Raw genomic sequence first — 72,089 nt, forward strand, 5'->3', positions numbered from 1 at the left:
CCTTGCATCTGCTCTGGGGACAGGAGGTGGAGTGGGGTAGGTGGGCGTGTTTCAGACCACAGATTCGTGATGACACCCACTGTACTGCTGCTGCTGAAGCTAAACATGTTTGACCCTCTGGATAACACAGCCTGGCAGCCATGTGCAGGCTGCTCTGTGCTCCTCCAAGGAAGAACACAGCATAACAGCTTTCAAAGGAGAGGCGTCACGTGGCTTGCTGTGGGATGATGAGATGTACCAAATAAGAGCGCTTGGCTCCTTTGAATGGTCTGGGAGCAGCTAACGCTGTGACATGGTTAAAGCTAAAACCTGATTACAGCTTGAATGGGAGAGCGTTGCACCTCTTACATAAGGAGCTTTGAGAACAGACTATAAGAAACCCACAATAATACAAAATAATAATGTTCTATAAGCCTGTGGTTCTGTTTGTCTCTCTTTGCTGAACTGAGAGGAAAAGCTACCATGGGGACGCTGAGAGAGAGTAGATCGAAAGTCCCCAACCTTGTTGAACCTGTGGGAATTTTGGAGCGTGGTAGTGAGCCTAGCACAAAATGGTTGCCACGGAGGCCATAAACAGCAGGATTTGGGTCCACTGGCACCTGAGAGATGAACATTTTCAGGGGCTAAGCTGTTAAGCGTCCGAGCTCCCTTATTTAGATCTGAAGAAGGGAGTTCGAACGCTTGAAAGCTTACACCCTCAAAATCTTGTTGGTTTCTAACCTGCCACTGGAACCAAATTCTGCTGTTTTACCGCAGACCAACATGGCTACCTACCTGAAACTACCTTCACAGAGGGCATGGTCAACCACAAAATGGCTGCTGTGGGAACCGAGGTGAATCACAAAATGTTGGAAGGTTCCAAGTCAAGCATCCTCCCACGATAAGAGGCAGCTTTAGCTGACTGGATGTTCCCTTCAGACACAAAAGTGGTATCTTCTGGGTGTTTCTGAATCACTTCTTGCTCCTGCAAGGTGCAGGAAAGTGGAGCTCACATATTCTTTCTTCATAGGAACTATATAATACCATCACTCTCCCCAGCTTTAGGAATCTATCAGTGTTTTTGTCATGGTGGCTGCCGTTGCACCAATCCCCACCCTCACCTCAGATCTATTTGCATGTCTGGCAACCAACGGACCTTCAATCAAGGAAAGGAGGGCTGCCAATCTTCATAGGACTGAGAACAAAGAAAGATATAGAGCTGAACCACCACCCTGGCTGCTCCGTGCACAAACAGGTGTCCACTCTGCTAATAACATCCTTTACACCTCTCTCCCAGGCTGCAGATGTGATCTAAGAATTGGATTCCACGTTCCAGTTTACACTGAAGCTCTCTCTGTGCCAAGTTCTTCTAGCACATCTCCCAGAGTGTCAAATTCAGCGCGAGGTACCTTGAGGACAGGCAGGTGGCATTAGCTCAGCATTTCCGCACCCTTTGCAGGTCAGGAGGAGCCTCTGCTGCCAGCTTTTAATTCAACAGACTTTCTGTTTGCATATGCATGCACTCTCTCCTCCCTCCCCGCGCACAGCTATAGCTCCCTTCTAGCTAGCTCCCTTATTTGTTAAGCAGTGGCTTTCATCTGACTTTCCTTTAAAGGGTACTTTTGAGCAGTTGGAAAGGACTTCCATCTCCTTCCCGGGAGAAGGAAAAGCTGCTGCCCACCAAATGCCTTACGCAACATCGTCAGCTCAGCCAATTTGCTTCTCTGCTTATTAATCTGCTCTGCTGGGTCTATCTTTACCATCTTTTCTTTCTTTCTGTTTGTTAAACTTTGACAGATTAGCGCTCGCACTGCAACCCTTTAAAAGCTTAGCTGTGTTTATTTCTGTCAAGGAAGGGGTAAGATTGGGTGCACGTTTCCATGCAGATGTATGAAACCGCCTGTGTATGGAGTGGATATAAGGGATATCTCCTGGGCTGCGTTTTATCCAAGCCGAGGACAGATAAGATAGCTAAGCGCCCTGCTGAGAAACACTGGAGTGAATTTCTTTTTCAGAAATATTTACAGCAATTGACATCTGAAAGTGCAAGTTCAGTGTCACGTACAGGAAAGAATAAACGAGGAGGAAGATTTTTTAAATAAATTATTGGAAGGGATTTGCACTGCCAAACTGGCCAAAAGGTGGGGGTGGGGGACCAGCCTGGCTGCTTTTGTTGCTTTAACAGGAGTTTGATATGCAAGTAAAACGTTTCTGGGCACAGAGTTAAATGTTATTGCCAGGCAGGGTCAGTTCAAAGGGATGAAACGGGAGACAATTTGAACCCTTTACAGCCAGATAGAGATGTGACTGTCTTACCTGTTTACACAAACAGCAGATGAGGAATTGTGGCACTGTACAAGAGGGTAATGATCCTTCGTATAACTGAGAAAAAACCCAAACTTCTTCTACTCAAGAGATAGATCAAGATGGGTTGTTAGTCTGTCGCAGTAGAAAAGAGCAAGAGTCTAGTAGCACCTATAAGACTAACAAAATTTGTTGTAGGTTATGAGCTTTCATGACTCACCGCTGCTGTGACTCACGAAAGCTCATACCCTACCACAAATTTTGTTAGTCTTATAGGTGCTACTAGACTCTTGCTCTTTTCTCCTACCTAAGATGCTAGGTATAATATGTAGAGTATATTAGAAGTATAGTTTGTCAATAGACCAGAATGGGTACTCCTTCTCGGTAAAGGGTTATGATCAAAATGGCTGAATAAAGTTGTTGTTGTTACATTATTGAGGGCTTGAGGTGTACACTTCTTTGTGAAGAACAAGATAGGGCTCTATTCAGTCATCATGATAAATTGTGGTTGTGAAATCTGAATATGGACAATCTAACAGATGAACAGTGTGATCCTAAATACAGTCACACACGCAGTCCATTGACTTCAAGAAGGGTGTAATTTTGCTTAGGAATGCACTGTAGGGCCTGCGGAGTTACACCAGACTAAGATTTCAAACCATGGTTTGTCAAGTGCTGCTGAGATAGCCACGGTTACTGAAGACAGCTGTCTCTTTCAGCCCCCTGGCCATATAATGAATTGTGCTCTCTGCTGGAAGGCAAGAGAGGGGAAATTAGAAATCTAGCATTTGTTTCTTACTGTTGTAGACTAAACAGAATTTGTCATGCAAAACCATGGTTTAACAAAAACATGGTTCGTTGTAACATCTAGACGTCTAAAGAGGAGTTTTAGTTTCGCTTTCTCCTCCCCTTGCTACTTTTCCAGACACAGGAAAATTATTATAAAGGTTCATTCAGTCAAGCAGTCCTCAAATGAAACTCTCCATCAACTGTTCAGGTCGGTCTGCTGAATTCCACTGAAAAAAAGAGAAAATTCCAACTGCTGTCCCACTATCATTGAGTGGCATTGTGTCTGAAGCTGCGGTCCTCAAAAGCTTTACTCAAAACACAGCTCTACTGACTTTGATTTGGCTATTCAAGGATGTGAAGAGACAGTGTAATAAATTTTAATTTTCAAATCAATTTATTTTGGAATAATTGTAAGGTTGCCAAATACAGGGGGGTGGGGGGGTGGAGCCTGGTGAGGGCAGGGTTTGGGGAGGAACCTCTACAGATCATAAAGTCATAGAGTCCACCCTCCAAAGCAGCTGTTTTCTCTTGGGGAGCTGATCCCTGTAGTCTAGAGATCAGTTGTAATTCTGGGAGATCTCCAGGACCCACCTGGATATTGGCAACCCTAAATAATTCCAAGGAATGCAATGAGTTTACTCAGAACTGCATGGCTGGAGAATTGCAAATAGTCCTCAAAACCACTTACTGCGAAGGATAAATGGAAATGAACAGGATTCCTCTGAGAGCTGCAGATAGGTCACCTAATATAATGTGTGCTTCCACATGCAGGAACCAAATCCGTGCATGATATTCCTTCCCCTATAAGCACTCATATGCAAGGATTATAAATGCAGATCTGGTGGGGAAACCTGCATGTATAAGCCTTCTGCACCTATCAAAATGCAAAAACGAACTCTAAAGGCCATTTGCAGGTGCCACTTAAAAATTTCTGATTGTTTAAATAACATATAACATTGTTTGCTATCTGGCACATTACACCATGAAGCCATGCATTTCTTTGAAAGAAATATTTTATTGATTAATCACAGTTGGTTAAACTTCTGCTCTTTCTGCACAAGCGGAGGCATGTGATTGACGGTGTGAGCAAAGGCAATTTTGGCCTGCCACTTATAATATTATAGGAAACCAGCAAACTCCCCTCCCTCCCCAAAAAAAACAACCTGTGCGGGAGTCCCGTGCAACCAAGTGAAATAAAACAGGGTTGGCTTGAATGCTCAAGAGCCTCCCTGCTGAGTCATTGCTCAGCCAAGCAGCCCTCCTTAGAATTAGAACAATTCCTTCACCGAATAGGTTTGAGCCTGGTCATTACAATGCCTCCTTCCAGTACTTAAAAGGCCAATATTAAATAAATGCCTGATTAAAATGCACATGCACCGTTCTCTCCCCATGGCGCGCACACACACGCACACACACAGGAGGGAAAGAATCAATACAGGACTTCGGAAAACCAAGGAAACCCACAGCATTACATTAAAAAAAAAGGCGGCCACCTAGTCCAGTGGCTATTACTTCTTAAATCCCAGCCTACTGCTATTAGCTGGTAATCCATCTTCCTCGCTCACAGCTAGCCAAGCACTGTTTCAAAATGACAGTGTCTTGCCAAGGCTGATCTGGTTAGCACTCCTGTGTGCTATTTAAACAAAGCATAATCTTTACTCAATCTGACTATATATGGAAGTGCCTGCCGACTGAAAAGCTTGGATGCTGGATGGAAGGGGTGGGGGAGAAGGGAGAGGGATGCGGAGGGCCTCTTTACGTATGTAGCTAAAATAGGCATTTGGTAGCAAAGGTCAAATATCCAGTGTGAGCCACCATTTCACGGAGCGGGACACCGCTTTTAAATTGCACAGCGCCCTGGTGGAGATTAGTACAGGAGGCATCTTGATTTGATTGGCTGCCTGCGTCCAAGTCTGCGCTTGAATTATCCCCGGCTGCTTTACCAAGGTCAGGGATTTGCAAGCTAATTGTTCTAACGTTGTATACTCGGAGCAGAATCTCCAAAGTATTAATTTCAGTAAAGTCATGTTCTTCCAAAGCCAGGCAGGTCCTTTGAACTTGTTCAATGCAGGGAGAAAAGGAACAGATGCGTCCTCCTTAAAAAAAAAAGAGAGAGAATGAATGAGAATCTGACAGCCTTAATAATCCCATGCAAGCTCGGCTTCCCTATCAATGAAAAGATTTTTATTCTCCCAAGCTGTCAATTTTTGGGGTTCCTTTGCCCAAGTTTGATTTTTTAGCTTCTGTTTTATGGCTGTCGGCTTTATGATAAAATGTGCAGAATTTATTGATGCATTCATGGCTGGTTTTATTGATGGACATCTCCGGAACATGTGGGCTAGGATTGTGGGATAGGAAGTTTATTTTAAATAAATAACTATGCGGCAATTCACTTCCATGAATCAACTTCACTTCAGTCAATGGGGCGGCTACTTTAAAAGTAAATTATTTCAGGATTGCAGTTTTAATGCTTGGTTTATACAAAGTCGGGGGGGAGGGAGCTCCTGACCCCAACATATTGTGCAAGATTTCTTAAACCATCTTTCAGCTGCTGTTTCCAAAACAGGGTACTATAAAATCATTTAAAGCTTCATTTTTTTTAAAAAAATCACACACTAAAAATACCAAAAGTAAAAGCAAGTCTATAAACACACTGGAGGGGTAATTTCCCAAAGTAGGACCAAACAGAACTATCTTTATCTGCTTCAAACATACCACTAAGAGAGAGATTACAGATGGGGCCATTTGTACTCCACTATTTTAAGAATGCAAAATTCCGTACAGAACCTAGAAATGTGCAGAACGGAAATAGGAAATTTAGCATTTCTTCACTGGCTTTTCCATTTTTCATGTACTTTGCTACTGTGCACACTGTAAATATTTATTTATTTAAAACATTTCTATGCCACCTTCCCACTCAAATAGGGTACCCCAAGGTGGTGAACATCAAAACAATATAACATTTGGACATTAAAACAACATTCAATATATAAAATAATTCAATAAAAACATATAAACACATATACAACCACTAGGCTGCTGGCCTAGTCTGAGAGATGGTGGGGGCACCGGAAGCATCTCTAAAAATGACTGGAGAGGTTGGGTAGGTTTATATGGGCGTAGACGGTCCTTAAGACATGCTGGCCCCAAGCTGTATAGGACTTTAAAGGTCAATACCAGAACCCTGAATTAATCCCAGGAACAAATTGGGAGCCAGTTTAGATGAAGACGGGATGAAGATGAAACAAGAAATAGATGGAACAGTTTGCGTCTGGGCTGGGTTGCCAACAGCTCCCAGTTAATGCCCTACTTTTTAATTCCTCCGTGTAGAAGTTAGTGTCTCCTGAACAAGGTACTAACTTTCCCACATTGCTGCTCATTGTTGTTATGGGCAAACATAGCTAAGAACACTCTTTCTTAGTTCAGTTTCCCGCAGCTCCTCCTCCTCTATTAACTCTTAAGCATTTTTACAACAAAATGTGAAATGAACATTGCTGAGCAGGGAAAAGATTAAATGCGCAAACCCGCCAACTTTGCACGGCTCTAGCTATTTTATCAGATGGATGCCTCCAAACTGTCTTTTCTTAGTGTCTGTGAACATATCCGGGACTTTCTGTCTTAATTAACGAACCCAAACAACAGCCCACAATCCCAAGAGAAGGAAACACATTTTTACAAGAAATCTAAAAATATTATTTCTTGGGCAACAAGGACCTAACGGAAACATGGGAAGAGGGTGAGACGCCTCATGGGATGCAGAGATATTACAGCTTCCGTTAACTTGTAATTTTTATACAGCACACCATGTCAGGGCTGTGGATCCTTCATTCTCACATGGTGTCCCTGTGTGCAAATTGACTCAAGGCATTCACACGCTCCCGCTAGCCGGCATTAAGCCAGATTTGTGCATGATCCTGGCTCGGTGCGGTGTTCTTGTTTCCCTTCTCACACACAAAATCTTGTTTAGAAACTTCTAGCTACTCACAATGCATGAATGTAGGCATGTGGGCAAATCAGAGATTATTCCCTCTACCCACAAAGCAGGAGTCTACAGCTCCATTTAACCCAGGTGTATTTATTTAGTATCATTTTATCCCAGCTTTCCTCCCAAGGAGCTCAGTGTAGCATATGTGGCTCTTTGCTCCTCCATTTTTATTATTTATTACTTTGATTTATAAACCGTCCTCAGGGGCTCTGGGCGGTGAACATCAATTAAAATCAATAAAAACAAAAAAACAATAATTCTAAAATCAACGTACAATAAACAATAATAAAATAAATTAACCAAATATATTAAGGTGCAATGGTGGGGAGAACCCCCCACCCCAAAGGTGGGAGGCCGACATGGCACCGCCCCCTTCAACCACCGAACGCCTGGCGGAACAACTCTGTCTTACGGGCCCGGCAGAATGATAATATGTCCCGATGGGCCCGGGTCAGCAGGACATATTTTATCTTCACAACAACCCTGTGAGGTAGACTAGGCTAAGTGTGACTGGCCCGAGGCCAGCCAGTAAATTTCATGACTTGTGGGGATTCGAACCTGGGTTGTTCCACTCCTTGTCCAACCACACCACCATACTTGAGTATGAGCGTGAATGTATGAGCGTGAATGTGAGACAGACTAATTCCAGTTAGCCAGCATGCCCATATTCACGTTACAGATAATTTTGTTAGTTTCTGCTCAGCGGGTCTGACAGATAGTTGGCAGAGTGGAATCCTTCTTTCCTCTTCTCTTCTGCCCTTCTTGCATGTCTCCAGATTGGTATTCACAGAGCCAAGCTACAAGTGATGCCTGACACAGGTTGGACACTTGTCAGCTTCCCTCAAGTTTTTAAGGGAATTGGGAAATGTAGGCATCCTGGTCTTGCAGCTTGGCTCTCCATTTAATTGAAGTTTACAGAGCGGCAGTTTATGGGAGGGAGAACATGCGGTCGGGAGGGGAGTGCAGGCGTTGGGCTCTTGCTGGGTGCCCCCTTCCCCTCCGCTGGGTGTGTGTGGGAGGGTTTCTGTAAACTTCAATTCAATAGAGAGCCAAGCTGTAAGACCAGGACGCCTACATTTCCCATCAAAACTTGAGGGAAGCAGACAAGTGTCCAACTTGTGTCAGGCGTCAGTTGTAGCTTGGCTCTTAGGCTACTTCCTGTTTCTTCCCGGAGGTTCCCTCCTCCCTTTTTACTGAGTTGTATCTATTCTGTTTCTCTCCTTTCTGTCAGAGTTGTAGATCCTGAATAAACTCTCTTCATTCACTCCTTAATCAGACTCAAGATCATTCTTAAGATATACCAGAGCCTACAGGAAGGAGTTGATACTCGAATCTGACAAGAAGCGGTACTCACGCGCCTCTTATCTTAATGCTAAGTGACACCTTAATATAGTCTCTACCATTTATCTGTAGTCCCTATTTTTAATTGTTCATAAGGCTGCTGTTTTTATTCTGTTGTTTTGGCCGTTGCTTATGTTGTTTTTGATAACTGTTCTTTTGCTGTTAGCGACCTTTTAATCAGAAATGCAGCCATTTGACTTTTCGAACAAATAAACCATACTACAAACCTTGAAGAACTGGAATATTCTCTCTTGTCAACCTTCCTGGATTGGTTGTGTCTCTACCAGAACGGGCCTTGATCTCCTGGTGACTATAGGATAAATTTTGATAGGATCAGGGCTTTTTTTCAGGGGGAACGCGGGGGAACGGAGTTCCGGAACCTCTTGAAAATGGTCACATGGCTGGTGGCCCCGCCCCCTGATCTCCAGAGGGGAGTTGAGATTGCCCTCCGCGCCGCTGAGCGGCGCAGAGGGCAATCTCAACTCCCCTCTGGAGATCAGGGGGCGGGGCCACCAGCCATGTGGCCATTTTCTCTGAGGGCAACCCACTGAGTTCCACCACCTCTTTTCCCAGAAAAAAAGCCCTGGATAGGATAGTTCAGGGAAATCAAACTGTGGTCTCCCTTTGCACCTCTCTCTCCCCTCTCCATCCCTTACAACCCACCCCCCTCCTGCTTCTCACTTCCTTGGCTCTGGAGTACCCAGTGCTTCTATTGTCCTTTATAGAGAGAGCTTTTTCTCACGGTACTAGAACTTGAGAGCATCCAGTGAAGTTGACGGTAATAGGTTTAAGGGCAGGCAAAAGGAAATACTTCTTTACTCAATGAGTAATTAAACTGTGGAATTCACTGCCAGTGGACACCTAATGGCCACAACTGTCGATGGCTTTAAAAGGAGCTTAGACAGATTTAAGGAAGATAGGGCTATCAATGGCTACTAGCCATGGTGAATAAAGGGTACCTCCATATACAGAGGCAGCTAAGAGGCGGCATCAGGGGAAGGCCTTGTTCTCTATGCCTTATTTGTTGATCCTTTGGAGCAACCGGTTGTGTGAAACAAGATGCTGGACTAGATGACCAAATGGTCTAATCCAGCAAGGTCCTTCTTATGTTTTTAGCAGTCTGACTCAGTATAAGGCAGCATGCATAAAGTCCCAGGTTCAATACCAGTTTGGTGTAGCGGTTAAGAGCAGCAGGACTCTAATCTGGAGAGCCAGGTTTGATGCCCCACTCCTCCACTTGAAGACAGCTGGGTGATCTTGGGTCAGTCACAGCTTCTCAGAGCTCTCTTAGCCCCACCCACCTCACAGGGCGATTGTCGTGAGGATAATAATAACACACTTTGTAAACCACTCTGAGTGGGTGTTAAGTTGTCCTGAAGGGCGGTATATAAATCAAATGTTGTTGTTGTTAGTATTATTAATACTTGGCATTTCCAGAAAGGCTTGATAAAGAAAGAGATCTTTCTTGAGATGCTGGGAAGAAGAACCGCTCGGACAACAGTGAACTAGATGGACTATAGGCCTGATTTAATATAAGGCATATTCACATCCACACCATAGATTTCAGTGGGTTTAATGGTCACTCTTTTTTCCCATGGAATCCTGGGAACTGTAGTTTGGAAGAAGGGGCTAGAGATCTCTAGCAGAGAATTATCAGCACCTTGCCAGAACTAAAACTCCCAGGATTCTTTGGGCTGTGTGATTTAAATTGAAAATGTGTACAGTAACCATGTACCAACAAGGCCTTGCTGGGTAGCAATTTGTCTACCAGCTTCTAAGTTTGAATTGCTTGAATGGAAACTACAGAGAAAGAAGCACTTGGCAGTATTTATTTATTTTAAAGGATGGTATGTGTACACAAAATAATCTTCAGCCCGTAGATGGAGAGGTCTGAAGATTTTATCCTTCGAGCCAAGAAGGCTCACATCTACTGAAAGCATCAACTTGACAGGAGACAGGGAAGGAAAATCTCCTGAAGGTGAACTGATTAGTTTAACAAAACAGAAACCAAAAATCTTTGAGCCAATAAAGTTTAAACTCTCTCCTCCACATCACTGAAAAAAAAACAGCTCAAGGCTTTTTAGACGAGCCACCCAGCATTCTATGGGGTGTCCCGTCTCTCCATTTGTCACAATGTCACCTCTCCCGCTGGTAACAGAATGAAGCATTCATGTGTGGCCCAAAAAGACACTCAGCGAAATCGGATCAAGGAATTAAAAAAAAGAAAAGGACGTTGTATGATGACCAGAAATCCAGCAATCATATCGTCTTGCTCGTGATGCAATGTCTTCCGCAAGGCAGTTTGCCGGGCATAAAATGGGTTTGAAGGGATGGAGGATGGGCACGAAGACCACAGTGGCGAGGGACCCAAGACATTATTGCTGATCTGCTCCACATTTCTTTTGCCTCTCCAGTCTGTTGTTGGGGCCAAGAATGCTGCTGGTTCCTACAAAAGTCTCCTACGTAAGCCATGCAACTGATAATAAGGCAAGTTGCCTGATGAAAACAGAGAGCAATGGGGACAAATTCTATTAAGACAAATGATTTTTTTTTAAAGGCTCTGTAACCGAGGAAAGAGAACTGTCAAGCTTGAGAGCTATTCCACAAGTTGGCCAGAATGCAGTAGTAGAATTCTGGGCTGTATGCGGAAGAAAGATCATCACAGTAAAAACCGATCTCTCACATAAAAAAAGAATCTAATCCATATAGTCTAGGATGAGGACTACGTCATACTTTTTTCACCGTGAAAGTGATAAATATCTTAGCAGGTTTGTGGTGTCACTGGGAGGCTAACACAAATGGTATCCCCTGACACCTACAGCCTCAAGTGCTACATTCCTCTCTACCACTGCAGATATGACACAAGTCTTGTCGAAGAGCTATCAGTTCATATCCTCCACCATTTCACAGGTACGGATGCTCTTCTGTAAGCAACACATATAACTCTTGCATCAAGGGTTACTGCCCAGGCGTGCTGTATATTACACTTCTCTGACATTGTATTAATTTATTTCAGAAAAGCCTGTACTGTGTGGGTTTTTCCTGCGTCTTTGTACTTGTGATCCTTTATAATTGGCTTCAGGTTGGTAACTGTGTCGATCTAGAGTAGAACAGCAGGATTTGAGTCAAGAAGTACCTTAGAGAGCAACAAAATTCTTCTATCTGAAGAAGGGAGCTTTGGCTTTTGAAAGCTTATATCCTGAAAATCTTGTTGGTCTTTATGATGCTACCAGACTCAAATCCTCCTTTTATAACTGGTGAAAGTGGGCCTTTCCGCATGCAAGGCACGTGGCTTCTTGCACTTAACTAGGAGCAGTTAAATTTACATTCAAAAATCAGAATTGCCCTATAACACATTAATCCACAATTCAAAATGAATCTCAGCGGTTACATCATGAGAAGCCTAAGCTATTCAACAAATCATAGTTTAATGTTCATATGCACCACCCACATACACACATGTGCACTACAGCCAATGTACATCCATACTCCCAATTACCAGCAATCTTTCTAAGAACTTGCACAAGTATAATTTTCATCCTCCAACAGCAAAACAACAGTGTGAATACTGGTTAAAGTCTATGATTAGGAAGACCTGGATTCAAATCCTTCCATAGCCACAAAACCTGTTGATGGGGCTGTTTCACTCCCTTACTCAGGATAACCTACCACACAGGGTTGATGTGAGGATAAAATGTGGATGGAGACTCAGGTATGCAGTCCTGAGCTCTTTGGAAGAAGGTTGGGATTAAAATATAAACTAGAAATGATTTACAGGGGGCAAGGGCCAGAAAACAAGATAAATAGGGACCGTTAGAGCATATTTTGCTAAAGGATTCCAAGGTTATGAGGCTGGGATATATATACACACTCAAAACAATAGTCACCCAATAATTAATTCTGTAACTTCTAATTTTGTTATACATGGTTTTCCAGGCAGGATTCTTAGCTCAATCTGAGAATAAAAATCACAGTGGCCTTGCTCTGTCCTGACAATCTTTATCGAACATCTTTAGAACCAAAGTAGTAAAGAGTCCAGTAGCACCTTTAAGACTAACTTTACTGTAGCATAAGCTTTTGAGAACCACGGTTCTCTTTGTCAGATGCATGGAGGGTAAGAAGAAACTGGCCATATGTAGAGAGAGAGCTGTATATATATGGCCAGTTTCTTCTTACCTTTCCATGCATCTGAAGAAGAGACCTGTGGTTCTTGAAAGCTTATGCTACAGTAAAGTTGGTTAGTCTTAAAGGTGCTACTGGACCCTTTACTATTTTGCTACTACAGACTAACACAGCTAACTCCTCGGGATCTTCAGAACCAAAGATGTCTTTCTGCACAAGCATTTTTTTTTAAAGGATGGAAATCTCTGTCACCTGTAACCATTGCTCTGATACGCTGCATGAAGCCTCTGTTTAAAATCTGAACATCTGGGGAGAGAAAGAGATGCTGCATCTTGCTTTGCAGTCATCAGAATCACAGAACATCTGGAACTGAGATCCCTCCCCCCATGTTTGCATTTCTGCCATGCCAAACCACATTTTTAGAAACAGCACAGAAGGAAAACCTGGAGGGCAATCTACTTAGTAAATCACAGCTAACACAAAATATATTCCAAAGTGTTGCTACCAATGGAAAAGACTTTTTTTTAAAGCCAGAGGATGTTAAAAAAAATGGAGATCTTTTAATTCTAAGTGTTCAGGGAAACTGGGAGGAAAACACATCTCTTCTCATCTCAGTGAAATGTCACCTCACAATACATGCTTTGTGTTCAGAGGAGTAGTCTGGGAGCCACTGAGAGCAGCCTGCTATTGTTTGCAGTTGGCCTTTAAAGAGGTTTTGTTTGATGAGTTTTTATACTGGATTGTTATAAAGCGATGAAAGTGTGGCACTGACAGTAAATGGGGGCCTGATGGTAAAAGCCAAGTACTAGCTATGTGAAGGTGAAGTCCCAAGACTTAGACTGCCCTCCGCACCGCTCGGTGGCGCGGAGAGCAATCTAAACTCCCCTCTGTCTGGAGATCAGGGGGCGGGGCCACCGGCCATGTGACCATTTTCAAGAGGTTCCGGAACTCCATTCCCCCGCGTTCCAGCTGAAAAAAAGCCCTGCCCAAGATGGCCAAAAACGAACCCTTTTCAGATAGGAGGAAAAACCACCCGTGGCTGTTGATGGATTTGTGCAAGGCTTGTTCTGGAACAAAAAATTCTCAAAAGCACAGGGGTTGGGTGGCTGTTTGGGCATACGGGAAGTCCAGTAAGTCCGGCACCTGCAATCTGAGGTGGTATGGTCCATTCTAGGGAGGTGGTGAGCTCCCCTTCACTGGCAGTTTTCAAGAAGAGGCTGGATGAATACTTGTCAGAGATGCTTTAGGCTGATCCTGCACTGGGCAGGGGGTTGGACTAGATGGTCTGTATGGCCCCTTCCAACTCTATGATTCTATGATTCTACCACCTTATCCCCTTGCATGTGTGAACCAGGCCTGAGTGGCAGAGGGATGAATCACTAAGAGAGGAACTACAAGTGACAAAAGGCACAGGTTGGACACTTGTCAGCTTCCTTCAAGTTTTGATGGGAAATGTAGGCATCCTAGTCTTGCAGCTTGGCTCTCTGACTGCTGTCCAATGGACTTTTCAACTGTCACTTGTCCAACATTCTGCCAAGCTGCCTACATTTCCCATCAAAACTGGAGGGAAGCTGACAAGTGTCCAACCTGTGCCTTTTGTCACTTGTAGTTCCACTTTTAGTCTTGAAGAGTAGTAGGTTCTGAACTCCGGACAAATTAGAAAAATAATAATTATCCTGAAACCCACCCCTTATTTCATCAATGGTTGCAACATAAAGTGTAACTGATATCAGCTCCAGTCTCTTCTTATTGTGCCTAATCCATAAGAGATGCAATTTGTGACAATTACCAACAAGCTTTTACATGTTTTTAAAGTATACCTGTATGCATTTACAAATACATTTCAAAAATAAGGAAACCTCTGGAACTAACCGAAACACTTTTTGCCGTCTGCAGTATTTTATTTATTTAAAAGATTAATATCCCATTCCCCACCATACCTCCTGAGACTCAAAGCAACTAAGAAAGCAACAAGACGTTGCAAACACACAAAATATGATACAATCGTTCATCAACAAGATAAAAGCCACAAACACAGCCAGATCTGCCAAAACTTCACACTACTGAATGCTCTGAAACAAAAATTCCTTCCTGAATGCAGCAAGTGAAGGCGCCCTGCAGACCCAAGCCATGCCGGAGGACTAAGCCTACCATAGAAAATGCCAATGGCCTGGGTTATGCCAGATGGATAAGCCTAAGAGGGTGCATTGTCGAAGGCTTTAACGGCCGGAGAATGATGATTGTTGTGGGTTTTCCGGGCTGTATTGCCGTGGTCTTGGCATTGTAGTTCCTGACGTTTCACCAGCAGCTGTGGCTGGCATCTTCAGAGGTGTAGCACCAAAAGACAGAGATCTCTCAGTGTCACACTGTGTCACACTGTGTCACTGAGAGATCTCTGTCTTTTGGTGCTACACCTCTGAAGATGCCAGCCACAGCTGCTGGCGAAAAGTCAGGAACTACAATGCCAAGACCACGGCAATACAGCCCGGAAAACCCACAACAACCATCCTAAGAGAGTGCATCACAAGGATAAGGTTGCATGAAAAACGCAGTTGGCGCAAGGGAGTATGCGAAGAGCAGGTTGTAAGCTTTTCCTCTGCTCTGCAAATGGTGAAATGTTCCTCCAACTCAAGACACCTTCCTTCAACGCAAGGGATGAGTGGACTGGTAGGTGGGGTACTGGCCTACCTTATAGGAGCACTGTAAGGCTAGCAACAAGATTGGTGTATTTAGCCCTGAATGTTCTCTGTAAAGGTTAAATACTCTTTTAGAGATCGTTAGTTCCCAGAATATACTATTTCTACACCATATTTTCCCCAAGAGAATCCTAGCACAGGAACAACCCCCTGATGTGAGAAGAAGTGTTGTCTGAATGCAGCAACCCCCCCCCCCCCGCACCCCAGGTGGCTCCTTCCAAGTGCTTTTCTTTTTGAAAAGCTACAGCAGTGCAATTTGTTTAATGAGAGCTGTGTGTTGCTCGGAGTCGATACAGTAATTATCCCAGATTAATCTTGCTCACACTGGGGAAGCTGTGCGAGCTTTTTGATCAGGGAAGCTGTCTCAAAAATTAGCGCATGCATGTATAATTCATCTGAAATGGCTGAGGAGGAGGAGGAAGGGCAAAGAACAAAAGATGGGTCTGTAGAAACTCTTCTAACCCCTCATCCACTCCAGGCAGGGGGGCAAAAGGGTTTGTCAGAAAACGCTTTTCCGAAGTTGCCAGCTCACCCTGCTCCGCAGGAGAGGTGGTGGGAGGGTAGTCTGGACGGAAAGCCAAGATCCGCCGTAAGCACCAGAAGGTCAAGAGTTTACTCAGAACGTGGCTCGGGTTGGAAAGATTTTCTAAAAGTGAAACATTACGGGGACGAAAGGGAGTAAGAGAAAGAATAACAACGCAGGACTTCCCATGGCATTTTGTGGAGTTTAACAGCTTTCAGATGATACAGAGGTTTTATTTTGCAGTGAAATCTCTCAGGAGCCAAGAGGATCACAACAGTTCAGCCACACATTCCTGCCATGTACACGAACATCAACATTGTAATGGACATAAATCCAGCGGTCCTTATGCTACTCCTGGAATAGACACCACTTGGTCTGCCCACTCGACCAGATCTCTGACCAAGCAACTGAGGCACTCTCCTAGCTTTCTGCAAATGATGCACAACTTATTCAAAAAAGCTTTAGTATTATAAGAAAGGGGTCTCAGATGCTTTGCTAATGAGTTAGGGTCCACAGACTTCCCCACTATGTTGCTTTATGTCTGTTGTTTTAAATATGTGCTCCTATGATCTACCTGTGCTTCATGCTGTTTAATGTCAGCCTTATGTTCTGTTTCAGCATTTCTTCAACTCTGTATTGGATTCCTGCTAATGCCGTGTCTTTGTAAGCTTGTGTATATTTACCCTATGGCATTGTTTATGGAAATGTCCTTGATACTGACTTTACTAATCTCGTACTGTGTAATCCGCCTTGAGTCTCAGTGAGAAAAGCGGACTATAAATGACACAAATAAAATAAATAATAAAATAAAAATTCCTGGGGCCAGGGTTGCAGAAGGCCATAGGCAAAGCTTATGGCCATAAGGGCCTCCCAGACCAGCACAAGGCAAATTCATGAGATGCTGGAAGAACACTGCTGCTAAGTCTTCAAGCACGCCTTCAAGAACAACCCTTTGTCCTTTTCCCACCCCACTGATTTCCTGGCATGCCAACATCATCACTGGTATATGCTGACCTTAACGGACCAATGGACTGATTCGGTATAAGGCCGCTTCATATCTTCACCCAACAAGTTTCACGGCTAAGTGAAGCTTTTAACCCAGACCCCTCCCCCCCCCCGCAGCCCTAGTCCAACGCCAACTGCCATAAAGTCCACAGATGACCACAGATCTCTTTACTGTTTCTCAGCAAAATCTATACCACAATCCCACTATGAGCTGCCCTGAGCTTCTTAGTGGAGGCACAGGCTGATAATGTGATAGATTCTGAAATGAATACCTGTAAGTATGAACATTTCAGGTGGGAAGATGGCATGGTACAGCCTGATCTCTGAAGCTAAGCAGGGTCAGTACTTGGATGGGAGACCATCAAGGAAGACTCTGCAGAGGAAGGCAATGGTAGAGGACCTCAGCTCCTCACTTGCCTTGAAAACCCCTTGATAGAGTCGCCATGGTTGTGACTTGACGGCACACACACGTAGACAGGTTAGTGCTAAAATCATGCACTGGCCCTTGGAAAAAAATTTCTTCTAGCAATCTTTAGAGCTGAAGGACATAAAGAGTTTGGAGCCCCTTTTCATGTATCTTTATTTCTGATCCTCTAGATTTCCCCCCTCCATTTACCACTGAATCTGGTCCCGTGATCATGAGGACTATGGAAGCAAGCTCGGAGTCTTCCAAAGCTGTAACAAGGTGGTGTGATAAACCTAAATGGAGAGCCAGCCAGCCACCTTTAGAAGAGGTCTATGACCCCCTGCATCAAAAACTGGCACTTCATAAAAAAATGCTTTGCTGCATCAGGTCATGATGTCAACTAGTTCGACATTCCAGTTGTCACAGAGGACAGCCAGCTGCCTTGAGAATCTCCTAGGAATGGTACAGCGCAATAGCTCACAGCGCAATAGCTCACAGTGCAACAGCTCTGTCATATTGTTTGCTTCCAGCATCTAGTGCTACACGGCCAAAAGGAACTCTCACATCCTAAGATTTTGGCTGCTGTTTCTATAATGGGCCCTGAATGGAAAAACTAGACTCACTCTTAGGGAGGTCAGACACATCTTTCCCATCCCAAGCAGGCCTTTAGTGAAACAATTTACTTTAACCTTCATAGCTTTTCTGGGTAACAGCACCTGCTTTCTATGCAGAAGGTTGCAGGTTCAATCCCTAGGATCTCAGAAAGTAGCTGCTGAGAAAGATCTTTCCCCCCCTTCACTTGTGGAGCTGCTGCCAGTCAGAGTAGAGAAATTATTGAGCTAAATGGACCACTGGTCTGACATGGTACAAAGCAGATGCAAATGTGTGATACTAATTTTCTTTTGCAATGACTGCAAGAAATCAACCCTCAGTTGTAGGAACAATGCATTTTATGTGGTTTTGTATTTGGGAGAGAGGAATCCAATCCATTGTGTGCTATGATACCATGACAGCATCTCAACTGCAGCAGCAGTAAATTACCATGATCTTGACTGGGGGGGGGGGGGTCGACGATTTGTGGGGGCGAGGCAACAGCATCCAAGAACAGCATCCTCCCTGGCATTTACTCTTTGCTTACTAGCTTGCTAAAAATATTGCCTGTGGAAAAAGGGAGAGGCAGAATGTCCTTTAAGCAAGAGAGCACGTGAATGAGTTGTCGTTTTGCTGACAAGGAAAATGGGAGTGTTGGGATCTCGAAGGAAGCAAAAAAAAAGCCCTTTGATTCATTACAAAACACACACGCACACAATGTGATTGTGAAAAGTCACAGCAGCAGCCATCAGGTTGTGATGACAGACAATTTCTTGCATTACTTCACCACGGAGAGCAGAAGTTTGTGGTTCCTTTCACAGAGAGGTGATTTGGTTGCAAGGGAAGAATGGAGCATTCTGAACAAGAACCTGACTGGCACAGAACCTGCTTTTCTGCTAACGGCTACTTTAGAAGTAGTAGTTAGAAGGCCAGACTAGGATCTGGGAGATCCAGGTTTGAATCCCCATCCTGCCATGGAAGCTCAATGGGTGACCTTGAGCCAGTCACACACACTTGGCCTAACCTACCTCACAGGATTGTTTTGAGAAGAGGATGGCAATATAAGCTGTTTTGGGTCCCTCTTTGGGACAAAGGATATAAATGCTTTATACAAAGAATGAGACTAGACCGTACCATATAGCGTACTCACTGTGGGTCACAGAGAGCCACGTTCACAATAACGTGAGCCCACAGAGGCACATGTGGCTGCCAAGCCATCGTGTATCACTGGCATATAGTAAATGTTACCTGTTTGTTGTGAAGTACAGGCCTCATGAGGGATGGAAGTAAATGTGGTTCAATTTGTTAATCTGGCTCTCTGCGATCCACCAAATGAATACCACTGCTATATGCAGTGGAAGGAAGCAGAGACTATGAATAAATGGACAGTTCTTGCAGTGGAGGGAAGTGAGCAGTGGAGGCCCATTAAGGATCAGTACTGGGGCCAGTACTATGTAATTTGTTCATAAATTATTTGGAATTGGGGCTGAGCAGCGTAGTGGCCAGGTTTTCAGATACCACCAAATTATGCAGGATGGTGAAAATTAAGGCTCAATGGGGTTGGACTAGATGACCCTGGAGGTACCTTCCAACCCTATGATTCTTAAGGCAGACTATGAAGAGCAAAAATCAAGTAGGACCTAGTCCCAGGAGACTGACAAGCCATTATATAATTATCAAAGTAAACTCTATTGGTAAAGTGCAAGTGAAAACAGTGAACACTAAATAATATAGTTATAAATAAAGCCCCTTCAAATTATCTGGGGAAAACCCCTTGTATTAATTCTGTCATACAATCTTATTATTATACAAATTACTCAGTACAACCAATGCTATTAATAAGTATCCAAGGTAAGTATCATGTCCAAATATAATGCTCTTAGGATAGTCCTTATAACTGTTGTATAACCCTTCCAACCTTAAGATTCTATGATTCTTAAGGCAGACTATGAAGAGCTACAGGTGAGTTTAAACTGGGTGAGTAGGCAACCATGCAGCAGATGAAGTATGCCACGGGTAAGTGTGAGGTGATACACATTGGAACAAGAAATTCAACTTTAAGTACAAGCTAATGGGATCTGAACTTGTTGAGAATGAGTGGGATCGACCTTGGGATCATTGAAAAAGGCAAACTTTATACTGGGGATTATTAGGAAAGGGACTGAAAACAAGACAATCAATATTATGATGCCCCCCTATAGATCTATGCGGCAACCCCATTTGGAATACCGTGTGCAGTCTGAGTTGCTGTATCACATACAGGACATTGCAGACCTGGAGAAGTACAAAGCAGGGTGGCCAAGATGATTAGGAGGTTGAAGCATCTCTCCTATAATAACCTTGTGCTTATATACCGCTGTTCTGGACAGACTAGTGCCACACTCAGAGCAGTTAACAAAATCAGTGTTACTATGACCCCAAGAAACAGACACCCTGTGAGGTGGGTGGGACTGAGAGAGCTCCGAGAGAGCTGTGACTGACCCAAGGCCATCCAGCCGGCTTCAAGCGGAGGAGTGTGGAATCAAACTCGGCTCTCTAGATTAGAATCCTGCCGCTCTTAACCACTACACCAAACGGCTGGCAAGTCTGGGACTTTTGTGGGGGGGAAAGACATGAAAGAGGTTTATAAAATTATTCATGGGGTAGAGAAAGTCGATGGAGGGAGCTTCTTCTTTTCTCTCTCTTTCTCAGAATACTGAGAACTTGGGGCACCCAATGAAATTGTTGCTGAAATAAGTTCAAGACAGACAATAGGGAATACTTCTTTACTCGACAAGTAACTGAACTGTGTAATTCACTGCCAGGGAAAGTAGTGATGGCCGTGAGCGTAGATAGCTTTAAAAGGGAGTTAACCAGGTTCATGGAGGAGAGGTCCGTCTATGGCGACTAACCATGGTGACAGAACCTCCATATCCAGAGGCAGTAGACCTCTGAATACCGGGGCTGGGAGCAGCATCAGGGGAGGACCTTGGCCTCTATTCCATGCTTGCCCTCCATGGCAACTGGTTGGCTGCTGTGTGAAGCAGGACGTTGGACTAGACAGACCGGTCTATTCCAGCAGGCCCTTCTTATGTTCTTAGCCTGCTCCATCACGTTGTCTTCTACTTGCATACTTCTGCATTATTTAACATATCATGACGAATGCTTTTTTGCTGTGTTTCAAATTTCACTGCATATTGGATGTCACATCCTATTGCTTGCATTGACTTACACTGCATAATCCGCCTTGAGTCTCAGCAAGAAAGAGGGAAAAAAAACAACACATGAAGACATGGGAGCAACGTTTAGTAGAATGACAAGAGAAATGGGCAGAGTTTCCAGAAGTATATTTATTTACATTACAAAAGCATATTGGTTTTATTCTTTTTTCAACGACCATGGCTCTCTCTAAAGAATCTTAGACATTCAGTGATGCTGTTGCGATTTCTTGGTTTAAGCCCCACAGCACCCCCTCCCTGCATGCAGAACTGCAGTTGCCACAGAAGAAATCACTGTTAAATCTAGATTTCCCAGCTTCCAGGTTGGGCATGGAGATCTTCTGGAATTGCAACTGATCTGCAAAATACAGAAATCAGTTTCCCTTGAAAACATGGCTGCTTTGGAGCGTGGACTCTGTGGTATTATAGCCCACTGAGATCTCTCCTCTCCCCAAACCCTACCCTCCCTAAACTCGACCCCCAGATCTCCAAATCTCCCCCAACACAGAGTTGGCAACTCTAGTTAAACCAGTTTAAGTCACCAGCACAGATACACTCCTGGTTCAGAAAAACTGGCTAAATTTCCTATTCCTTTCCCCCAAGCTTTGGACAGCCTGTCTCTTTCCCTTCCCCCCACTTTGTTCTATACCTTACCACTGTGTAAAGCTATTCCTAATTATTCATAAGTCTAAATACTGCAGCCAGCCTATTATGCAAATTAATTTTTGCATAATTCATTCTCAGCATAGCAGCTGGGCTTTTCCTGCACTGAATTAAAGAGAGATTGTATTAGATGCCTGATGTTCACTGCTTTGCTTTTTAAAAAGAACTTCTCTGCAAAAATCTGTAGCTTTCCTGGGTTAAGGAGACTCATTATAAAGGGGGGAAAAGAGAAGAGTTCTCTGTTCTTCACTATGGCAGAAAGTGGCTCACCACTGGTGAGAGAGCCAGGTGGGGTGCGGGGAGCACAGCCTGCCTATGACCTACTGTGGAAGACAGAAGGCACCTAGTGTGCACGAGTGTGTGGAATTCTGTAGGAATAAACACACAAAATTGCCTGGTGGGCTCTAGTCCACAAAAGTTTTTGCCGGAATGAAATCTGGTTAGTCTTTAACGCGCCACCTGTTCATTTTCTGCTGCAACAGGCTAACACGGTTATGCCCACGGAGTCAATATTCTTCACAAGCTATCGAACATCTCCCCCAAACGTCAGGGGGCTTTGGCCCTACCAGCTTTCCAGAGAGAGTGTAAAACAGAACTATTTCGGAAGAGTTTGAGAATCAGTTTTGGTATAAAAGCTGTTTAATAAGTTTATTTTTGTTCTATTTTGAAGTCATTTTTAAAAGGTAATCTGATGTTTATTTAATGGATATTGTTTCTGAGTTTTGCCCACCTTTGATGTGTCGGGAGAAGGATGCGTTTGCAAATATTTTAAACAAAACGATTTCCACATGAGATGGCTCAACTCATTTATACACGTATTGGAGCTGGGTCCACATGTTCCGAAAAATGCATCCAGTCCATCTTGGGGCTTATTTATTTAGATATATCCTGCTTTTCTCCTCAACGAGGACCCAACGTGGCTGACGACATAATTCTCCTCTCCTGAATTTAGTCCTCACAACCACCACCCTGTGAGGATGATGAGGCTGAGAGAGAGTGACAAGTCATCCAGCAAGCTTCAGTGGCACAGTGGGAACTCAAAGCGGGTCTGCCAAACTCTGGTCAGACACTCCACAGCATTTTTAAAGCATCCAAACGGCTTCAATACACAGTCTCCTTATTCCTCACAAACAACCCTGCAAGGCAGGTCGGCATTATTATTCCCTTTTCATTGCCAGACAGCTGTGGCCAAGAGTAGCGTGCCTCAGGTGCAGCAGTTAAGTTGAAAGGTAAGACTTCTTCAGAATGCGGCTGAGGTGGAGGGATAGCATAGATTGTTGCACAGTGGTTAAGTGGTCAGGTTGTGAATCAACACTCTGCTGGTTGGACTCCTACTACTGCCATGAGTCCTGCACCTGGCCTTGGGTAAGCCATTCCTCTCAGCCCCAGCTCCCGAGTTGCATTGTGGGGAAAATACCAACACTGACTTTGTTCACTGCTCTGAGTGGGGCACTCTATCTATCTATCTATCTATCTATCTATCTATCTATCTATCTATCTATCTATCTATCTATCTATCTATCTATCTATCTATCTATCTATCTATCTATCTATCTATCTATCTATCTATCTATCTATCTATCTATCTATCTATCTATCTATCTATCTATCTATCTATCTATCTCAACAACAACAACAACAACAACTGCGCTTATATACCGCTCTTCTAGACAGATTAGTGCCTCATCCAGAGTGGTGAACAAGTTAGTGTTGTTATTATCCACACAACACAGCTGGGGAGCTGGGACTGAGAGGAGTGGCTTACCCAAGGCCACCTACTGAGCTCATGGCAGTAGTGGGATTCAAACCAGTAGAGTGCTGATTTGCAGCCAAATCACTTAACCACTGTGCTACAGCAGCAGTTATTATTTTCCTCACATTAAAGAGTTCCTGCCTGTGAATACTGTTGTCATAATTATTACCCACAGTTCCTCAATGGAAAAAGCAGAAACATAAGACAAAGCCAGCTCCTCTGACCCCTTGCCCATCATCTCTCAAAATGTACAGCCACGATAAAGAGTTTTGGGTTTCCTAAAGTGCATTCTCAAGTCCTATGGGACAATGGTGAGGTGCAAGAAGCCCGCCTAGCCCCACACACAGAGAAGCCATGACACACACAAGACAGAAAAGGGCTCAAGTCATATACCATTGAAGAACAGGTCTTACTGGCACATTAAAACTGGATTTCCCAAGTGATGTCCAAAGGGTTTTTACTCCAGAGATGTGAATGAATAAAGTAGGAGTCCCCACCTTTTTAAGCCTGAGAGCACCTTTGGAATTCTAACACAGTGTGATGGGCGCAGCCACAAAATGGCTGCCACAAAACGGCTGCTGCAGCAGGCAGGCACAGTGTTGGCGGTTGCACAGCAATCAGATATAAGTTTGCAGAGTTCCAGAGTTTGATAATAGCGCAATGGAAATAAGTAGACAGACTTCTGTGATTTTAGCTCTATAAAAATACTTTACTACATAACAGGGTAAAAAGGGTACATTTGGTAGGAAAAACAACAAACAGTTTCTGACTACATCTTGACAGTCTCAACTAGGTCCTAGAGAGAGAAAAGCTTAGACTGCATGGTCTAGTGAAGTAGTAGTAGTGGACTGTAGTAGCAGATTGCTGGACAAAGAGCAGTAAAACCTTAGTATATGTTGCAAGCTAATTGCCCCCAATAAACTGGATCATCCAATAGACATTCCTGGATTCCCTCATTAAGACTAAAGACTCCCACTTTCTCTGGTGGGAACTTCTCTCCAAGCCTAAGTGATCCTATGCTAACTAGCTATCTAAACAAACAGAACAACAATTTAACTCTTTCATGACTGAGCGTAGGACACTTGCAAAAAGTCCAACACACAGCCACAAAATGGCTGCCACAGCTTACCTTCAGTCACACAGTGAAGATCCTTGTACGCTGGTGGCAGCTGCTGCCAAAGCAATGTTTTTAAAAATCAGCACAGCCCATCAAATCTCTAATAGCAATCAGAAGCCTTGCTGGGCAAAAGATCCACTTGGCCCCACCCACTTTCTAAAAACACTTGGTGGGCACCAGGAAAGGTGTCAGCAAGTGCTGTGGTGCCCATGGGCACCATGTTGGGGACCCCTGGAATATAGCAATGGCACTTTGCACCCTTACAAAAAACCTGCTCAATGGCAACTTGCAGCTTTTACTAAATGCTACAGTTGGATCCCTCTAATCATCTGTCTCTATGGTGCACCTGAGAATACATATTAATGGACACTAACACAGAGGGCTTCAAAATGGGAGATGCCCAACAATGGCTACTAGCCACAGTGGCCAAAGGGATCCTTTATATCCAGAGGCAGAAAACCTCTGAATACCAGTAATAAGAGTTCACACGGGGGGTGGGGTGGGGGGCTTGGTGTTTCTGCCCTGTTCTTCAGCCTTCCAGGGCAACTGGTTGGCTGGTGTGTGAAAGACGATGCCAGAGCATTGGTTTGATCCTGCAGGAACGTCTTATGTTTAAGCCCCTGCCCCATTCAGCATTCCTGGGGCAGACATGCAGAGCTTCCTCAGTAGGGAAATTCATGCAGGAAGGAATCTTCTGGGAGCAAGACTTCAAACCTCTGCTCAATGACAAAAGGATACCTGGCTCAGTTTTTCTAGTTGCCGTAGCCCTACAAGCGGGCCGAGGTGGGAGTACACTGGTTCTGCCAGCTAGAACGCCCACGTCTTCCTGCTCTGAGCCGTGGCAAGGCTTGATTCATAATGCAAGAAGCCTAAATTAAAAATAAAAAAAATCACCTCTACAGTTCACTTCCTCATCTCCCAACATGAAAATTTAAAACCTTCCACAAATGCAATTATAAACAGCAAGCTTCTGACCAGCATCAAGTGCTTTAGAGGACATTAACTGCAAAGGAAGCATATGGCTGAGCTGAAAATCAGAAATCTGCACCAAACGGGGCACTCAAAAGGTTTATTTAAAACAATCCACAGATTATCTGACAATCAATACACCAATGCAGCCCTCCATCCCGTGCTTAATAACCATCTTGGGTCACTTGGAGGATGTCAAATTAACATACAAGGTCAAAGAGAGCACACTGGAGCCATATGGGAATGTTCCCCACGCATCCTGTAACAGAAGTCTAGCATGTTAGGGTTTAGATTAAGCTAGAAACCCAGACATACTAGATTTCACAGATAAGGGAGGGCCTTTTAAAAAGAAAAATGGGGAAAATTCAACCATGCAATCCCCCTTTTCTGAAGTCATCTCTTCTTCTGACATGTCCTCCGCATTCTAGCCAACTGAATCAACAATAATGCTGATTTAATTTACTGGATTGTTGTAAGGATTATTGTTGAAAGTGTATGTGTAGGACTTTGAACAAAAAAAGCTGTGTAGACGTGTAACAACTAACGCGATAGAACCCTAGGAAGGACTGAATGCATTTTTCACAACACATACATGGACCCACCCGGACCTGGACAGCCCAGGTGAGCCTGATCTCATCTGATTTCAGAAGCCAAACAGGGTCGGCCTTGGTTAGTAATTGGATGGGAGACCACCAGTGAAGACCAAGGTTGCAGAGGCAGGCAATGGCAAACCGCCTCTGTTAGTCTCTTGCTATGAAAACCCCACTAGGGGTCGCTGTAAGTCAGCTATGACTTGAGGGCACTCTGCACCGCCATAGGGACCCAGCATTCTCAGCACCTCACAGCACAAAAATCGCACAATGCAGCCAATGAGAAAAAAGTCACCCCACTCTTTCCCCTCCTCTATTCCATCCTAGGGTGAAAGAGACCATAAGACAGCTTGGTGAGGTGGCTAAAGCACTGAAGTAAGATCTGGGAGACCCAGGTTCAAATCCTTGCTCTCCTGTGAAGCCTGCGGGATGACTTTGGGCCACCACTCTCTCTCAGCCTAACCTACTTGTGAAGATAAAATGGAAGAGGGGAGAATATTGTATGTTGACTTGAGCTCCATGGGGAAAGGGCAGGACAAATACATACTAAATAAATACATTATTTGACTTGGGACATCCACCTGCAGCCACATAGAGATGTCACGACAAACTTAAGCTTGTCTGTGAAGGCTGTGAAACTTTCCCCTCTCCCACCCCAATTTGTGCATGGAATACAACTGAAGGCTTCCTGGTTTCAGACACCTTCCATCACATTCTAAGGTGTGGTAGTGTCAGCATGGAAAGTCCTGAGCAGTGGGAAATTTGCAGTTGGTTCCGAAACCAGTTTTAGAATCTTGATTTGCAGGGAGCAAAACCAATTCCAAATATGCCCACTTATTTATCGATGCATGGTGGTGGAGAGTGCCCTCAAGCCATAGCTGACTCATGGCGAACCCTGGTGGGGTTTTCATGGCAAGAGACCAACAGAGGTGGTTTGCCATTGCCTGCCTCTGCAACCTTGGTCTTCACTGGAGGTCTCCCATCCAATTACTAACCAAGGCCCACCATGCTTAGTTGCCAAGATTTGACAAGATCAGGCTCACCTGGGCTATCTAAGTTTAGGGAATTTACTCCATTAATACCCCCACTTTCCTCATCAATGGGGACCCAAAGTGGCCTACAACAACATTCTCCTCGTCGCCATTTTATGACAGCATTTCAGCCAAAGTGACCGCACGCTGGCACCGTAGCAAACTGGCTCTTGATTCGAGGGGAAATGTTCACTTGCGCCCCGTGCTCAAGAGGGAAGAGAAACAAGAGCTTCACATTAGCACAAACAAGCTGTGTTTTTGCCTGCAGAGGACCAATAGTTTGTTGTGACCTCCGGATGTGTCCTTAGCTTTCATTTTCATTCACTTTTGCGGGGAAAGACAAATTAAAAACAGAAATTAAATTCAGAGGGCTGTCGTCCCAGGCTAACAGAGCCTGCGAACAGACCCTAAAGCAAAAAAAGCAGCGTGTGATTTCTACTTCCATCTTTTTCTAAATATATACAAGCCCAGCCGAGACACACCGCAGGGAGCCTCTCGTTCTCGTCCTCTTTTAAAATCAGCCTAAAGGACTTTCTAAGATATTCAGTCAAAAACAAAGGTCAAGGGTACGGCCAGGTACAGCCACCACTGCAGCAAAATGTATTTATCAGCAAATGCTGCAAAGGGAAGCAGTGGGGGTGGGGAAGAAAAGTCAGTGCTGGTTTAGGAGATGAAGCAGAGATCTGCAGTGCAGCAGATCTTTAACAGGCAAGCAAGAATGAGAAGGCAGAGAAGTGCTGAGGCACAAGGCTGGCTGTACCACTCCTGCATGTCAACAAATAAAGACTCTTCCACTCTAATCCCCAATCCCAAGGCACTGTGGTTTCCTTCCGAATTTTCACAGCTCTCTGTGCAGCATGACAGGGTGTTAAAAAAGGAGGGTGGGGAGAAGAGAAGTCAAAGCAATCTGGGCCAGGGACAGCAGCGGTGGATGTATAGGTATAACAGACCATTAACTCTCGTCTTATTAAAATAATGAAGTGCAGCTATTTGGAGCCTGGGGCTGAGTCACTTGATGGGGTGGGGGTGGGGGAGATGATCTCTTCTCTTGCTGAGGATTTATGGAATGTGTAAATTAAAAATTAACACCCACTTACAAATAACGGTTATGTGATCTCTCGGGTGGGGGTGGTTACAGCCTAACAAGGAGATGATGTGAAGGAGGTATCGGGTTGCTCCTTAATGTCTTCTGGGATGAACACCACTACTAATCTAATCCCATTTGCAGCACTCCTTGCCCAGAATCCAGAAAAGAGGCCTTCGTGAAATCATGAAGCAAAGCATCCTCTTTTCTCTCCTTCCGCTCCCATTTTTAACATCCAATCGGATGAAGAGTTCTGTAGTGCTTGGAAGCTTGCAATCTGTTCGGTCCTCATTAAAGAAAGATAAGAGGTGGTTTTTTAAAAATTCTTCTTTGGACTATCAGAACTACCTGTTACCTCTGTCTAATCTGGGTGAGAGTTTAACACAGTTCAAATGGCAGAGAAGGGATGCTTGGATTCAAGGAAAGAAGAACTTCTGTCTGTTCTTGAAGTGAATTAGCAGTTTGTGTGTGTTGAGAAAGAAAAGGGAATGCACAGACATGTCCAAGTTTAATTAATGTTCCTAATTTATTTCAGCTACTATTATCTATGCACAATTTATTTTGCCTCCTAGCCCAGGATGTATTTTCAGTTCATCCCTCATTGCTAAACAAGCTGCTTATTCTTATGCTATGCATCTCAAGCTCCCCAACAACAAAGAATCTTTATCATGGAAATACTCAGCTTGATCCACTAAATTATTCAGCCTCTAATAAATAAATACGGTGCAGAGAATTCACAAGAGCACTGTGGCTATTAGGCCGGAGCATATGAAGGGTGCTAAACCATGTGAATTAGTGGTTTGCGCAGCCTATAAGAGGAAAGAGACGGCACATATGGCTACCGCTATGCCTTGGCTCCCTACAGCATTAAAGTTGCTTCCATGCGACATGATGCCGTGCAACAAGGGCGCATGTGAGGGCATGGCTCAGTGGTAAAGCAGCTGCTTTGCTGGCACAACAGGCTCAATGTCCGGCATCTCCAGCTGAAAGGATCAGGTAGGAGGTGATATGAAAGGCCTTCAGCCTGAGAACCTGGAGAGTTACTACCACTCAGAGTAGACAAAACTGAGCTGGAGACAGACCAATGGTTGGAAGAGTTGGAAGGGGCCTTACAGACCACCAAGTCCAACCCCCTTCCTGATGCAGGAATAGACTAAAGCATCCCCGACAAGTATTCATCCAGCTTCTCCTTGAAGACTGCCAATGATGGGGAACCCACCACACCCCTAGGCAGCCGATTCCACTGCTGAATTACTCGTAACACGAAGAAGTTTTTCCTAATGTCCAGCAGGTTCCTTCCCTCTTGTATTTTAAATCCATTGTTTCGAGTCCTGTCCTCTGTTGCCAACAGGGACAGCTCCCTTCCCTCCTCTGACAGCCTTTTAAATACCTAAATCATGTCTCCCCTCAGCCTCCTCTTATCCAAACGGAACATTCCCAGGTCCCAGGATCTTTCCTCCTAGGGCTCGGTCTCCAGGCCCCTGATCATCCTGGTTGCTCTCCTCTGCACCCGTTGCAATTTGTCCACATTCTTTTTAGAAGTGAGGCCTCTAGAACTTTGTATAAGGCAATTTCATGATCCATCCCAGGTTCACAGAAGATGAAAAATTCAACGTATCTTGTCACAACCCATTCACTCATAGGAAATCCATCCATCACTTGATAGTACAGTCGTCACGGTGAGCTGGAAGGAACTAGGAAGTGAAAACAACCCTGGAGCAAGCCTAGCTGAGCAGCCCCTGCTGCAGGAACACTCAGATCAGTGGGGCAAGTAAAGGGCATTTGCTCACCCACTGCTTCATACCCCTCCTCAAACGGAAGCAGTGCAGTAGGCGGCAGTTGGTGAGCTGACACAAACTGCCATTGCGGATGAGGGTTCTGGGCTAAGCAATGTCTGAGGCTCAGGCAGAGTTGCCAGGGCTTGGCTCGACTTGCTCCCGGCTGCCAGTGGGTCTCCTACCTGGAAATTCCCCTGTAACTTAAATGGCCAATCCACCCCTCGTGGTACAGTTCAGGCCCCAAACATTTATCCTGCAAAACTGAGCTCCCGAAGGATAAGGAACGGTTTATCCAGCATTCCATTCCATCTCCATGAAGGATTTCTGAAAACTGTACATCTCTACACACGCACGCACAGACTCCCTCACAACAAAATGTCAGAGAACACTTATTCCCATCCCCCTCACCCCGGTTATGTTACTATGCCTTCCCACACACTCGCAGCTTAGCTAGAATACGCTTGACAGAAGTTCAAAAACCTTTTTTTTAAAATATTCCACGCATGCCAACAACTGTGGCCGTCAAAGGAAAAACCTGTGGGAGAAAGTTGTTTTTCTGCTTCCAGAGCTCTCCTGCCTTTCGCTTACTGTGAATCTGAAACTCTTATTTCCCCCCCACACACACCTTTTTAAAAAATCTTAATGGATCTTAGCAACAGCAGTGTTTCAGTACAAGAATGACGTGACTGCAAAAGATAAGAGTCCAGTACAAGTAACAACAGCGTTCCCTATAGATAGAAGCATCAGGCTTTTTCCCTCTATGTAGCTGGACAGTTTCTATCCTATGTGCAACCTTGCCATAACAACAATAACAATAACAATATTTTAAAATGCAGCTTTCGTTTATTTAAAAAAAAGTCCGTCGTACTCTTGATTGTTACAATATAGGTTGAAAAATGCACAGACATTATTTGAGGAACCAGAGAGGTCTTCCATATCACCTTCTTTGGAGGTTTTTAAACAGAGGCTAGACAGCAATGCTTATTCTGTGAACATAGGAAGATCATGAGAGCGAGGGCAGGAAGGGTTACATCAGTGCTTAGTCCTTGTGGACCCTTCTTACACACCCAGGGTAAGGCTGATTATTACCTTGGAGTCCGGTAACAATTTTCCCCAAGCCAGTTTGGCTAGGAATCCTGACGGTGTTTTGCTATCTGGGCATAAAGGGTCACTGGGTGTGTGTGTGTGGGGGGGGGAAGGTATTTGTAAATTTCCTGCATTGTGCAGGGGGTTGGACTAGATGACTCTAGAGATCCCTTCCAACCCTATGATTCTATGATTCTACTACCTCATCCTTTCATCTAAGAATGGCAGGGATTGAATTTCAAACGCTCTCCATGCAAAGCAGATGCTCTACCCCTGTGCCATACCCTCCCTTTTTGTTCACTTTCAGTTTCAAATCCATACACAGCATCACCATGAACAATGAAAGTCTATACAAGACACCAGAATGCAGACAGGGGCGTGTACAAAGAGACTCAAGCAGGCCTGCACACAAAGGCAGGCACTTGTTCTCATGTATCCACAGACAACAGAGCCAAGCATTGGGGAGAGGCTCAGGTCTTTCCCCTCTGGCAGGCAAGAACAGCACACAGAGAGAGGCAGCTTCCTCTTTTGTCTTCTCCACTGGGAAGTTCCAATCAGTGGCTGGAGACATGCTTCCACTGGTTGTTGTAGGCTGCTGTACGTTCCACAAATGTGGAATTTATTATTTGGCACAGAATTCTGAAAATTGGCACGATGAGAATATCCGCTACCAGTCCTCAAGGCTGCAAAAACCACATGGGCAGTGCCAGCTGAAATCTCAGAGGCTGGAGAAAAGACCTTCCAGCAGTAAGGAGACGGAATATCATTGCCCCGCACAGTCACTTTCTCGTCTTCGTAAGCGGAATTATGGAAATAGCCATAATTTGCATAATTTATGCAAGACAAAACATTCCATTTTTCTCATAGCAGTTTTGAGGAAGTTTGCAAAGTGGTAAGTTATGATGTCATTTTAGTGCAAGAGTCCACATATCCCTTTATCAGAAGCAGCCTCTTTCCCACCTGCTTTTAAAAATTGTTTGGATATTGATCACTATGTAGCTGGATAAGGAGGGACATGCTATTTTTTTTTAAGTTTCCTTCTCATCCAGAATGGCTCTATGATGCTATACTGGTAGAGTATGAGGTGGAAACAGGCTCTAGAACAAGACTAAGGCTTTCCAGACTATTTATTTATTTAGGTATTTATATCCTACTTTCCTCCAAGCACTACACAACCTTCTCTCTTCCCTTTTATCCTCACAACCACCCTGTGAGGTAGGTTAGGCACAGAGAGAGAGAGTGACTGATTCACAGTCACTCTATGAGCTTCCATGGTAGAGTGGACATTCAAAAATGGGTGTCCTGGATTCTAGTCTGGCGTTCGAACCGCTGCCTCTGTTCTCTATACCATCCCATTGGACATCAACACATTTCCCCTGCCCACCACAACATTTCCCAAACCTCTTCCTGTCCCCAATCGTTTTTGTTCATGCCAGAATTTGGCATCTGGTGCATTTTTGCATCTCTGATTTTAAAAAACAAAACAAAAAGGCATACAGCAAGATAAATAAATGCACATTTAACATCCCAGTACCCTACACCCCAATTGCATCATCTGAGTTTTTCAGCGGAAGAATCTGGAGGGTTTATTACTTTACTTTAATACTGTTAAAAGCCACATGAATTGCAACAGAACAAAAATACACTTAATATAGGGTTGCAAAAAACTTTGCCTTACTGAAGGTGACGTTAAAATCAGAATCTGAAAGAAGCCAACTAATTCTAGATTCAGTACTAGACTCCAGAATTAGACAAAGTAAAGGCAAAAGAAACTTCTTCCCAGCTTCAGCTCTCAGTAATTGAAGCAAAGGCAAAGTACAGGCAAAAGAAACTTCTTCCTAGCTTCAGCTCTCAGTAATTGAAGCAAAGGCAAAGTACAGGCAAAAGAAACTTCTTCCTAGCTTCAGCTCTCAGTAATTGAAGCAAAGGCAAAGTACAGGCAAAAGAAACTTCTTCCTAGCTTCAGCTCTCAGTAATTGAAGCAAAGGCAAAGTACAGGCAAAAGAAACTTCTTCCTAGCTTCAGCTCTCAGTAATTGAAGCAAAGGCAAAGTACAGGCAAAAGAAACTTCTTCCTAGCTTCGGCACTCAGTGGGCAGTCAAATACAGTATGTGCTGTACTTTTGATTCTTCCTGCAGGGCATGAGCAGTCTTTCAGAATATGGAATCCTGCAGTAGGTTTATTTAGCAAGACTATCTCTCACTCTCAGCAAGAGCCCCATGGCACAGGGTGGTAAGCTGCACTACTGCAGTCCAAGCTCTGCTCACGACCTGAGTTCGATCCCAACGGAAGCTGGGTTCAGGTAGCTGGCTCAAGGTTGACTCAGCCTTCCATCCTTCCGAGGTTGGTAAAATGAGTACCCCGTTTCCTGGGGGTAAAGTGTAGATGACTGGGGAAGGCAATGGCAAACCACCCCGTAAAAAGTCTCCCAAGAAAATGTCGTTATGCAATATCCCCCCATGGGTCAGTAATGACTCGGTGCTTGCACAGGGGACTACCTTTACCTTTACCTATCTCCCACGCTACCTAAAGAGATGCAACAAATAACATACCTTCACGTTTTAGTGCCGATTTGGCATGCCCAATCGCTTCCCATGGCGATGGAATATCTAGAAAAACGGCATCGGCAACACCAGTGACTCCAAATCCAGTTTTGCAGACATCTTGGTTCTTTACAGTCACCAAATGGTCCACCCGGTGCTCTCGAAACTCCTCAATGGCTTTCTCCGCTCTCTGCTGGTGAAACTCCACAGTGTAGAGATGCCCCGTTGGGGAGATGGTCCGGATTATAGCATGAGAGAGGGAACCACTTCCGGTACCTGAAAAGAAAAAGGCACAGCTCTTCAGAATACAAGCTTCTTAAAACAAAAAATGGGTAGGTTTACAGGGCAAAGATTGACACAAGTTGTGTGAGCAACAGTCCCACATCACGTCCTCCTGGGAGTGTCGACAGCTATACTTGCTCTTTGCCTGTCTCAGCTCACATGCCGTAGACCAGTTGAGGACCAGACAAGCCCTGGTTGTGTAATCTACGCTGCAGAACACAGGGAATGGAAATAAAGCACACCTAACTAACCCCTAGAGACAAGAACCTACTCATTCACTCCAGTCACCTTCAGAGGCCTGCTTCGGGTGGCCCAGCACGAGAAAGGGCCCGAACTTTGGAACTCTCTCCCCAGCAAGATTAGTCTGTCTTCTGTCCACAGATGGAGACTTTTTTGTTTTGTTTGGCATACCCTCCAATAAATGTTATTGGGCCTTCTCCCTGTTTTGAGTATTGAGTGTTTGTGTGCATGCTTTTACTGAATTATAACGAGCAAGAAATAGCACGACTGCTTTTTTAAAAACAAGACACGGAGCCAAATGTACTGACACACCAAATTAAGAAACAAAGAATTTACTCTAGGAATTAAATAGGAGTGGGGGGAAGAGCACAAGGGAATTGCCAGTTCAAAAGCAAGCAACAGACAGCTACAAATGAATATACGATGTGACACAATTCAGGTTGAAAGTTTAAACACTGCTGAGCATGCAACAAGGTGACTCAACAAACCCGTAAGGGACCAGAGAAAGAACAGTATATAACCTGAAAAATGCTAGCTGAAAACAAATGTGCCATGCAAGGAGATAAATGTGATGCTAAATAAATAAGCCTGTACTTCTCCTCCTCAGAGACTCCTTTTTTTGCAGAAGAAATGAACAAGAACATTTGGAACTTGTTTAACAGCTACAGCCTGCCCAATACGACATGTACAAAAACAAAATGCGAGATAGTTTCATTTCTCACCACTAATATTTTAAGGCAGCCCTCTGCACTGCAACATATATGGAATTCTGACATACCGGTTCCTGTCTGGATAGCAAAATCTACCCAATGGGGCCAGCCACAACTACCAATGATGCCAGCCACAACTACCAAACTGAGCAAGTGTTGAGGTTTACAGAAGAATCCAAGTTTGTAAAAAAAAAAAAATTGTTGGAATAACCTATGTGACATGCAGATTTTTTTTTTAAGTGCCAGAATTTGGGTGCAATTTTTTGGTTGCCATAGCAACCACTACGGACACCGAAGTGTCTGCCATGAAATTCTACATGTGGCATCAGTGATGTTGGCTAGGAGAAGGTAGGAGGAAGAAGCAAAGGGGGGAAATGGAATTTCCCCTTCCCTGTGATTGCTCGTGGGCTCCCCAAGTATATTCAGGGCATTTGGGGCTGGACAGGTAGTTCACCCTTAGGTTAAGTCAATGCTGGGGCCCTGCGATAGCAGAATTGAGTATACCCCTTCAGATTGCAACAAGGAATGAAAAAAAAACATGTTTTTTCCATTATTCCCTGATAAAAATCAGCAGGGGAAGGTGAACAGTAATACACGCCGAAAAAAGGCCTTATCTTGCAAAGCCACAAGCACCTTCTAGGTACAGAAATGCACCTGGAATGTAAGTGTTATATATGATCACAATATCAAAAGGAATTATCATTCTCTAATGTTACAGCTTCATATAAAAACTTCAATTGCACATTTTGACTGAGTAGAAGTCTTAAAAAGCATTTTCATTCATTCTAAAAGAGAAAATATCCAATGAACGTTTTTTTCCCCATGCTCCATTTTTTCAGCTGAGATAAACAAGAAAAACAATTCCTCACAAAACACACACCTCAGTTTCCCCTCCCACGGGGCCTTCCCACCCATCAGTTGAGTTCTGTCTTATGAATGGCAAACACCCAGTACTCGTAAGGAGAGCAACCGCAAGAGCAGCCTAGAACCTGACAATTTCACACGGGTTCAAATCCCCGCTCTGCCACAGAAGCTAGCTGGGTGACTTGGGTCAGTCACACATTCTTGGCCTAGCTTACCTCACAGTTTTGCCATGAGGATAAAATGGAGGAAAGGAGAAATATGTAAGCCTCTAAGGGTTCCCACTGGAGAGAAAAGTGGGGGTATAAATGAAATAAATAAAAAAATGAAATAAATACATACATAAATAAATAAATACCAATCATCTCCCTACTTGGAAGCCTGAGAAACTGGGGAAGAAAAAGAATATTTTTCCGCATTGTTTCCCCAAGTCACATGTCTAGAATTTTCCCCCACAGAATTAAAGCATCGCCACTGTTGTTTCCGAGAAGGATAATACTGTTAGGAACACTGAATTAATGCATGTGAATTTAGTCCCTTTCCTTCAAGAACTTCCCTGCTCTGGGGAAATGATGAGGCCTCTGAAATTTTGCTGCCATACCGCACCATCTTACTTATCGATTTTTTTTGTGTGCCAAAGCAGTTAGCCTAGCGATGCACGAGACCAGAACACTGAGCTAAAGAGTCTCTCATCAGAAAGCACAATTGCGTGGCTAGGGACTTCCACTAACCTGGATAGCATCATGATTTTGCCTCCCGGAGAGTTAACATTATACCCGCTTTGGGTCACTTCCTATCCTTCCCCAGAAGCAATCAGAAAAGATGTCAAAACAGCAGGAGTGGAGAGAAAAACTGAGGCAACAGCTTGGCACACAGATCTCGTTTCTCACTTGATATTTCTCGTACATATTTAATCATCTTCCTTTTTAAAATCTGCTCCTAAACCACCAAGGAAGATATTGTTCTTCTTCCCTTTTGAGGAAACCCCTCCCCACATTAAGATCGTCTTTGGCTCACTGCCTGGCTTTGGGGATTAATCAAAAACTCTGTGGATGCCAAGCCCAGAATCTAATAGTAGGATTTTTTTTTGTCTCAATGGCAGGCACTTGTGGTTCTTAGGAACACAGAAGGCAACAGAAGGCAAATGGCTAAGTTGACACCAAAAAGTTGCCTTGAAAATGGATTAGAAAATGGCGGACTTTGGTGAAGAGAGCGCTATCTGCCTGTTATGGTCCAGTGTTCTATTCCTAACAACGGACAACCAGCCACATCTGAGGTATGAAGGCAGCATCTCTAGCCCTTGATATTCAAAGGTATACTGTCTCTGAAGATGAAGGTTCTATTCCACTATCATGGCTAAAATCCACCGAAAGACCTATCCTCCATGAATTTGCCTAATGCTGTGGTGCTTAATCTTTAATTCACTACCATCCATCAGGTATACAACATTAATGCTGCCATCCCCCCAATACACAAGAAAAAAACAGGATATGGAAATAGCACTGCATACAAGACAACTTTATTTGTATCTATGATATGTATACAGAATACTCAACTTCCTCTGGCTGTCATAAAAAGGGGAAGAATTAACATACCAAATGGCCCCAACTTGTCCTCCCAATTTGTAGATTGACCCTGGCGAGGGCCCTATGCCTCCCCCTATGCCGTTAAACCCCAGGTGGTTTAACGGTAGTTGACATTTCTTGGAATGCACATTATGTGCACAAACCTAGTAGATGAAAAGTTACAGCTAACTGGACATGCATGTTTCTGGATAATTAAACCTCCTTTTTCAAAACAAGCTAAACAGGTCTCTGTCTGGAATGCTTACAGTATCAGATTATCAAAGTCATACGTATTTGCAGTCAAAGCCTAATTTGGATAATTTAGGTTGCATTTAGAGATTTTTTACCCTAATTCTTCCCCCAGTGGGGATCCAAAGCACCTTTATTTATTAATTAAAACATTTTACCCTGCTTTCCCTGAAGTTCAAGGCAACTCTTAATTTGCTTTGAATAGGCCTGCTTCACTCCATCTAGGACAAGTGGATTTAGTTCCAAGGCGTTTAGGATTGAAATGGTACTGGCATAGAGGAGAACGAAAAAGGCGGTGATCCTTCTCTTTGGCCCATTTAACCCCCTGCTTGATTCTGAATTTGAGTCCAGACAAGCTGCCCTTCTGAGCTAGGCTGCAAGGGATGGGAGAGCCGGGGAGAAGACTAAATAAACTGGCCCACGGTCACTCAGCGAGCTTCCATGGCAAAGTGGGGATTCGAACCTAGTCTTACGCTCTAACCACCAATAGCACTTTCTCCATGATCTCCAGATACACTCACTGGACCCTTTTCTTACAAATGCACAGAAATGTAATTGGTATTGATGAATTGTAACAACCAATTTGGGGTTTTCTTCAGTCTTGTAATATATGTAATCATTCAGCCCTGACAATGCCGATCCCTTGACTGAAGGCTTGTTTATGCTACCCCGAATTCAGAGGTTTTCCTTCTCCCCAGATCGTACCATTCCATGCACAGATACAGTATTGCAGGATCTTGGACTGCTGGCTGTAATCCCAGTCTCTGTCTGTGTGTGCATGAGATAACATCCATGCCATTGTTAAGTTGATTGCATATCTTTCCGGGAGGAGGCTGAAATCAGATTCTAGTTTGAGTTTACTTTTGAGGTGCAGACCTGTTCAAATCTCAAGTTTTTTGTAGCTGCACCTCTATGCTGAATTAGGAACTTGGTATCAGCTTCAGCCTGGGTTGAAGCTGAGCTGAGTGAAGAATTCCTGTCTCGTTTTTTTATTCTTCCTGGGCAGGGTGGACTGGCCATTTAACTTACAGGGAAATTTCCTGGTGGAACCGGAGCAAACAGAGCCAAGCCCAACAATTCTGTCTGAGCCTCAGGGGCTGGCTGGCTTAGATCCCTCGTCAGCAAAGGCAGTTGATGTCAGCTCATGAATTGCCTCCTCTTGCACTGCTTCCAGTTCAGGCAACGATGTGGTGGATGAGCTAATTATTCTTGGCCCACTGAACTAAGTGGCCCTGCAGCCCAGGCCTGTAGCCTAGCAGGGGCCCACTCAGACTGACTCGCTCCAGGGCTGCTTTTGCTTTCCAGCCTGCGTCTGCCCTTGGGAGCTCTTGACTCTGTCAACCCACTTCCAGCCTCAGATTTTCCCTCGTAAATAAATTAGGCCCAAACAAGTCGAGGGATTGCAAATCTAATAGAATTGTGTAAAGCATATATGGAAAAATATTACGTTAGCTGATATCCTCTGTGTATGTGTGTTTGAGAGAGAAGGAGAGGAGGGGCTGACTGTATAACACTCAGGCACACTCCCATTATCTCCAGAGTCTTGGAGGGATACTAATTTATACAAAGTTGTATGGTTCAAATGCTCTGTTCTCATATCATCAGGAACATTGGCAGGAACAGTGACTGTACTTGAAGAAAGAGCTGCTGGCAAAATGTCTGCCAAAAGAAAAGCACATTATTGGTTTGAGCAGAACTTCTACAATATATTCTCTACAAAATGGCTGCTGCAGGAGGCGGAGCCAGTCACAAAATGTCTGCTGTGGCTTATCTTCAGTCACACAGTGAAGGTCCTTGTGCTGTGGTGGCAACATTTTAAAAAACCTGCCCAGCCAATCAAATCTCCAATGCTCAATCAGAAGCCTTATTGGGCAAAAGACCTGCCAGCCCTCGCCTTTTTCTAAAAACCTGGCAAACACCAGGAAAAATGTCAGTGGGTGCCATGGCACCCATGGGCATTTCATTGGGGACCCCTGCTCTACAGTTATTCTTCACATAATACCAATCATGGCCTGAAGGTTGCACATATACTCAAGTTCTTTCAAAGGCTCTCCATACGAATCTTGAGAATTTCAGCCAGGTTGGGTTGTTTCTATTTAAGCTCCATCACCTCGTGGGGACAAAGAACTTGAATGGGCCATGTGCCTCCCCAGAGGAGGCTTCTCAAGCAAGAAAAACATTTCAGAAAGATGTTGTTTTCCATTAGTAGCCTGGGATTAACAGTAGAAGGCCAGTTGTTGGCTCCAACAGGTGGGACTAGAGCAGGGGGTTGCATTTTGATCTCTGAAGCTCATTCTCCAGGTTGTTTAAATATATAGGGTATGCTATGTTAATAGGTGTTCCTCTCATTGCCTTTATCAAGTTGCTGTTTTTAAATGTTATTGCCTATCCTAAACTATGATACAGTGAGCCAGTGTGGTATAGTGGTTAGAGTGTAGGACTAGGATCTGGGAAACCCAAGCTTGTATCCCCAGTCTGCTGTAGAAGTTTGCAGGGTGACTTGGGGCTGGCTGGTCATACCTCACAGGGTTGTTGTTGTAAGGATAAAACGGAGGAGGGGAGAATAGCATTGTAAGCCACTTTGGTTCCCCCTGGGAAGTAAAATTATCCAATTAAATAAATAAAAAATAAGTCCCTTGGAAGAGGGAGCTTGGAAATGAATACAAGTGTGGACCTACAAAAAGTAATATGTTTGCTTTTAAAACCTAGCAATTCAGTGCACTTTCAGTCTGCCTTTCTGCCAAAGAAGTTGGGGTGGTCTATCTAGTTATCCCCTTCTCTACTTTATCCTCTCAATAACCATGAGGTAGATTATGCTGAGAGGGAGTGACGGGCCCAAGGGCTCCCACTAAACATCACAACCAAGTGGAGAATGGAAGCCGTTTTGCACTTCCTAAGAAGCTCTGAGCATTCCGCCACTCTGACTTCTCCGTCTATCCCCCGTTCATAACAATTTCCCAAATCACATTACTCACACGTCCTTCTCACATGATTCTCTCTCACAGACTTTACATCTCCACTGTGATAGTTCCACATGGCTTATCTACACTCTCTCCCAGCAACAGTCTAATCTGTTCTTTGGCGCAACATTGACAAAAGTGTGGTGCTGTGGCCACAGGTTCAATCCATGACAACTCCAGTTAGAAGGTAGTAGGTGAGGAGAGTGACCTGATTGAGAACCTGGAGAGCCAAGCTAGTCACAGTAGAGAATATTGACGTTGATAAACCAATGGTGTGACTCAGTATAAGGCAGCTTCTTGGTGTCTGGGTATTCAGCTGTTGGAATATTCATAAACATTCCATCACAAGTGTGCTTTGCCAGAGAGGCCGTCTTCAATGAACTGAAGCCAGAGCTCTCATAGTCAATAGATAAGGAAGTTTCAAAGAGTGCAAACTGTATTTACAGGTAATCTTTTCTGTTGTGAAATTTCTCTGATGTTTTCATATTAGGAAACGAACCACATTATTTTCCACCAAATATGTGTGTTCTATGCCTTATGCATTATCCTATTGACATGGCAAGTGCTCTAATGGATTAGACTGGGATTTGAGAGACCCAAGTACAAATCCCTTCTAAACAGAGGAGGCGAGAATGATGATGTAAGCTCTTGAAAACAACTCCAAAACCACAACTAGTCCAGAATGCGGCAACCCACCTATTGTCAGGGACTAGCCACTGGGAACATACGTTGTCTGTTTTGAAACAACTGCATTGGTTGCCTTGTTTCTAAGCTCAATTAAAGTTGCAGGTTATGACCTTTAAAGCCCTTCACAGCCTGAGACCCACATAGCTGAAGGACAGTCTCCTTCTATGTGTCCATGTGTCACCAACTCCAGTATTCAGGCAGCCATCTGCTGGCGATCTCAACTCTTAGCGTGGCCCATCTGGCACTGATCAGAGCTCCGGCCTTTTCTACTGTAGCTCCTGCTTTGTGGAATGGGATCTCGAATGGGTTGTTATTTTATTTTGATTATAACTGTAAACACTTTTAATTTCTTATTGTAAGCTGCCTTGAACCATGAGGAAAATGGAGAAAAATGTTTAAATAATAAACAAAAAAATAAAGCAGAGGGCGGCCAATTACAACCAAGGGGGCACATTCAACGCTCAAATTGCCCACCAATTTATCAGGAGCACTGGTGCACCAGAGTGCCGAATAGGCAAGTGGACTGGCGCTGCCAAAAGTGATTCAATGGTTTGAAGGCCATCCATTTATTTAAGTATCCACACCCTGCTTTTCTCCCCAATGGAGACTCAAAGTGGCTTACAATCTGAATAAACCTAACAACAGCAATGATGCTGCTTGAATTGATCTGGAATCAATTGTTGGGGCACCTGTAGGTACTGTCTGAGAGCCATAAGGGTTAGACGTGTGCCCTCCAGCATGCACCTAAGGACTTGCATCTCTGGCTACGCCTCTGGCTATGCAGGAAAAGGAAGGTAAGTTTGGCCCAGCTGGAACTCAGCAGTTGCTCCTGACAGGAACCTAGTAAGATCATCTTTGTTTCCCATCAGCCAGCAACAAAGTGCAGGAGGGAGACCCAACCTGGGTCTCCACCTGCTTTTGAGGGCTCCAGTTTTTGGTCCTGAAAGCCAACACCCAGCCTTGGAGCACTGAAAAGAAGGCAGAGAGCCAGGATGAGGCCTTTGGGCCCAATATCTGCCTACCCCCATGTCTCATGCCTGCCCTAATCTCAGTGGCTGGAAAAAGGAATACTAGCATCTCATTGCCATGGTTTTTGTGGGGAGGCAGAGAAAGGGAGAATAGGTTATACCTAAACCCAGGCCTCCGGCATTCCATAAAAATGTCTTACAACGCTTGCAACATGTCCTACAACTGCTTTATCTTCCTCAGGCCCCCTTTTCCAGAGAAGTCCCACTCAGCAAGAAACAGCGAGAAACAGTGTCCATTCCAGTAAAATACATGGAAATGCAACACAGAATTAAGGAGCAACCTGCACTGCAGAAACTGAGCAAAACAACATGGTGCCGCTACTGTTCCCCATTCTTGGGAGCTCCTGTGTTTAGAATAACCCCGGATACATCCCAGCACAAATATCCATCAAAGGCCCAAATAAAAGGCAGAGGACAACACTGCTTATTTTGTGCAAGCCAATCCCAAAACTGATCTCTTTCATCCTAGCAACTGATGCCAGGTGCTCTTCTTAAAATAAAAAAAAAAGACAAAATCCAGCAGCTTGCTAGGCTGCTTCGTTCTAAAATCTCTTAAAAAGTAAACCCGCTCCGCAGCTTAACTGGAACACATTAATCATGGATGTGCTGGGGGAGCCAAACGAGAACAAAATCTAGGTTACTTTACACTGTTATTATTAAGACACATTCTCAGCTGCCTCCACTGCAGCTTCAAGAATCAGCTACGCATACAAATGCCATCTGTGAGCTGCACAGCCTCAAAGCGGGGTCCACCTAAAGCAGCCTTCATTGTTAACAAGCCACTCACTGCCTTGCTGCGAGGCAGACCATTTTTTCCCACCTTTGCAAAGAAGTTGGGTACATGAAAATTGCATTCCCATGTCTCAAGGTCAGGACTGTTCTGGAGCGATTGCATCAGCTTGGCCTCCCCCCCCCCGCCCCGCCTTAGAGATCTACCACCGTCAAAGCCCAAAAATATCTGTCCAAAGCCTGAGGTTTCGCTGCTTCTGTTTTCTTCTTTCCTTCTAGTGCCATCTCTCATTAGCACAACATTTCTATCCTTATCGCTTGTGTTGAGTTAACTCAATTCAGTGGACATATCTGCCCTCCCGTATTTTTTTTCAAAAATATATCTTGTTTTTTTCATCTCCTTCCTATTTTTATTTCTAATTATAATATTGGCAGCTGGGGATATTTCCCTCCACATTCTGGCCTGGCTTCTAGCAGTTTCTGTTCAACACCTCAATTTACTTTCAGCCTCTTGCCCTGCTGGATTCCGTCAATCAGCTCTTTGCGGAGGAGCTATGGATTTGAACCAGAAGGTCCCAAGTTCAATTCCTGGTATCTCCAGTTAAAAGGATCAGGTAATAGGTGATGTGAAGAACTTTAGCACCTGAAGATCCACTGCCAGTCAGAGCAGTCAACACTGACCTTGACAGCCAGTATGGTTTATGGGTAGACAAGGATCTGGGAGACCCAGGTTCGAATCCACACTCTGCCATGGGAACTATCTGGGTAACCTTGGGGCAGTCACACACTCTCAGCCTAATCTACCTCACGTGCTTGTTCTGCGGATAAAATGGAGAAGAGAATGATGTAAGCCACTCAGGGAAGAACCACAGGGTGTAAATGAAGTAAAAAAAAAAAAGGAGGGAAGGAAAACTCACAGACACCTTCCCCACCCCCGCCATTTTCTGCATATCTTTCCTTGTGCTTGGACCAAATATTCTACTGTCATTTATTTTTAAAGCTCAAACTCCAAACTTGTCTTCTAAATAATAATAATATTTGATTTATATACCACCCTTCAGGACAACGTATCACCCACTCAAGAGCAGTTTACAAAGTGTGTTATTATTGTCCTCACGATAATCACCCTGTGAGGTGGGTGGGGCTGAGAGAGCTCCAAGAAGCTGTGACTGACTCAAGGTCACCCAGCTGGCTTCAAGCGGAGGAGTGGGGAATCAAACCCGGTTCTCCAGATTAGAGTCCTGCCACTCTTAACCACTACACCAAACTGGCTCTCCATGCCTTTTCAAATTCTGCAAGTGTAACTAACTGAAATCCCCTCCCGTATATTAACTAGCTGCTCCCTAAGCTGCTTCACTGTGACCTTTCTGGTACCTCACACCCACCACAATTCACATAAACTGCCACATCCCTTAATCTATAATCCACCATTATAATCAAATTTGACAGATGTACTATTGGGTCAGCGGCATGACTGCTTTCTCCAGCTAAGACACATATGAATTGATTGGAAGCCGGGCCTAGCTTGAACGCCATGATTTTGTTACCTGCACAAGGCAGGCCTGAGGATCAAAAATAACAACTTTTTTTTAAAAAAAAGGAAAAGAAGTTGCAGGTAGCTGTTTGGGGCAAACCAAAAACCAAATGGAAAAGCCGTGTAATACCTTTTATTAATACCAACCAAAATACACAAAATAAGTGTGGAAGCTTTTGGATCCTCCAGAATGCTGAATCAGGCTGGATATTAGGGAAATTCCTGGCGCTTTGAAGGTATTGCCTGTGGAGAGAGAAATCTGAGGTGGAATTCCACCTAGAATCTCTGATATAAAATAGAATTTACCATCTGAAACTACCATTTTCTCCAGGGGAACTGATCTCTGTATGTGGAGATCAGCTATAATTCTGGAAGTGCTCTAAGCTCCACCTGGCAATCCTATTGGAGGTTTAAACCCAATAAAAGAGGGTGTGTGTTGGGGGAGAGTGAACTTGTCTTTCAGGCTATGGTGTTAAGATCTCTTTGTCCATCTTATCAAATTTCTGCACAGTGCTTAGATGATTTCAGTGAGCACAGAAACTGGCGAGGTGATAACAGACTGCACCCCTAATATGCTGGGAATAAGAAACAAAACCAAATAGGGATATTTGTATGCCTCCTTCCCTCACTATCTTTTGCTAGTGTGTAAAGACTTATTTTGCTTTGTCCCGCACTGATTTCTCCTTCATGCCCTATGTTTTTAATTACTGCTTTTTGTGCTTTTAATATGTATTTTACTTTTGGTTTTAATTGTTTTTATGATACGGTTTTATGGCATTTTGTTTTAACTGTTAGCTGCCTTGGTGGCCCTCACTGGACAGAAAGACAGCATACACATTTTGTAAATAAAATAAAATGTCTCTTAAACTGGGCAGGAAGCACAGGTCTCTTATAAGTTTGAAAACAAATGAAGAATATGGCAGTCCTTGAATTAACAATACTGAGATTAATTTAGTAGATGCACAAGGCACAGGTTCAAAGCACACAATGTCTATTACTGTTTCAAGTTTTTTGAGGGGCCAAATTAAAGCCCAGTACTTAAGGAGTTAATGGATTCTGCTGGCCTGGCCTGGCCTGGCCTGGCCTGATAGCAGTATGTCCATCAGTTGTAACTTGGCATACACTACACACGCAAAAATGTTATGCACATTATATTACAGCCTACTGAAAATGTGCAAATTAGCTCCTTCCCACAGGGCTTGTGTGTCTTTCCAATGTGGTTCTTTTCACTGAGCAAACCGACTGCCTCCGCTTGACAATATGTACCTTTGAATGATTTAAAACATAACAGCGGCCACGTAAACCAAGTTGGAGCAACATATTCGGCTCATCTGCCAGTAAACCATTCCAAAATAAAAAGCAAATGCTATTAAAGCTCGACAGCGCAAGATTAGAAGTCCTGATCATTATGTTGGCAATGTGATAGGGCATTTTCCAGGAACCAGCATTAGGCCAAATTCAACGTTTTGAATCCCCTGCCGCAAAAGCCCCACAATAATTCATTTACAATACTGATTTATTCCACTTGACATAATGTCGTTCCCTTGCCACTGGTCTCACTCCTCGATCCAGTAACTGATTGTGCCAAAAGGCTGTGGGGAGAGGTTAAGCCACTTCCAAAAGCACCCCCAAATTCTCAGTGCTGCTACTGCAGCACCCCTCTTCCATTTTAATCCTGCCATTCATCCCTCCCGTTTTGTCCTTGCAACAACCCTGTAACAACTGGCTCAGTGTCATCCAGTGACCATTATGCCTGAGTTGGGATTTGAACTGAAGTCTCCCAGGCCCCAGTCCAACCCACTATGCAACACTGGCTCAACAGTGCGCTGCCTCCACATTGAGGCATGATGCCGCTGGCCAATACCGAGTCTAGCATTTCTGCGCCAAAGAACTAGTTTTGAAAAAACAACAAAAAAGAGGCTGTCTTACTCACCCCTGGACCCAAAGAATGGATTCGGCAACACATATGAAGAAGCCAGACCAATAAGAGCCATAAGCAGACAAATAAGTACACTGGCTGCCCTGGAGACCAGCAAATAAGTTCCTTACTCGTGGACATAGCATTTAATGGAACTCGCCATGGGAATCGGGGCTCGTGTTCTCCCTTCCCACATCATTGATGAACCACAGCAAATATGGGAACCTTGCTATGCAATGATGACCCTTACTCACAATAGGGTGGCGGCGGCGAGGTGAATAGAAAATGCCACGGGGATGCTGAACCTCATCGCAAGTATAATGCAGCCTTGAAAATCTGTCTAATGCGACTACTCATCCAGAACACACAAATCTACCGTTCAGTACCTACATTGGTCACCCATAGTTCAGGGACAGAATGAAAGCCAAAATGAACTAAAACCATGGGGATGAGACCAGAAAGCTAGTTTGATTGGAATATCCCAATTCCACTTTTGTGAGAAATGGTCACACTAGTTTAACCACTTCCTCTCCAATTTCCCAGAAATTTCCCTGGCTGGTTGCCATGACACAATTCATACTCACCACTGTTTAAGAGACAGATGCCGCCATCTTGAATTTTTCAGTCAAAGTACTATACTCAGTGTTGGTGCAGGAGATGCGGCCTCTCCTTTAACCTGCTTGGAGTGGCTCAGGAAATAAAACAATACAACGAATCCAAAGGGCATAAAAGCAAACACAATCACTAAAAAGCTTTAAAAGTCCACAGAATAGTCCTCATGCTAAAAGCAGACCGTAAAACAACTTTTTAAAAAAAGATGAAACCCCTCAGTCAAAAACCTGGATATAAAGAAATGTTTTGGTCCAGTGCCTTGAGAAAAGCAAGGTAGGCAATAGGCAGGCCTCAGAGAAAAGAACATTCCAAAGGCGAGGAGCTCCCACTGAAAAAGCCCTACCTCTGGTCACTACCCTCCTTCCCTCTGCCAATGAGAGCACAGTGTTTCTACCTTTCCTTCAGGAGGCTCATTTCAATTCCTCCTTGCTGGCTGGTATATTCTCACTTCTTTGTTCTCTTGGAGAGCATTATTAGCTATGAAACTGTTGCTTTGGAAAAAAACGTGTTGGCTGAACGTCTGGTGGCAACTTGAACTCACATATATGGTGATGCCTCACATACATGACGATGCCAGTTTGGTGCAGTGGTTAAGAGCGGCAAGACTCTAATCTGGAGAACTGGGTTTGAGTCTCCACTCCTCCGCTTGAAGCCAGTTGGGTGACCTTGGGTCAGTCACAGCTCTCTCAGAGCTCTCTCAGCCCCACCCACCTCACAGGGTGATTGTCGTGAGGATAATCATTACATACTTTGTAAACTACTCTGAGTGGGTGTTAAGTTGTCCTGAAGGGCGGTATATAAATTGAATGTTGTTGTAAGTCAGACCTTTGGTCCATCATGGTCAGTATTGTCTACTCTTACTGGAAGCAGCTCTCCGAGGTCTCAGGCAGAGGTCTTTCTCTTTACTTACTGCTTCATCCTTTTAACTGGAGATGTCAGGAGTTGAACCTCATACCTTCTGCAAACAAAGCAAATGCTCTACCAGTGAGCCACAGCTGCCTTTCTTGTGGTCTCCTTGTATATAAAGTGATCTTTCTCACACTGTCAATTACTGTAACCCGTCTTGAGGGATGCATTTTTCGGTGGGAACGTCGACTCTAAATGCTTAACAACAAACAGGGAGATCAGCCCTCCCTCCCGCCCGCCCCAAGAGCATTCAGTCCCTTAACTGTTTACCAGCAGTACAATTTTCCCACACACACGGGAAAACACTTCTGATCTGTGCATAAGGAAACAGGATGACAGATGGCACTTGAGCAGTCCAAGAAAGACACGGTCACGCTCCTGAAGCTTGCCAAGACTTACACAAAACAGATTGGGAGGAATCAAAACATTCCTGCTTTTGCTTGAGACCAAAGGAACATGATCTTAGAAACGTAGGAAGCTGGGCTCACGTGGAAATCAGAGCGTGCTGCCTAGGATTTGACCTTGAGGTTCTCAAGCAGTGGGGTCTTTCTTACTCCTGACAAAAGAGAGCTGTGGTTCTCGAAAGCTTATGCTGCGACAATGAAGTTGGTTAGTCTTAAAGGTGCTACTGGACTCTTTACTATTTTGCTACTACAGACTAACACGGCTAACTCCTTGGGATCTATGATTTCTTAGTCTTGATACTCAAGTTCCTTTAAGTGAAAGAACACACTTGGGGACCTTGAGCATGCAAAACTAACAGAGCTAGAGTTCCATCCACACAGCAAACTAAAATGTGCTTAGGACAGGGTGCCATCAGAACAAAAGCCAAAGGGAGAGTTTCCCTCTCACTTATGAAACTACCTCTTCTTGTAGGCTGTCCAAGGTCCTTTGGGGAGTGTTACAAGACCCGTCAATCTGGGCTGGCTTTGTGGGATAGGCATTAATGTGGGGAAAGATGGTGGAAGTCTAAAAAATTGATGGTGGTCTGTTTGGATTCTGGTTAGCGCAACAAACTCCGGTTAGCCAAGCGCAGGGTTCCTCAGCCTTGCTGAGCCTGTGGACATTCTGGGAATTTTGATAAAAGGGAGCGGGTGCCAGCACAAAATGGCTGCCATGGGAGGCAGGCCCAGTCATGAAATGGTTGGAATATTGGTGGGAGGTTCCAAGTCAAACATCTGCCTAGGATGGACGCATCTTCCACTGTACTAGGGAAGCTCACTGGGTGACCTTGGGTGAGCCAATCAATTTCTTTCTCTCTTTGCCTAACCTCTCTCACAGGATGGTTGTTGTGAAGATAAAATGGAGGAGGAGAATGATCCTATCAGCTGCTTGGAGCTCACTGTGGAGAAAACCAGACCATATATACACAAATAAATAGCACGTACAGATTGGACAGCTCAGTGGCACCAACAAGAGTGACAGTGACTCTGTGGTGTTTCACAACTACTGATTGCCCTCCCTTCACCAGTTCACTTGGTGCCAGTTTCGTCTAGTGGTTATGAGTGCCAAGACTCTAATCTGGAGAACTGAGTTTGATTCCCCACTCCTCCACTTGAAGCCAGGTGGGTGACCTTGGGTAGGTCACAGCTTCTAGGAGCTCTCTCAGCCCCACCCACCTCACAGGGTGTTTTGTTGCGAGGATAATAATAATATACTTTGTAAACTGCTCTGAGTGGGCGTTAAGTTGTCCTAAAGGGAGATGTATGAATCAAATGTTGTTGTTGTTGTTGTTGTTATTAGTGCCAAACTTATTCAGTTTTAGGATCCATGTGCATAGATTTATTATTTACCAAACTATTTTGCTCTTCTATGCAATCACACTGGGTGCTGAGCTCCTTTTTAAAAATCTGAAATATCTTCAGTTAAGCCTGCAGATCAGGTCAGACTGTGCTCAGAATAACCAATCATGTATTTGTCATGAGCAAATACGACATGCACATTGCCTCCTTTGAGATTGAGGCAATCGGTTTACCAACCACCAGATGCAGCCTGGAGATCTCCAGAAATGACAACTGATTTCCAGACTACAGATATCAGTTCCCCTGGGGAAAATGACCGCTTTGGAGGGTGGACTCTATGGCATTACACCTCTCTGAAGTCCCTCCCCAAATCTTCCCTAGGCTCCACCCCCAAGAGTCCAGGCTCCACCCCCAAGAGTCCAGGAATCTTCCCATCTGGTATTGGTCACCCTATGAGGCAAACAGTTGTTTTGAACAATATGGAAAACAGTAATATTCAAAGGCAGAGGCTTTCCATTTATGGTCATAAACGCTTTGTGAAAAGAAAATATTACCTGATTCACACACCACACATCCCGGCTTCAGTTCCAGCATCATGGTGATTAAAGAGATGTCAGTCGAATACAGAATTTGAGTTCGGTGGGGGAGATTCACAGTCCACAGTTCTGGGGTTGGATGAAGAATATACACCCAGCCCCCTTTGCTGCAGGTCACTTTGGAACCGTACTGCTTCCCAATCAGGTCGGTGGAGTGTCGAATCACACCATATTTGGTCTGAGTTTTACCGCCCTGTTGCACTTTCACCGGAAACATCGACTCATGGCCCAGGAAGACAATAGCAGTGTCTCCTTCTTTTATTGTTTCGCTGTATTCGATAAAACTCATGGTGATAATCTTCCAGTTGGCAGATCTATTACAGCTAAGGAAGAAGAGAAAACGCTTGAGATCCTTACCCTCATTTCCCCTTATGCCTCTGATTCCTTCTCAGGATACCTACGTGGCGCCACTTCTCTCGCCCATCAAGCCCCTCCCTCAAAAGCCACCTTCCCCGTGTTGCCCCCAGCTGTAACCCATCGGTCCACATCCCTCACTACAAATGAAACTTAAGAACTTATAGGAGCCGTTGCTCCTGTCCACCAATCGGGAGCTAGTTAGTGTAATGGTTGGAGCCTACAGCTTATGGCTCTAGAGCCAAACGTGGCTCTTTAAAAAAAAAAGAAATATTTAAGCACGACTCTATCGTAGGGGGTAAGTGGAATGCTAGAATAGCCAGTATGTGAGGAGAATGGCGGGCAAAGATTTTTATGGGACTAAACGGCTTCGTAGAGATGTTTCGCGGAAAGGGAAATGACAAGAAGTGAAAAGTTACCAGTAATCCCAGAGCGAACCACGCACAGATTTATGCCAGTGTGCTAAAATAATTGTGTGGGGTGCTCCTGGGCATGTTTATTCCTTATAATAATAACAATAACAAAAACATTTGATTTATATACAGCCCTTCAGGACAATTTAATACCCACTCAAAGCGGTTTGGAAAGTATGCTATTATTATCCCCACAACAATCACCCTGTGAGGTGGATGTTATTACGTGATCCTGGGTGTGTCCTAATAAACAGTCACAACAGTGTTTGGGCTGCAAAAACATTATGGATCATTAATCTACAGGTCGATTATCAGTTTCTGGTGTGTTGCTGTGTTGGTCTGCAGTAGAAGAGCAAGATTTGAGTCTAGTAGCACTTTAGAGACCAACAAGATTTCCATAATATGCGCTTTCAAGAGTCAACATGTAAACCATGTTGGTCTTTAAGATGCTACTGGATTCAAATCAAGGTCAATTATCCACTGTTGTTGTTGTTGTTGTTGTTATTTCTATTTATAAACTGCCCATCCTCAGGGGCTCTGGGTGGTGAACAACAGTTAAAATCAATAATAACAAGAAAACAATAATTTTAAAATCAACATACAATAAACAATAATAAAATAAATAATAAAATAAACAATGTTAAACCGAATGGATCCAGAGGAGCCGGACTGAATCAAATTTACATATGAATTCCTATTCAGCTGCTTCCCGTTGGATTCTGTTTTTGAAAACAGTCGTTCAACAGAAACCTTTCAATGTTAAACCGAATGTTTTTCATTATGCAAATGAGCTCTCTGTTGATCTCTTGCTCCAAATGTTGACATACTTTGGCTTCATAATTATAAAAAGTTGCTGACCCTGGTTAGAGGGTTGGACTAGTACATGGGAAAGTGGGGTTGAAACCCCTGCCCAGGAATGGAACTCCACGGCTGGCCTCAGGCCAGTCACCATCTCTCAGAGCGGGACCAGCAGTGACGCCTGACACAGGTTGGACACTTGTCAGCTTCCCTCAAGTTTTTTTTTTTAATTTTTATTGGATTAGAAATATTTTATGTCCATTACAATCAATTTCTTTTAAATATTCCAATTCTAACCCCCTCCCTTTCCCCCCCTTTTGATGACTTCCAACAGTTTTCCAACCCCTTATCTATTTTCCCCTACTCGTTCCAAACTCATTTTAACTATTAAACATATACTTTCACTCTCTTCTAAGCTTATCTATTATATCACAGTGCTATCTCTGTTACCCTTCCCATTTGACTTAACAACTAAATAATACATTTCTGGCATATATTCTTCAATAATCATTTTAGTAGCCTATACTCTATCTTACTCATTCTGGTCTCATCTATATGGGACAAACAATTTGTCCCTTGTTATACATAGTGTTAAATACATTATAAACATTACATACCTTCAATATAAATCAATCACTTTAACCCCTACCCCATGTATTATTCTATATGCTACTGTATGTTTTCCCCTCCTTTCTTATATTCATTCATTTTAATTATATAGATTCTCCGTTATACCATTATCAGCCAGCAATGAAATTAATTAGTTTCTGTCCTTATAAATCTTATAATAACACCACTATTACTTAATACTATGCATAGTAATCGAATAAAATAATTGCTTAGAAATTTTCAGTTAACTCTCCTCCCCGGTATAGTCACTTCTCTCTTCTTTTGTTGTGTTTCAGTAATTTTCAAACTGCCACCGTTCTCCTCCCACCTCCCATTTTTTCACCAAGTACTGTTTCAACTTCTCCCAATCCGTGTTAAACTGTCCTGGATCAAGGTCTCTCAATTTTCTTGTCATTTTGTCCATCTCCGCCATGTACAGCAATTTGTAAATCCAGTCCTCAATAGTTGGCACTTCTTGTACTTTCCACTTTTGCGTGTACAAAAGTCTGGCCGCTGCTGTCATATAAAATAGCAATGTCCTGTGTTGTGCTGGGATGTCCTCCATTCCCAAGTTCAGTAGCAGGAGTTCTGGGTTCTTATTAACTTGAAATTGTAAAATCTCACTTATTACTCTTATTATTTCCCCCCAGTACTGCCTAGCCACCTCACAAGTCCACCACATGTGATACAAAGATCCCTCATGCTTTTTACATTTCCAGCATTTATTAGACGTATTCAAATTCCCTAGCGCAATTTTCTTTGGTGTCAGATACCAACGATAAATCATTTTATAGACATTCTCTTTAATATTGGTGCATGTCGTAATCTTCAGCGTATTTTTCCACAAGTATTCCCACGCCTCCATTGTTATTTCTTTATTGAAATTTATAGCCCACTTCACCATTTGCACTTTAACTGTCTCATCTACAGTATGCCATTTTAGCAACACCTTGTAAACCTTAGAGATTTCCTTTTTGTTTTCTTGTAAAATTACTTCCTCTAATTCCGAGTTCTCTGTTCTTATCCCTCCCTTTGCACAGTCCGAGTTGTAAAGATCTCTAATCTGTCCACGGCTGGCCTCAGGCCAGTCACCATCTCTCAGAGCGGGACCAGAAGTGACGCCTGACACAGGTTGGACACTTGTCAGCTTCCCTCAAGTTTTGATGGGAAATGTAGGCAGCTTGGCGGAATGTTGGACAAGTGACAGTTGAAAAGTCCATTGGACAGCAGTCAGAGAGTCAAGCTGCAAGACCAGGATGCCTACATTTCCCATCAAAACTTGAGGGAAGCTGACTAGTGTCCAACCTGTGTCAGGCGTCACTTCTGGTCCCGCTCTCAGCCCTATGCACCTTTACAGGGTACTTGTGAAGTTAAAGGCTTAGTGATTCGGCACAAGGGAAAGCGCTTGGCTTTACTTACAGGGATAGTTTGCATCCTCACCGGATCATGTTATTTCATAGCTGAAGTACACTAACAAAGCAGTGGTTCTGAAATCCACGTGCTCCTAAGGATCTGAGCAATTACTAAACACAACAAGGCCAATCTTTGCTTCATAAGCCACTGAAGGGGAAAGCTCCCTTAAGTGTCCAACACACGCTCTATTAGAACGCAATTAAGAGCCAACTGCAGTTAATTCCGAGAAACTAATAACTGTTGTGAACATTCACTTCGAGTTAATTAACTTCCATTATCTGTTTACAGGGTAATAGGAATTAAAAACAAAAGGTGGGGAGGCAAAAAAACACAGATGAACCAAAAGAACAGGCAGGTGGTGTGACGGCAGCTTTTCCTTTTTTTTACTACACCTGCTCCTTCCTCTGGAGTGGACTATCAAGGCAGGCCTCCAGGCAATGGTGGACAAAAGAGAAGCTTTCTCCCCCTCTAGAGAATAAAAAAGATGGCTTCTGTGCCTACAGGGCTAGCAAGGAGCAGTGGTGGTTCAGAACTGATTATATAGAACAATTTCTAGCCATGTTCGTTATAGCTGCAAAATCAAATAGAAATCCAGCAGCACCTTACAGACTAACAAAATTTATCCCAGCCTAAGCTTTCCTGGGTTACAGCTCACTTCATCAGCTGCAAGAAGTGTACATCTGCAGCAGATATATTTATTTTTCAAGTTACAGGCAGTAGAAAAGCAGGAGAGGCCTCTTTTGGTAATATCTCCCACCTTCCTGCTGCTTAGTGAGGCGGGTAGCCCTGTTGGTCTGCAGTAGAACAGCAAGATTTGAGTCCAGGGGCACCTTAGAGGCCAACAAGATTTTCAGGGCGTAAGCATTCAAGAGAGTCAGAGCTCCTTTCTTTGTGTCTGAAGAAGGGAGCTCTGACCCTCAAAAGCTTACATTCTGAAAATCTGGTCGGTCTCGAAGTTGCTACTGAACTCAAATCCTGCTGCTTTCTGTTGTGTATCATTTTACCTGTTATAGATGTACAATTCATGCAGTTGACGGACACAAAACTTAGGCTCACAAAAGCTTCACAAAAATTTAGGCTGGAATGCTTTTTCTTAAGTGCTTAAAAGTTTGGGGTTGATAGGACGTTTTGGAGGTCTTTCATTCATACTGTCAAAAGTCCAGTAGCACCTATAAGACTAACAAAATTTGTGGTGGGGTATGAGCTTTCGTGAGCACCTATAAGACTAACAAAATCTGTGGCAGGGTATGAACTTTCATGAGTCACAGCTCACTTCTTCAGATACTTCTTCTGTATCTCAGAATACTTCTCTGAAGAAGTGAGCTGTGACTCACGAAAGTTCATACCCTACCACAAATTTTGTTAGTCTTAAAGTTGCTACTGGACTCTTGCTCTTTTCTACTGCTACAGACAAACACGACTACCCATCCTGATCTATTCATAGGGTCGCCATAGGTTGGAGAAAACCTGACGGCACGTAACACAAGTTTCAGGTGGGTAGCAATGTTGGTCTGCAGCAGAAGAACACAATTTGAGTCCAGTGGCACCATAAAGAGCAACATTTTCAGGATATAAGCTTTCGGAAGGCCAATAAAGGGAGCTTCCAGCCTGAGAATCTTTATGGTCTTTTAAGATGTCACTGGACTTGAATTTTGCTCTTAACTCTTTAAGGTGACACTGAAGCTCTGTTTAATTTTGCTGTATGGAGAAGATGCATCCCTCTATGGCCACCTATGCAAATAGTAGAACCCTGAGGTGACAGGTGAGGACGAGTAGGGGATTGAAGCTTTAAGGTCATCAACTGAAGGTTTCCAGGTATATAGACAAACGCTTGAAAAGGCTTCACCTACTAAGATCCTGGGCAGACGAACTGTCAGGAAGAGGGCATAAGTATCCCTAGAAAACGGACACCTTCAAGCCTAAGGAAGGGGTATAAAGAGATGTTCATGTTTAAAGGGCCACAAGATTTTAGCTTGAGTTTTATATTTTATTTATTTAATTCAATTTATATTCTGCCCTCCCCGCATCAGCAGGATCAGGGCGGATTACAACTGATATAATAATTTAAAATACAAATAGCTTTTTGCTGCAATAAACATGGCTACCTTTCTAAAAAAAATTCTTAACAACTCTGCCCCACCACTAAAGGCAATTGCTAGAGCCACAGGTTGCAGATACAGCAAAAACAGAGATGACCTAATAGCACATCCACTCCTTGCAAGACTGTGTTTTCCTTTTTTTTTTTTTTTTTAAAAAGGGCATTCGGCCACACACTGTGGCTCAGTGGAAGAGCATCTGCTTTGCAGTAAGAAGGTTATAGGTTCAATCCCAGGAACCTCCAGTTTAAAAGATTAGGCAGCAGGTGACATGAAAGGCCTCAACCTGAGACCCTGGAGGGCCACTGCCAGCTAGAATAACCACAATGCCGAGGGTCCAAAGGAGTCTGGTTCAATGTAAGGCAGCTTCATGTGCATCAAAAAGCCCAGACTAGGCCCAGCTCAACAGACCTCAGAAGTTAAGCAGGGGTCGGCCATAGTACTGGGATAGGAGACCACCAAGGAAGTCCAGGGTTGCTACGCCTTGGCAGACGATAGCAAAATGCTGTCTCTTGCCTTGAAAGCCCTACGAAGGGGTGCCACAAGTGCTGATGGACAGATCAAAAGAGTCTGAGTCCATGTAAGGCACCTTCATACACATCAAAGAGCCCAGACTATCCTGAGCCCGTCAGGGCTTAGAAGCTAAGCGGGGGTCGGCCATAGCTAGAACTGTGATGGGAGACCACCAAAGAAGACAAAATTGTAAGCAGGGCCGGGCAACGACAAACCTTACAGGCCCAGAAAGGGTCCCCATAAGTTTGTTGCGCTACATTATCGGAGTCACTCGCGTGCGCTCCTATCCAGGGAAGCTCCCGGGGCCGCTTCCTTACCTGGTTGCGCGCCCGCAACCGCATCTAGGAAGCGCTCCAGCTGGTCCCACACGTGCTTTCGCGGCTTCCTCGTCGCCGTCGCAGGCTGCTGACGCTCCGCCTCGTCTCCCCGCCTCTTAGCCGGAGCCTGGCGCTTCTCCCCGGCTTCGGGGCAGAGCTCTTCCTACGAGCCTTGCGGTTCCCTTGCAACGCCGCGATTGCAACATCCGTGCGCCCACCCGCCAAGCGCGTCGCAGCCTTGAGAGAGATCGCGCTCAGTGCGATCCTAGGGAGGGTTATTCCGGCCTAAAGCCATTGACTTCAATGGTCGTAGACCGGAGTAAATTAGCATAGGATTGCACTGTGAGTCGAACCAGGAAGACCGAACGGACACGCGTCTTTTCAAAAACGCGTTTTCGCCTCTCTTCTCTGCCAAACAAATGTGCATTCATCTATTTTTTAAAAATCTAAATAGTCGGTGGCTGCACTCTTTCATGGACGGTAGCCGCATCCCTATTTACTCGCGAGTAAGCCCAGGAGATTTAGGAAGCACCCCTAGGCTTGGACGCCACGTCCCATTGAATTCGGTGGCATTGCCCAGTAAACATTAGGTTGAGAGCTTTGGAATGATATTTTTTTAATCAGCAAAGAACTCGAAAGATCATTCTTAAATTATGTTTTGTATTACCGTTTCAGCCATTTAATAATTATGACAATTTCTCCTATAAGCTGGCTTTAGGGTTAAAAATCAAATCAACCAAACGTGCTCCCAGAATAACTGAAAGGGGTGGAGAGTGGGATTTCTGAGTAAGGAAATGCATATGCTATGTGCTAACACATTTTTTATTAGACAGTTTTAATGCCTGCAGTCAAAAGCAATTTAAAGCACGGTTCAGAAATCTGCACATACAAAATGAATGGAAATTAAACAGAACAAAAATTCTAAGAGCAGCACTGAAGATGAGAATAATTTTCCTGCAACTGAATTATTTTCATAATGTTATATCTGCATTTTTGTTCATATTGCTTTTCTAGGAATTTCACTCATTGATGACACCTGGAAGAGGGGGAGACTGAAAGTCCCCTGCCTCAGAATTCAATTTACCAAGAAACCCACAAACCTAAGTTTGTGAAATTTGATTGAGGTCAAGAAAAAACCTCCTCACATGCTTTTTAAAGGATGTAAAAAGTGGTTTGTCTTTTTTTCCTTCTGGGCGTACAGTTAGTTAAACAATAACAGTGAAATCCTAAGCAGAGTTACTCTCTTTTAAGCCCATGGACTACCATGGACTTAGAAGGCTATAACTCTGTTTAGGATTGCGCTGTATGGAAAGAAATTCTAATCTCCATCTTTGCAACCATCCCATTTTATTGATGGGTAATACTGAGGCCAAGCCTTACTGACATTTTTGTTTTGTCATCCCAAAGATTTAGAGCGAGCAACAATACGTCTTTTTCACATTCTATAACAGTGTTTCTCAACTTTTTTCCATGGAGGAACCCCTAAATTACTTTTTCAAACTCCAAGAACCCCTTAACTAGGCAAAAAAAAAAAAAGATAGCGGGGAGTGCAATTCAATGGCTGCTAAATTATTGCCAAGAACATGTATTTGTAAAGAGCAGCATTCTCCCCTCCTCTCTGTCAGCTTACATTGTAAGAAAAATAGTGCATATTTTCTGTCTTTTTTGTATTATCAAATCTTTCAACTATCAAAATAACAAATCAAAATAAAATTTACTTAAACCTCAAAATAAAGTCCACATCCCAAGTCAATATAAGGTTTACTGCCAGTGTGATATTTGGGCTTGTTTATTTTTGCGCAAATGTTAAATTCTTGGCTGATTTTGCACGGAACCCTTGCTAAACGGGAAACTCTGATCTATACCTTTAACATGGTTAGGCTGAGAGGAATCATGCTTTGCAGCATTCTTTGGAGCAGAACAGGAATTGGAAATGGAGTCAAGTTCTAAACATTCTCACCCAGCGATTGCACTTTAGCTTTCACTGCTATAGCACTTGGATAACTGGTAGCACAGGGGTCAAATCTTGGGCTCCCACTCGTTCGTGCTCTTCTGGGAGGTTAAATAGAAATCTTGTCAGCCTGTGGACTTGCTGCAATATTCTCCTATATCCTAAGACATGCAGCATACGTTCCTAAGCGCTTAGGTCTAGTCAAGTGATTAAGCAAAAATAAAGGGGCATGGCCTCAAGTCTGTAGCCTAGCTTCACCTGCAGATATAATTAGGTTTCTTAATGTCCAGAGTGGTAAATAACTCTTCTGTGTAACTTGAAATTCTCCAGTAGAGCAAGCCTGCAGACCCTATCTTTAGGGGTTTCAGGCAACTTTCCAGTGGCCAATAAGAGGATCAGCTGTTGAATTAAAAATAAAGTCCAGTGACACCTTAAAAACTAGCATTATTTATTGCAATATAATTTATAAGCCAGTTTGGTGTAATGGTTAAGAGCGGCAGGACTCTAATCTGGAGAACCAGGTTTGATTCCCCACTCTTCCACTTGAAGCCAGCTGGGTGGCCTTGGGTCAGTCTCACAGCTCTCGCAGAGTTCTCTCAACCCCACCCACCTCATAGGGTGTTTATTGTGGGGATAATAATAACATACTTTGTAAACTGCTCTGAGTGGGTGTTAAGTTGCCCTGAAGGGCGGTATATAAATCAAATGTTGTTGTTATTAATATATATTAAAGTAGCAATATATGTTAATAACATATGTGTTATTACTATATATTGAGGTGTGAGTCCTGTCATAAATCAAGGGGAGGAGGGAGTCCTGTCATAAATCAAGGGGAGGAGGGAGTCCTGTCATAAATCAAGAATTAGCAGTCTGGGCAGTTGAAGGCACAGAAGTCCTATTGGGTAGAGAGCTCAACAACCTGTTCTAGAGGGTAATCCAGTGCTGGTTCTGGGTTGCCAACTTTTCCACTGGCCTCTGCAGATACTTAGCAAGCAGTCACATTGATCTTTGTGCCATAGAAAGCTGCACCCGCTTACTTCTGCCTTCCAAGACACTGTTCAAAGCACAGCTCCGGAGGCCAGTTGAAAAGCTGGTCCTCCTCCCGAACGGCCATTTTTAATACTGGCATGCAGCTCTTGCGCATTTAGCAGCAGCTCACTGTATACAAATTAATCGAGGGAAGCTTTTAGTTAAGTGCCTGGCAAAGCTCCAGTGGCTCCATTTCTCAGCGTGGGGTTGTTCGGAAACGATGCCACTTTAGCTCCTCATTACGGGTCATACCTAGGAGGGAGCAGTAATCCTGTTGGAAGGATGTAAGGCTGCTTAGAGAAATATCTGCAGTTTTCAAAGTGGAAAATGCCAAAATACGATCAATTTCCAGCCTTATGTTTGCTTGGATGTAGAATATATATGTGCACCGGATCAGATTCAAGATTTTGGTCTTAACCTATAAAGTGGACTGGACCAGCATATCTGTGGGACTACCTCTGTCCCTATGTGCCCTGGAGGATGCTTCTATCAGCTGATTAGCTGATAACCGCTGGTGGTCTACGGCCCCAGGGAAGCTCACTTAGCATCAGCTAGAGCCAGGGCTTTCTCTGGGGCACCAGCCTGCTGGAATTCTCTGTCTACTGAGGCTCAGCGTGTTTTACCATCTTTTCACCAGGCCTGTGAGACAGAGAGCCAAGCTACAAGTGACGCCTGACACAGGTCGGACACTTGTCAGCTTCCCTCAAGTTTTGATGGGAAATGTAGGCGTCCTGGTTTTACAGCTTGGCTCTCCATTACAGCTGCAAGACCAGGATGCCTACATTTCCCATCAAAACTTGAGGGAAGCTGACAAGTGTCCAACCTGTGTCAGGCGTCACTTGTAGCTTGGCTCTGAGATGTTCCACCAGGCCTATGGCTGAGCTTGGAGCAGGGAGGAACCTTCTAGCCGATCTCCTATAGGGGGGAATGTAATCCCCCCCCCCCTGTTCTGGTTCCCATTGGTTGGTTCATCTTAGTCATCTGGTTATCTTTCTCCACCCTGTGGGGTGTGTTGGCTGGGGTTAAGAAACTATAGCTGCTAATTAGAGTAGTGTTTTATTGAACATTGAGAGTAATGTTATATATCAGTCGTCCTTTACACAACAACATTTATTTCAGCGGGCTTTGACTGGAGTAACTCTGCATAGTGTTGCACTGCAGGGCAAGCATTTTTCCCCAGAGTTAAGCAGGATCCTGCCCTTATGAAATGCAAGCAACCAACTGGCCTGCAATTAATTTATTTTTAAAAATTAAAGCCTGAAGTGTTTCAGAAACTACCAAATTCAGGAAAACCTTTGCATGCCCTGCCCCCCCCCCCCCGCCTAAGTACCAGGCAATCATTTGTCTGAAAGGATTTGACTGTAAGGGTCATTGAGAGGACACAGTAGGGGAGGTGGAATAGGATTAGGGCAGACATCTAAAGGCTTGTTCCACCATTCCATGCTCTAAATATCGTAGGATTCTAAATACTGTAATAATCCATGACTTCCGTTAGTGCAATATGTAAACAGGCAAACTTGGAGCTGTTGCAGTACACAAATCAAATATCTTAAGTTGCAATCCCTGTATTAAATGCCTTTCCATTTTTTTTAAAGAAAGTTGCATTGCAATAGTCTACTTTCTTGTAACTCTCTGTTTTGCTTTAACATAATCCTCAGTGTAAGGGTGCCTGTTCCCTTGGCGCCGTATATACTTTGCTGTTTAATTGGCGCTCATTTTGCTTTTATTTTCCAGGGAAGGGGCTGTGCTCAGTGGCAGAGAGCATCTGCTTCGCACGCAGCTCCCCAGGTTCAAATGCCAGCATCTCCCGTTAAAACAGGCTCAGGCAAGAGGCGACGCAAAGGAACTCTCCCTAAAACCCTGAAGTGCTGCTGCTCACCAGAGTGGATAATACTGGCCTGGATAGACCAATATTCTGACTGGATACAACACTGTGGCTGGCAAAGCATAATACAGAACAGGGTTTGCAGAGATCAGACTTTTTGTTGCTGCATGGATTCTTAAAACCTGTTTTTTAAAACTCAGAAATGCAGTGAAAACCTGAATTTGGAGGCATTTTCTACCAAATGTCCTTTCAGGGAGAACCAGGGAGCACTTACTCAGTTTTTAAACCATATGTGACTAGAGGCGTCTGCTTTTCATCAGCGCTTAAAAACAAACAAACTCAAACTGGCTAGCATGTGCAAGAGTCCCACGTATGATTTTCACATGGGATTCTATTCTGCTGCAGAGATGTTCTCCAGTAATCGCCCCTCTGCATTACACGCGAGGTGGTATAATCACCCCAAGAGCACTGCACCATGTCTCCTGTGGCTAGGGTTGCCGTGATAGGAAATACTTAGAGATTTGGGTGTGGTTTGGGGAGGGACTTCAGTGGGTATAATACCAAAGAAGCCATTTTCTCCAGGGGAACTGACCCTGGTTGCTTGGAGATCAGTTGTAATTCTGAGAGATCTCTAGCCCTCACCTGCAGCTTGGTAACACTACTCACACTATGACTGCATAAGTCCCAATTTGTGGACAAGTCTGGTTCATTTTTTGTTCTATCATAGAAGAATGCCCTTCAGGACGAGTGTACAAATAGAAGCAGTAGAGCTGCTGTAGCATAGTGGTTAAGTGGGTCAGCTCTGAGCCAGCACTCTGCTGGTTCGACTCCCACTCCTGCCATGAGCTCAGCAGGTGGCTTTGGGTAAGCCACTCCTCTCAGTCCAAGCTACCCAGCTATATTGTGGGATTAATAATAATAATAATGATGATGATTTTGTTCACCACTCTGAGTGGGGCACTAAATCCATCCAGAAGAGCGGTATATAAGCGCAAGATTATTAATTATTATAACAGTTCACCTCTGTTCAGAGACGTTTCTGGCAAAATCGATTTTTCTGTTGAACACATGAAAATGCCTTACACTGAGTCAGGCCATTGTTCTAGCAAGATCCATAGCATCTGCTCTGACTGGCAGTGGCTCTTGAAGTTCTCAGATAAAGATCTTCCACATGACCTGTTACCTGATCCTTCAAACTGGAAGTGCCAGAGATTGGACTCAGGGCATTCTGCATGCAACACACAAGGCAGGGCCCCTCTCAATAACTGTTCAGACCATCTTCCAACCTATGCAGTCGCAGAACTTCCTTTTACTTGCAAGCAATCTTGTGAGCAAAAATGTCAATGGCTTAAGTCTGGTAAACCTCCTGGGAGCTGATAAAAATGCTCTGGAGGCAGACCGAGGCTGCTGATTGGATCCACTTGCTGAAAAATATAAACATTCTATTGTGTTATAGCCCTTTGCAAGTTCTGTACAAAATGTCTAAAGTCTTTCATTTGAGAATGCTTGGAGGAAGGTTGCCAAATGGACGGGTGGGGGGGGGCCATGTCCCTTTAACTGCTAGTGGTTAGAGTGTCAAACCAGGTTCGGAGAGACCCACATTCAAATGCTCACCCTGCCGTAGAAGATTGCTGGGTGACCTTGGGACAGTCACATATTATCATCCCAGCCTACCTTACAGGGCTGTTCTGAGGTTAAAATACAGAAGAGGAAAAGGTAAGTGGCTTTGGGTCTCCACTGGGAAGAAAAATGGGGTATACATGAAGCGAATATATAAATAATAGAGGTTTAATACTCAGAAATGGGCAGCTGAAGTTTTTCATGGCACAGAGCTAAATAAGTTCCACTGATCATTCCTGCAGATCAAACTGATATGAAAAGGACAGCTAGAGAGACCAGTTGAAAAGTTGAAAAGCCTAGCTTGAAGATGCCTAATTCTGCACCGGGTAGGGCTGTTAGATTCTCCTACACCATTTCAAAGACGCCAGCAACACCTCTTACCTGTAGCATTGCATAACGTTTATAATTAAGCCACCTGGGAAGTGAATCGCATGGCCCATGAGTAACTTCTATGGTTTCTCTCCTCCTACAGCTCAGCGTTAGAAATCTTTGGAACAATTATCTGAAGACTCCGTATTTGGTTGCAAACTTGCATTCTGCTCTATAATTCAGATCCATCTGCTCTATAATTCAACGAGACAGTCAGCCAAGGCAATATAATGCCATCTTCTAGTAGCAGCTTGTTACTAGTAACAAGCTGAAATGCAGTGTCCCATCTCAGCAAAGGCCTCAGACAAAACAGCCAAACTATCACACAGGACTCCAATGCACAACAGTTATAATTAAGCCACGGGGGAGACTCAGGTGGAATGATGTAAGAGAAGGTAGGCTAGCCTTCAGCGCTGCAGATGTTCTTAGGGAGTTTGTTGTCAGATGGAACTTTGATACCTTTTAATGTGCTGGGGCAGTGTTAGAACCATAGAACTGCTACCTTTGCTTGGAAATTAAGTTTTAAAACGATATCTGTGAATCCAAATAGAACTTCTTCTGCATCCAGTCATTAACATTACAGAAATTAGTAATTTCTAGATACCTTTGGAAATCTCTGTTGTAACTTCTAGAACTTGTACTGCATACTTTTCACAGTCATACAAGGCAGTGAGGGGAGAAAGCGGATAATCTAACTGACAGGGATGTCTTCCAGCCAGAACAACTGATAGATGTTCCCACCAGACAGGTGGGGTATTGTTGGTCTTTAAGGTGCCACTGAGCATCTATTTTATTTTCCCAACAGGTAGGCTCACTCTGATTGGACTTTTCTATGCACAGCATTTCAATTTTCCTCCCATCACCTCACTCTCCACATAAGCTTAGGGAGGGGTTTCTTCACGCTATATGAAGTGTAAGTTGATCCTGTCTACTCGCTCTTTCATTCTCTGCTCTGGGGCAGTGCCTGCCTTCATGAATGAACATTTTGCTTGTACTCCTTCAATGAAGATAGCTGCAGAGTGGGCGAGGAAGAGAACAAAGTCAGAGGAACGGTTTTATTCCAGGTTGTTGGCAACCCTATACTCAGCTGTACTCTTTTGCTTTCAGTGAACCTGGCTCACTTCCTGTGTCTGAACTGTATAGGAAGAAAAACGTAGGGAACCCTGGAATACAGGGAGGTCAAGCGGTAAGTTTAGAACTCCTCACCCACAGGCCTCTTTTTTTGTTGAAAAATAGAACCCTCCCTACCCCCTGCTTTCTCCGCATCTTATGCAAACACACAAGGATCCTTCTGTTTGTTCTTAGACATTATTTATGCCCACAGCCTATTTCCTTGGGCTGACAAGTGCCACTCTGTGCCTCCTCTGCAAGCAAGACTTTTACAGTGCAATCCTAAGCACTGTTATATCCTTCTAAGTCTAATGACGTCGATGGACTTACGAAGGGTGTAATTCTGCTTGGGGCTGCACCGTTGATTTCTTATAAAACCCGGATGCTTCTTACTATCCCTCTAAACTTCGTTAGGGAAGACGTCCTCAGAGAGGGGAGAAAATCCATGAGAATTTCATCCCAGGGGGATGTTAGGGGGATCTCCAAGTACAAAAGCGCTTCCTGTTGAAATCAACTGAAAGAGTACATGATCAGAATAACTAGAACAAACAGACTTAATAATAATTCGTTTAATTTTTTAAAAAAATAATTAACTGTGTTGGTCTGTTGCAGCAAAGTAAAAGACAAAAAATCTAGCGGCATCTTAAGGGTAAACACCACGGTGCCGTGAGATTTGTGTTTTATTTTGCCGCGACCGACTAACACAGCAAGCCCCTTGGCAACAAATTAAAGCAGGAGTCCAACTGCACCTTAAATACTAGCAACATTCACGATGATTCTGTACGCAGATTGGGAGAGGGAGGGCATGAAAGGATAGGCCAGTTCTAGGCTGGCGTGGCCCTTCCTTATATTCCCAGGGTAATGCCAATCACTTCTTTGTATAACAACAACAACAATGTGCTTATATGCTGCCCTTCTGGACAGATCAGTGCCACACTTGGTGGTCAGGAAGGACATTTCTTCCAGGCCAGATTGGCCGTGTAAGTTGGAGGGTTTTTGCCTTCCTCTGGGCGTAGAGCAGGGGTCATTGGGAGAGGTGATGAGTGGGTGAGATAGCTGCAAATTTCCTGCATTGTGCATAGGGTTGCCAGCTCCAAGTTGGAAAATTCCTGGAGATCTGGGGGGTGAAACCTGGAGAAAGTGGGGTTTGTGGAGGGAAAGGACCTTGGCATGGCATAATTCCATAGAGTCCACCCCCCAAAGTAGCCATTTTCTCCAGGTGAACTGATCTCTGTGGCCTGGAGACCAGTTGTAAATCTGGGAGCTCTCCAGCCACTACCTGGAGGCTGGCAACCCTAATTGTGCAGGCAGTTGGACTAGATGACCCTTATGGTCCCTTCCAGCTCCTTTCCCCCCTGTGTTTCTAAATATTTTACTACAAAGGTGAAAAATTCATCCCCCAAAGCCGTAAAAGTTAAATGTTGTGTCATAGCTGATCTGTTAGTTGCTTTCTGTTGTACTTAAAGGTTATCCTCTGTGTAAGAAACATAACTTGTGGTGTCTAAAACTCTGGGTGTAGAGCATGGGTCACTGAGGAAGGTGAGGGTGGGGAGATAGTTGTGAATTTCCTGTGTTGTGGAGGGGTTGGACTAGATGACCCTTTGGGTCCCTTCCAGCACTGTGTTTCTATGTGTCATACTGGCTTTCACGAGACAGATGCATTAGAGTATGGTTGTCTGTAACTGCTGTGGACATACACACCAATGCATCTAATGAAGTGAGCCCTGACTCACAAAAGCGGATGCCAAAATAACTTTTGTTAGTCTTCAAGGCTGCACTGAGCTCCTGTTTTAATTCGACTGTGGAGTATCCATCATGTTTACTAGGCCAAAAAATCTCTAATTTGTGGAGTACTTAAAGGTGCAAGAGGCCAAGCCTAATCTTTCAAATACAGGAAACAAACTGAAACATGGCAACCTTGTAGCTGAAGAGAATTGGGAAGTTGCTGGCCTGATTCTGAAGATACTTTTTATCCACCATCCCATCAGGCTTGCGTTTCCTTGTAACTTTAGATGCAACTGGATCTGATTCAATGGAGCTGATGACAAAGCATTATTGTCGTGTTGCTGTCGAAATGTCAGCCAGTTACTCAGTTCTGCAAACACCTACAGGTATATATATTGTCCCATTGCTGCTCTTCGATGCTTAGCAAAGTTCTTCAGACTGTAGAGCCCAAGCAGTTTAGCTCTACAGGGGGTTAGGGAAGCACATCTATGGGACAGTAAGTTGCGAACAGGCCTGGAGGGGGGAAAGGTCCTGTCCCTTTAACAGAGGCTTCATATGTGGAAATGGCCAAAATGAAGCTTTTCATGGCACAGAAGTGAGTAACATCACATGGTAATTAACACCCCAGTAATTCTCTATCAGGGTTGGCCTTGGTTAGTAATTGTATGGGAGACCTCCAAAGAAGGCTAGGTTTTCAGAGACAGGCTGTAGCAACCCACCTCTGCTAGTCTCTTGCCATGAAAACCTCACTAGGGGGGGGTAGCCATAAGTTAACTATGACTTGAGGGCAGGACTTCATTTTTCAAGTCTCTGTCAAAAGTCTACCACTTCCCCTTCTCCAGTCCTGTTGAGAACCCTATGGGACAGCCCCCCCCTCAACTCAGTGGGGCTTCCACCCAAGTAAACACAGATAACAGGACTTTAGGCAAAAAAAAAACTATCAGATGCAGTTCTGCTCTACATCAAGGCATAAGAGAAGGAATAAAGAACACTGCACCTGTTGGATTTCTACAGCTCTAAAAAACACAGATTGCAGAGGGAGGTTCCCATTCTGCTTCCCTCTGTTTTGCTATGCACTTTCTACAGCAAGAAATCCCAGGGCTAGTTTTCTTTAGGTGAAATAGAGCCGGAACCTTCCTAATATCTGGTGTTTTCCTAATATTTACTTTATTTAGTAATGCGCAATAGGGCATAACGGAAGCAAACAGCAACTCCGTCCGCTAACTTGGCATCAGCTTTGTGCTAACTCATTAGCTGGGAGGGGGGCATTGCATTCCAAGGCGGAACAGTCAGGAATATTGGTGTTCTGTTGAATCCCCGGCCACTCCTTCAGGTTGATCAAGACAACTGCAAAGGTAGGAGGGGAAAGTATACAGGTTGCATAGGATGTCTCAGCTGCCCATTCCCCCTCCCCATGTGAATTCTCTATTAAAGGGACAGGATAGTTTTTCTCCAAGTTGCTAGCAGCGCTACACAGCACAATCCTATAAATCCGCATGGTAAGCAGATTTAAGATCACTGCAGTCCACAACCCTTTCAGCCTCGAGGATTTCTGTTTCTCTTATGAATGAGTGTATGTGCCGGCAAGTTGCAACTGACTTATGGCGACCCAGCAAGGGGCTTTCAAGGCAAGTGAGAAGCAGAGGTGGTTTGCCATTGCCTTCCTCTGCAGAGTCTTCCTTGGTGGTCACCCATCCAAGTACTAAGCACCCATCCTGCTTAGCTTCTGAGATCTGACTGTATCACTCTGCCTTCCCTCCCCTTCTTGTATGAATAAAAAGTACAATTCCCAGTGTCAGACCCAGAGACAGCTCCTGTACCTTTAAGAGTTGTATAGAAGGGAGAATTTTGCTAAGTGGGGGAAAGCTGCACTCAGGGTTGTAGACTTCAGTGCCAGTGGACGGCTATGACCAAAGATTAGACAGATTCATAGAGTTTCGTCAGTGGCTATTAGCCGCAGTAAGTGAAGGGAATCTCCACCTTAAGAGGCAGGAAACCTCTGAATGCCAGCGGTGCTTTCAAGAATCAAAGCTCCCTTCTTATATATTGACAATATTCTAAATACATTCTAAGTGTATCTGAAGAAGGGAGCTTGACTCTTGAAAGCTCAAACCGTGGAAATGTATTTGGTTTTTAAGGAGGAAATGCCCCTGAATCTTGTTGTGATCTTAGGTTCTTCTCCAAAGCCCAAAGTGGTGAGGGCTCTTGTATCTTTAACAGCTGCAGGTACGCCTGACAACATTCTCACTATGCAGCTCTTAAAGGCATAGGAACTATGTTTTCCCTCTTTGCGCCTGATGATTCTGTTTATTAAAGGGTGGGGGGATTGGCTGGAACTGTGGCCACAATGACCAAGTATAATAATAACATACTTTGTGAATCGCCCTGAGTGGGCGTTAAGTTGTCCTGAAGGGCGGTATAGAAATCGAACTTTGTTGTTGTCATCGTCATTATTATTACTTGCCAACTTTTCAACCACCCTCTGTAGCTCTGCTTTTAACAACGGGCAGCAACAGTGAGCAGACGTTGCTTTACCCAGCTCATAAATGCCATCCCCTGCTAATACCTGTAGCTGAACGTCCACTTTTCCTTTGACCTCCAGCGAAGACCCTGATCCTAACAACTCTTCTGTTTATCCACCTTTTCCAGAGATGCACCAAGGACTCCTTAACCCTCTTCTGCCCAATGCGAACTTCAACAAATGTTTTCGGAAGAATGATTAATGGCTGTTCTCGAGCCCAAGCAAAAGCTTTTTGAGTCACCTTCCCTTACAGACATCAAAAGCTCAGACACAGGCAGAAAGAATTCTACCCAAAGCTCACTGCTTTTCACTGGGAATGGAAGGGGTTAAAAGGAAGTCTGTTCCCTGTTAAAAGTTAGTAGCTGACCCAGTCTCAGCTGCACCTGCTGAAATGCCTTCTTACCATTAAAATGCAAGAGCCGATGGCATTTTGCTTTCTGTGCTGCCCTTAAAGAGACAGGAACATTTTCTAGGAACTGCAGCTGGAAGAGAAGCTGCAGGAATGAAGGGGCGGGGCGGGGGGGGGGAGCTACTGCAACTACCACTCTCAAAACCATCACAACTCATACAACGCAAAGCTTTTGTGGTGGTCTTAAAAATACGAAACAAGCCACATTAGAGAAAGGAAACTCTGGAAAAAAATCTTTGTGAATTAAAGACTGCAATCTAGCCTAGTTTAAGAGTAAGTCCCAAACTTCCTTAAGCTCAGCCTTTAAGTGCAGAAGGTGGATTTTAGGCAATACTGTTCTGCTTATTGTTGGTGACAACTGCAATGGTGTTTGTACAGAGGGGAAGTCCATCACTCGCATGACTCTTAAGTCAGACTAGCTCCAGCCCCTTAAAACCTTTTCAGCCATTTTTAAAGTCATTGTTAAATTTGTCACAAACACGGAAAGAGCCGGGAAGGGGAAAGACTTGGAATAAATCAGCACCTAAAGCTGGAAGCCGAGCAATAGTCACCACCACCAGTTTTTCCCACTCTATGCTGTATGTATATATGCTAAAGGAAGATGACACTTCATGCATCTAGTAAAGCTGCGTCTAGATAGAAGTCTATACCGCAAGAAATCAATTCGTTTTTAAAATGCAACAAGAGTTTTTTTTAAAAAAAACCTGTGTGTGGATTTTGTATCATATGCCACTTGATTCCGTGCTTGTTTACTCAGAAGCGAGCCCCTCTGCATTCAACCAAGTAAACATACTTTGGATTCTAGCATTCATCAAAAACCCTTCGACCCTCCTTTATTATATAGTCTTTTCTTGCCCTGTCAGAGAGTTGAGATTTGGGGCTTGAGTCCACCCCCCAAGTATCTGACAGCGAAATGGGGGGGGGCATTAAAATGGGCAAGAACAAACAAGAGAATCCCCCCCCCCCCATGAGTGGCGCTCCAATGGAATGAATGGAATATAAATACTAGCCAATGGGACGCCGGCTTCGGCTGTATATAAAAGTGATGAGGCGGCGGGGGGAGAGATTCCACTCCGGGCAGGTCTTTCTGGGAGCGCGGTGGGGTTGGCAGAGGCTGAGGGAGGAGGAAATAAGGGCTAGTCTTGCGGTTTCTCTAACGCTCCCGGTAAGTGCTTGGGGCTGGTCCCAGCCGCTCTCTGGAGCTGGGGGTGAGGAGCTAATCGGGCGTTTAGGAGAAAGACCAATTTGATTTTTTTCTCTTTCCTTTAACAAATTCTGCCAGGGGAGGGAAGAGAACTTCCTCCTGCATTTTCAAAGTACCGTTTTGGGGGCGGTGGGAAGGAGATCCTTTTGCAGGGCTAAGCGGGCATCGTAGCAGAGCAGCGCCTAATATGGACGCTTGGGACCAAGGAGCCTGTATTCTCTCCCCCCTTTTCCCCTTCCAAAATATTTGCTGTATTTATACCGGCTGCATGCGCTGGACTGTCTAAATCCAGATTAGCAGGTATTTAGCAGGGTATTTGCAGCGTTTCCCCGGCCAAGCCTTTAAACTAGCGGAGGAATTCGTTATATAATGGGGCTGTTTCGTTTGGGGGGGGGGGGAATTGCCTCGCCGGGTTGGGAAGATGCAGCAGTGACGGGCGGAGGGGGTCGTTTGAGGAGGCCGGGGCGATGGTTCGATCCGCTGGGACCAGCGGGTCTCCTCGGAGTTGCGGAAAGAAGAGGCTGCAGGAATCGACCGACCGAAGCCAGCCCCTCCAGCCACCCACTCCTTGCGAGGGATCTGGTGCGATCTGGCGCTGGTCTCCTTGCGTGCAAGGAAGGCAAGGCGTGTGGCATCGTCGGCTTTGCAGTCGGGGAGCGAAGAAGGGAGGCGGTGGAGGTGCCCCGGCTGGCCGTGCAGGGCGCAAAGCTCTGCGCTCGCAGCCAGCGCCCTGCTCGGCCCCGGCTGGTTCTCCCCTCCCCTCCGGCGTCTGGATCGGCGATGCGGCCGGTCACCTGCTCCGATGCGGGCCGCCCCAGCCTTCGCTTTCCTTCCCAGCAAGCCGCATCCTTTCGCGCCTCGCCCAGAGGGAGACGCGGCGTCTCTCTCGGCCCTGCGAGCCCAAGGGGCGGCGTCTGGGGCCGGCCTTCCTGCCTCGGCTCTCCCGGGAACTCTGCGGGCCGGCCGGAGCTGCCGCGGGGACCCGATGCGCCCGTAGAGAGCCCGGCCTCCCCGCGCGAAAAATGTCCGCTCGCCTTGCCTTGAAGGTGACCCCTCGAGACCAGGGAAAGGGGAAGGCAGGCGCGCCGGAGGGAAGCGCTGCGAAACCGCCAGAGGAAGCGGCCGGGCTGGCTGTCTGCTCCTGGCGCTGCCACTGCTAGGTCGCCTTGACCTTGGGCAAGTCTCTTAACTGGCTCCTTTGGCTTCCTGCTGGGCTTCCTGGCTCGGGGTTCGACCTGGGTCAGCAGGAGGCCAGAAGAGCCTTGTGTGCAGAGTACCTGGCCGCCCTCTCCTCCTGCCAGCACCCGGTGTTGACACGGGTAGGGCGGGCAGCTGGCAAGGTGACCTTGCTTCCTCGGCCAGCTTCTTTCTGGAGGCAGCCGGCCAAGCTGATGCCCTGGAGGAGGCAAGGTGACAGGTTTCCCCTTTCTTCTTCTTCTTCTTCTCCCCCAGCGCCTTGCAGTCAGGTGTCTGCCATGCCATTCTCAAACAGCCACAACCTTATGAAGATGAAAAATTCCGCAGAGGACGAATATCCGGACCTGAGCGCCCACAACAACCACATGGCTAAAGTCCTGACCTTGGAACTCTACTCCAAGTTGCGGGGCAAGCAGACTTCTAGTGGATGTAACGTGGATGACGT

General features: G+C 44.4%; 2 protein-coding genes across 3 annotated transcripts in view; one reads left to right on the plus strand and one right to left on the minus strand.

Annotated features, from left to right (window-relative positions):
- Positions 1 to 4,067: 4,067 nt before the first annotated feature.
- Positions 4,068 to 56,753, minus strand: TRMT61A (tRNA methyltransferase 61A). The gene is made up of 4 exons (XM_054971954.1): positions 56,685 to 56,753; positions 50,130 to 50,494; positions 33,562 to 33,828; positions 4,068 to 5,168 (listed from the first exon to the last, which is right to left on the minus strand). Exons 2-4 carry the CDS (start codon positions 50,458 to 50,460, stop codon positions 4,840 to 4,842), a joined length of 927 nt encoding a protein of 308 aa, XP_054827929.1. The 5' UTR covers positions 50,461 to 50,494; positions 56,685 to 56,753; the 3' UTR covers positions 4,068 to 4,839.
- Positions 56,754 to 70,313: 13,560 nt separating this feature from the next.
- Positions 70,314 to 72,089, plus strand: part of CKB (creatine kinase B) — a 17,018-nt gene continuing 15,242 nt past the window's right edge. Inside the window, exons 1-2 of one of the 2 annotated variants that reach the window (XM_054972349.1) lie at positions 70,314 to 70,408; positions 71,900 to 72,089. The exon at positions 71,900 to 72,089 is cut by the window's right edge and continues 26 nt beyond it. In XM_054972349.1, coding sequence (XP_054828324.1) covers positions 71,923 to 72,089 — 167 coding nt within the window. In that variant the 5' untranslated portion in view covers positions 70,314 to 70,408; positions 71,900 to 71,922. Of the gene's footprint in view, positions 70,409 to 71,474; positions 71,494 to 71,899 lie in introns of those variants that run through there. The other variant, XM_054972347.1, reaches the window with a different exon arrangement.

The sequence above is a fragment of the Eublepharis macularius genome, chromosome 2 (assembly GCF_028583425.1).
Source record: "Eublepharis macularius isolate TG4126 chromosome 2, MPM_Emac_v1.0, whole genome shotgun sequence".
Lineage (NCBI taxonomy): Eukaryota > Metazoa > Chordata > Lepidosauria > Squamata > Eublepharidae > Eublepharis > Eublepharis macularius.

Bases quoted from the DNA above. Each gene is read 5' to 3' on its own strand.
- TRMT61A (XM_054971954.1), bottom strand. From the start codon at position 50,460: ATGAGTTTTATCGAATACAGCGAAACAATAAAAGAAGGAGACACTGCT. The intron at 33,829-50,129 runs GTAATATTTTCT...TTTTCTTTTCAG, and splicing joins ATGTGTGGTGTGTGAATCAG to GTACCGGAAGTGGTTCCCTC. The intron at 5,169-33,561 runs GTATGTTATTTG...TTTTTTTTTAAG, and splicing joins ATCGGCACTAAAACGTGAAG to GAGGACGCATCTGTTCCTTT.